The sequence below is a fragment of the Magallana gigas genome, chromosome 9 (assembly GCF_963853765.1).
Source record: "Magallana gigas chromosome 9, xbMagGiga1.1, whole genome shotgun sequence".
In the NCBI taxonomy this organism is placed as follows: Eukaryota; Metazoa; Mollusca; class Bivalvia; order Ostreida; family Ostreidae; genus Magallana; species Magallana gigas.
Genome location: NC_088861.1, coordinates 31,355,151 through 31,427,239, shown reverse-complemented (window position 1 = coordinate 31,427,239; position 72,089 = coordinate 31,355,151). Strand labels below are relative to the sequence as shown.

The window sequence follows — 72,089 nt, the reverse complement described above, 5'->3', positions numbered from 1 at the left end:
ATTTAGTTGTTACTGATTGCGAGATGATGTGAGAAAAAAAAGCCGTGAAATTAATCTCCCGAATGAGTAAAGTGTAACGTTTGTTAATTTGGATCCTGGAGAGAATATATGTGTGTGTGTGTGTGTGTGTGTGTGTGTGTGTGTGTGTGTGTGTGTGCGTGCGTGCGTGCGTGCGTGCGTGCGTGCGTGCGTGCGTGCGTGCGTGCGTGTGTGTGTGTGTGTGTGTGTGTGTGTGTGTGTGTGTGTGTGTGTGTGTGTGTGTGTGTGTGTGTTGTTTGCATTTGTAGTTGGGCACCAAAATAGAAACACCTTATTTAAAATGTGTTGCCCCTTAAGACTAAGGTTGTACTTTAAAGTAAAGTTAAATGCATGCATGCATGCAAGATCCACCAACATATATTTGTATTGACTAAATACGTCAAAATATATACTTTAAGGCAGGTACATTCAGTTTTTTTAAAACCTTAAATCAAGTCATTTCCGCACACATCGTAAGCAGAGGTAAGTTTCTTACCAATTTTTTTTTCTTTGCATACTTATGAGAAACTCTGTAATATAATCAGTCACTCTGATTGTTGATTCTTTCGTCATATCCCGCATCTGATTCCAACGAGGAACTAAAGTAATCAACAATGATTATATTTCAGAGGTCCGTACTTGCACATGTAGTTGATATAAATGAAACCGAAAAAGTGGAAAAGAATCATTCTAGCTAAGGTCGAATGACTCATTTTAATTTAATTTGTTATGGTAAAAATAAAACATTACTATAGAACTAACAATTTATATTATTCAATGAAACCTTAAAGTGTTAAACATAGGTAAGGAAGCAAATTGAGTCCTTAACCGTTATTCATGTGTTGCAGGTTTATCCGTCATTACGATTGCACAATGCAAACCATCTTGATATTCACAGGTACATGCGTATAGCACAAAAACTGTGAAACAAAAGACCGCATGAAAAACCAGTTTTTTTTGTGGACTGAATAATAATGGCCGCTATTTTTTTTAATGCTTATTAATGAGAAATTTATATTCAGTATTCGTAACTATGTAACTATTTAGAATATTAATTTATGATAAAAACAAAATTCAAATCGATCTACGGGTTTTCTTACATGTAAGTAAAAAATCTTTAATTTGAGTCTTTCGTTTTTACTATTTATTAACAACGTGCAGTTTTATTTTTCAGAAAAAAGCATTCAACTCATTTCAAGTTATTCAATAAAATGAACAGAAACATTCAAAGTCACATCTTGCTAAAAATTATCAGACATATTTTCTATCAAAGTAATTTTGACGAAGTTGTCTACTGAGAGACCTTTTTGTAGTACTTAGCTTGCTGCCTACCTGCAAACACCGCACTATAAATAGATCTATCTTGCGAAGGACAAACTAACACATTTTAAATTGATTTTAGGCTTACCGCCTATTTGAAAACACCGCACTATCGCCATTAATAGATCTATATGGTGAAGGACAAAATGACACATTTTAAATTGATTTTCTATGGTAATAATAAGAGTAACTATTAAACTAACACATTTTATTTGATAATGGAACTTACAAGTAATGGATATAGATAACGGAAAGGAAGTAGTTTGAAACCTTTACCGTGCTTGTTTCACGTGTTCTAGTTCTATCCGTCATTACAATTTCGCAATTAAAATCAGGTATATATTCGCATGTCCATGCATTATGCACAGTTTTAAAACGAAAGTTATGGGAAAAAAAACAGATGAAAATTATGTACTCGTACGTGAGATCCACTGAAAGACATTTGTGTAATACTTGGCTTGTTGCCAATTTGAAAAAACCGCACTATTAATAGATATGGTGAAGGACAGTCTGAGACATTTTGAATTACTTTTCAATGGTTAACATATAAAACAGCTATCAAGTAAACGCGTTTTAATTTTATACTGGAACTTAAAACTGAATAATATAGATAAAGGTAAGGAAATAGTTTGAAACCTTTACCGTGCTTGTTTCACGTGTTCTAGTTCTATACATCCTTACAACTGCACAATTCAAACCAGCTAGATATTAGTATGACTATGCAATATGCACAGTGGTAAAACGGAAGTTATGGAACGAAAGACCAACAGGAAAAACCAGTTCTCTTTTCTAAATAAAATTGGGTTGCTAATCGAGAACGTAAATTAATCATCAGAAAAGTATTGTACATGTAAGTGAGCGAAACAATTCAGAATGTTTTAGCCATTTAAGAAATAAAACTTTTAAAATCAGTTTTACTGTATAGAAGCATATTGGTAATATGCATTTACTAAGAACTACGTTTTTTGTTTGCTTGTTTGTTGTTTTTCGTCTTTGTTTTTTGTTTGTTTTCTTTGTTATGCAGGAAGTGTCCTTTCGAATAAAACATTAAACGCCTTTTATTTCTATAATTAAAGACTTCCAGAGTCACATATTGCTGTAAGTTATCAAACATATTTTATATAAAATTATTTATATCTAGAAGCTAAAACTTGCATGCTGATAACGGTAAAACCTAAAGAATCCTGTAATTGTTTAAGTTGAATATACATCGACTGTACTCGTAGGGAGTGTACGTGTATATACTGTATATATTTGTAGCTGTATAAGTGCCTGATCTTTAAAGAAGGTGACTTGTTTCATGCTTTTAAACAACACTCTGTGGATTTAACTACCTATATGTAATATACATAAACAAAAGTGCATTAAGTTGTTTTTATTTAAACTTTAAATCAAGTCATTTGCACATAAATCGATCAGCAGAGGCATGGTTTTTTTTTGTTTTTTGGGTTTTTTTTTTTGTTTTTTGATTTTTTTTTTTGATTTTTACTGATATCAGTAAGACCTGAAAGCATCGTGCAATTGTTGAAGTTGATTGTACACTGAATGTATTCTAAGAGAGAAGATGTATAAGTAAGTATATCTGAAACTTTTTAAGAATGTTATGCATATCGTAGTTCAATGAAGTTTAAATACATGCATGTACTCGTAAATGAGATCCACGGAAAAAGATTTGTGTAATACTTGGCTTGTTGCCAATTTAAAAAAACCGCACTATTAATAGATATGGTGAAGGACAGTCTGAGACATTTTGAATTACTTTTCAATGGTTAACATATAAAACAGCTATCAAGTAAACGCGTTTTAATTTTATACTGGAACTTAAAACTGAATAATATAGATCAAGGCAAGGAAGTAGTTTGAAACCTTTACCGTGCTTGTTTCACGTGTTCTAGTTCTATACATCCTTACAATTGCACAATTCAAACCAGCTAGATATTAGTATGACTATGCATTATGCACAGTGGTAAAACGACAGTTATAGAACGAAAGACCAACAGGAAAAACCAGTTCTCTTTTTTAAATAAATTTGGGTTGCTAATCGAGAACGTAAATTAATCATCAGAAAATTATTGTACATGTAAGTGAGCGAAACAATTCAGAATGTTTTAGCCATTTAAGAAATAAAACTTTTAAAATCAGTTTTACTGTATAAAAGCATATTGGTAATATGTATTTACTTAGAACTAAGATTTTTGTTTGTTTGTTTTTCGTCTTTGTTTTTTTTGTCTTTCTTATGCAGGAAGTGTCCTTTAAAATAGAACATTTAACGCCTTTTATTCCTATTATTAAAGACTTGCAGAGTCACATATTGCTGTAAGTTATCAAACATATTTTCTATAAAATCATTTATATCTAGAAGCTAAAACATGCATGCTGATAACGGTAAAACCTAAAGAATCCTGTAATTGTTTAAGTTGAATATACATCGACTGTACTCGTAGGGAGTTTACGTGTATATACTGTATATATTTGTAGCTGTATAAATGCTTGATATTTAAAGAAGGTGACTTGTTTCATGATTCTAAACAACACTCTGTCGATATAACTACCTATATGTAATATACATAAACAAAGGTGCATTAAGTTGTTTTTATTTAAACTTTAAATCAAGTCATTTGCGCATAAATCGATCAGCAAAGGATTTTTTTTTTTCTTTTTTTTTTCTTTTTACTGTTATCAGTAAGACCTGAAAGCATTGTGCAATTGTTGAAGTTGATTGTACACTGAATGTATTCTAAGAGAGAAGATATATAAGTAAGTATATCTGAAACTTTTTAAGAATGTTATGCATATCGTAGTTCAATGAAGTTTAAATACATGCATGTACTCGTAAATGAGATCCACGGAAAAAGATTTGTGTAATACTTGGCTTGTTGCCAATTTAAAAAAAACCCGCACTATTAATAGATATGGTGAAAGACAGTCTGAGACATTTTGAATTACTTTTCAATGGTTAACATATAAAACAGCTATCAAGTAAACGCGTTTTATTTTATACTGGAACTTAAAACTGATTAATATAGAAAAAGGTATGGAAGTACTTTGAAACCTTTACCGTGCTTGTTTCACGTGTTCTAGTTCTATACATCCTTACAATTGCACAATTCAAACCAGCTAGATATTAGTATGACTATGCATTATGCACAGTGGTAAAACGAAAGTTATGGAACGAAAGATCAACAGGAAAAACCAGTTCTCTTTTTTAAATAAAATTGGGTTGCTAATCGAGAACGTAAATTAATCATCAGAAAATTATTGTACATGTAAGTGAGCGCAACAATTCAGAATGTTTAAGCCATTTAAGAAATACAATTTTTAAAATCAATTTTACTGTATAGAAGCATATTGGAAATAAGTATTTACTAAGAACTAAGTTTTTATTTTATTTATTTTTTATTTTTTATTTTTTTTTTTATTTTTTTTTTTTTTTGTTGTTGTGCAGGAAGTGTCCTATAAAATAAAACATTAAACGCCTTTCAATTCTATTATTGAAGAATTCCAGAGTCACATCTTGCTGTAAGATATCAAACATATTTTCTATGAAATTATTTATATCTTTAAGCTAAAAATTTCATGCTGATAACGGTAAAACTCAAAGAATTCTGTAATTGTTTAAGTTGAATATACATCGACTGTACTCGTAGGGAGTTTACGTGTATATACTGTATATATTTGTAGCTGTATAAATGCCTAATCCACTGACAGGCATTTTAAAAGAAGGTGACTTGTTTCATGCTTTTAAACAACACTCTGTGGATATAACTACCTGTATGTAATAAACGTAAACAAAAGTGCATTAAGTTGTTTTTATTTAAACTTTAAATCAAGTCATTTCCGCATAAATCGATCTGCAAAGGAATGATTTTTTTTTTGTTTTTTTTTGTTTTATGTTTTTTTTGGATTTTTACTGATATCAGTAAGACCTGAAAGCATCGTGCAATTGTTGAAGTTGATTGTACACTGAATGTATTCTAAGAGAGAAGTTATATAAGTAAGTATATCTGAAAATGTTTTAGAATGTTATGCATATCGTAGTTCAATGAGGTTCAAATACATGCATGTACTCGTATGTGAGATCCACGGAAAGACATTTGTGTAATGCTTGGCGTGTTGCCAACTTGAAAACACCGCACTATTAATAGATATGGTGAAGGACAGTCTGAGACATTTTGAATTACTTTTCTATGGTTAACATATAAAACAGCTATCAAGTGAACGCGTTTTATTTTATACTGGAACTTAAAACTGAATAATATAGAAAAAGGTAAGGAAGTACTTTGAAACCTTTACCGTGCTTGTTTCACGTGTTCTAGTTCTATACATCCTTACAATTGCACAATTCAAACCAGCTAGATATTAGTATGACTATGCATTATGCACAGTGGTAAAACGAAAGTTATGGAACGAAAGATCAACAGGAAAAACCAGTTCTCTTTTTTAAATAAAATTGGGTTGCTAATTGAGAACGTAAATTAATCATCAGAAAAGTATTTACATGTAAGTGAGCGCAACAATTCAGAATGTTTAAGCCATTTAAGAAATAAAACTTTTAAAATCAGTTTTACTGTATAGAAGCATATTGGTAATATGTATTTACTAAGAACTAAGTTTTTATTTTATTTATTTTTTATTATTCTTTTTTTTTTATTTTGTTTTTTTTTTTGTTATGCAGGAAGTGTCCTATAAAATAAAACATTTAACGCCTTTCAATTCTATTATTGAAGAATTCCATAGTCACATCTTGCTGTAAGATATCAAACATATTTTCTATGAAATTATTTATATCTTTAAGCTAAAAATGTCATGCTGATAACGGTAAAACTCAAAGAATTCTTTAATTTTTTAAGTTGAATATACATCGACTGTACTCGTAGGGAGTGTACGTGTATATACTGTATATATTTGTAGCTGCATAAATGCCTGATCATCTGACAGGCATTTTTAAAGAAGGTGACTTGTTACATGTATTTAAACAACACTCCGTTGATATAACTACCTGTATGTAATATACATAAACAAAAGTGCATTAAGTTGTTTTTATTTAAACTTTAAATCGAGTCATTTGCGCATAAATCAATCAGCAAAGAAATGTTTGTTTTTGGGGTTTTTTTTCTTTGTTTTTGTTTTTTTTTTGGATTTTTACTGATATCAGTATGACCTGAAAGCATTGTGCAATTGTTGAAGTTGATTGTACACTGAATGTGTTCTAAGAGAGAAGTTATATAAGTAAGTATATCTGAAAATGTTTTAGAATGTTATGCATATCGTAGTTCAATGAGGTTCAAATACATGCATGTACTCGTATGTGAGATCCACGGAAAGACATTTGTGTAATGCTTGGCGTGTTGCCAACTTGAAAACACCGCACTATTAATAGATATGGTGAAGGACAGTCTGAGACATTTTGAATTACTTTTCTATGGTTAACATATAAAACAGCTATCAAGTGAACGCGTTTTATTTTATACTGGAACTTAAAACTGAATAATATAGATAAAGGTTAGGAAGTACTTTGAAACCTTTACCGTGCTTGTTTCACTTGTTCTAGTTCTATACATCCTTACAATTGCACAATTCAAACCAGCTAGATATTAGTATGACTATGCATTATGCACAGTGGTAAAACGAAAGTTATGGAACGAAAGATCAACAGGAAAAACCAGTTCTCTTTTTTAAATAAAATTGGGTTGCTAATCGAGAACGTAAATTAATCATCAGAAAAGTATTGTACATGTAAGTGAGCGCAACAATTCAGAATGTTTAAGCCATTTAAGAAATAAAACTTTTAAAATCAGTTTTACTGTATAGAAGCATATTGGTAATATGTATTTACTAAGAACTAAGTTTTTATTTTATTTATTTTTTATTATTCTTTTTTTTTTATTTTTTTTTTTTTTTTTGTTATGCAGGAAGTGTCCTATAAAATAAAACATTAAACGCCTTTCAATTCTATTATTGAAGAATTCCAGAGTCACATCTTGCTGTAAGATATCAAACATATTTTCTATAAAATTATTTATATCTTTAAGCTAAAAATTTCATGCTGATAACGGTAAAACTCAAAGAATTCTTTAATTTTTTAAGTTGAATATACATCGACTGTACTCGTAGGGAGTGTACGTGTATATACTGTATATATTTGTAGCTGCATAAATGCCTGATCATCTGACAGGCATTTTTAAAGAAGGTGACTTGTTACATGTATTTAAACAACACTCCGTTGATATAACTACCTGTATGTAATATACATAAACAAAAGTGCATTAAGTTGTTTTTATTTAAACTTTAAATCGAGTCATTTGCGCATAAATCGATCTGCAAAGGAATGATTTTTTTTTTGTTTTTTTTCTTTGTTTTTGTTTTTTTTGGATTTTTACTGATATCAGTAAGACCTGAAAGCATCGTGCAATTGTTGAAGTTGATTGTACACTGAATGTGTTCTAAAAAAGAATTTATATAAGTAAGTATATCTGAAAATGTTTTAGAATGTTATGCATATCGTAGTTCAATGAGGTTCAAATACATGCATGTACTCGTATGTGAGATCCACGGAAAGACATTTGTGTAATGCTTGGCGTGTTGCCAACTTGAAAACACCGCACTATTAATAGATATGGTGAAGGACAGTCTGAGACATTTTGAATTACTTTTCTATGGTTAACATATAAAACAGCTATCAAGTGAACGCGTTTTATTTTATACTGGAACTTAAAACTGAATAATATAGATAAAGGTTAGGAAGTACTTTGAAACCTTTACCGTGCTTGTTTCACGTGTTTTAGTTCTATACATCCTTACAATTGCACAATTTAAACCAGCTAGATATTAGTATGACTATGCATTATGCACAGTGGTAAAACGAAAGTTATGGAACGAAAGACCAACAGGAAAAACCAGTTCTCTTTTTTAAATAAAATTGGGTTGCTAATCGAGAACGTAAATTAATCATCAGAAAAGTATTGTACATGTAAGTGAGCGCAACAATTCAGAATGTTTAAGCCATTTAAGAAATAAAACTTTTAAAATCAGTTTTACTGTATAGAAGCATATTGGTAATATGTATTTACTAAGAACTAAGTTTTTATTTTATTTATTTATTTATTTATTTTTTTTTGATTTTGTTTTTTTTTGTTATGCAGGAAGTGTCCTATAAAATAAAACATTAAACGCCTTTCAATTCTATTATTAAAGAATTCCAGAGTCACATCTTGCTGTAAGATATCAAACATATTTTCTATGAAATTATTTATATCTTTAAGCTAAAAATTTCATGCTGATAACGGTAAAACTCAAAGAATCCTGTAATTGTTTAAGTTGAATATACATCGACTGTACTCGTAGGGAGTGTACGTGTATATACTGTATATATTTGTAGCTGTTTGAATGCCCGATCCACTGACAAGCATTTTTAAAGAAGGTGACTTGTTACATGCTTTTAAACAACACTCTGTGGATATAACTACCTGTATGTAATATCCATCATCTAAGGTGCATTAAGTTGTTTTTATTTAAACTTTAAATCGAGTCATTTGCGCATAAATCAATCAGCAAAGAAATGTTTGTTTTTGTTTTTTTTCTTTGTTTTTGTTTTTTGGATTTTTACTGATATCAGTAAGACCTGAAAGCAGCTTGCAATTGTTGAAGTTGATTGTACACTGAATGTATTCTAAGAGAGAAGATATATAAGTAAGTATATCTGAAACTTTTTTGAAAATGTTATGCATATCGTAGTTGAATGAGTTTTAAATACATGCATGTATTCGTACGTGAGATCCACGGAAAGACATTTGTGTAATACTTGGCTTGCTGCCAATTTGAAAAAAAAACCGCACTATTAACAGATATGGTGAAGGACAATCCTGGACATTTTGAATTACTTTTCTATGGTTAACATATAAACAGCTATCAAGTAAACGCGTTTTATCTTATACTGGAACTTAAAACTGAATAATATAGATAAAGGTAAGGAAGTACTTCGAAACCTTTACCGTGCTTGTTTCACGTGCTCTAGTTCTATACATCCTTACAAATGCACAATTCAAACCAGCTAGATATTAGTATGACTATGCATTATGCACAGTGGTAAAACGAAAGTTATGGAACGAAAGATCAACAGGAAAAACCAGTTCTCTTTTTTAAATAAAATTGGGTTGCTAATCGAGAACGTAAATTAATCATCAAATAAGTATTGTACATGTAAGTGAGCGCAACAATTCAGAATGTTTAAGCCATTTAAGAAATAAAACTTTTAAAATCAATTTTACTGTATAAAAGCATATTGGAAATATGTATTTACTAAGAACTAAGTTTTTTGTTTGCTTGTTTGTTGTTTTTTTTTGTTTTTTTTTTGTTTTTTGTCTTTGTTATGCAGGAAGTGTCCTTTAAAACAGAACATTTAACGCCTTTCAATTCTATTATTAAAGAATTCCAGAGTCACATCTTGCTGTAAGATATCAAACATATTTTCTATGAAATTATTTATATCTTTAAGCTAAAAATTTCATGCTGATAACGGTAAAACCTAAAGAATCCTGTAATTGTTTAAGTTGAATATACATCGACTGTACTCGTAGGGAGTGTACGTGTATATACTGTATATATTTGTAGCTGCATAAATGCCTGATCATCTGACAGGCATTTTTAAAGAAGGTGACTTGTTACATGCTTTTAAACAACACTCCGTTGATATAACTACCTGTATGTAATATACATAAACAAAAGTGCATTAAGTTGTTTTTATTTAAACTTTAAATCGAGTCATTTGCGCATAAATCAATCAGCAAAGAAATGTTTGTTTTTGTTTTTTTTCTTTGTTTTTGTTTTTGTTTTTTGGATTTTTACTGATATCAGTAAGACCTGAAAGCATCGTGCAATTGTTGAAGTTGATTGTACACTGAATGTATTCTAAGAGAGAAGACATATAAGTAAGTATATCTGAAAATGTTTAAGAATATTATGCATATCGTAGTTCAATGAAGTTTAAATACATGCATGTACTCGTACGTGAGATCCACGGAAGGACATTTGTGTAATACTTGGCGTGTTGCCAACTTGAAAACACCGCACTATTAATAGATATGGTGAAGGACAGTCTGAGACATTTTGAATTACTTTTCTATGGTTAACATATAAAACAGCTATCAAGTAAACGCGTTTTATTTTATACTGGAACTTAAAACTGAATAATATAGATAAAGGTTAGGAAGTAGTTTGAAACCTTTACCGTGCTTGTTTCACGTGTTCTAGTTCTATACATCCTTACAATTGCATAATTCAAACCAGCTAGATATTAGTATGACTATGCATTATGCACAGTGGTAAAACGAAAGTTATGGAACGAAAGACCAACAGGAAAAACCAGTTCTCTTTTTTAAATAAAATTGGGTTGCTAATCGAGAACGTAAATTAATCATCAGAAAAGTATTGTACATGTAAGTGAGCGCAACAATTCAGAATGTTTAAGCCATTTAAGAAATAAAACTTTTAAAATCAGTTTTACTGTATAGAAGCATATTGGTAATATGTATTTACTAAGAACTAAGTTTTTTTTTGTTTTTTTTTTGTTTGTTTGTTTTTTTTGTTTTTTTTTTTTTGATTTTTTTTTTGTTATGCAGGAAGTGTCCTTTAAAATAAAACATTAAACGCCTTTCAATTCTATTATTAAAGAATTCCAGAGTCACATCTTGCTGTAAGATATCAAACATATTTTCTATGAAATTATTTATATCTTTAAGCTAAAAATTTCATGCTGATAACGGTAAAACTCAAAGAATTCTGTAATTGTTTAAGTTGAATATACATCGACTGTACTCGTAGGGAGTGTACGTGTATATACTGTATATATTTTTAGCTGTATGAATGCCTAATCCACTGACAGGCATTTTTAAAGAAGGTGGCTTGTTTCATGCTTTTAAACAACACTCTGTGGATATAACTACCTGTATGTAATAAACGTAAACAGAAGTGCATTAAGTTGTTTTTATTTAAACTTTAAATCAAGTCATTTCCGCATAAATCGATCAGCAAAGGAATGATTTTTCTTTATTTTTAATTTTTTTTTTGGATTTTTACTGATATCAGTAAGACCTGAAAGCAGCTTGCAATTGTTGAAGTTGATTGTACACTGAATGTATTCTAAGAGAGAAGATGTATAAGTAAGTATATCTGAAAATGTTTAAGAATGTTATGCATATCATAGTTGAATGAAGTTTAAATACATGCATATACTGGTACGTGAGATCCACGGAAGGACATTTGTGTAATACTTGGCTTGTTGTCAATTTTAAAAAAAACGGACTATTAATAAATATGGTGAAGGACAGTCTGAGACATTTTGAATTACTTTTCTATGGTTAACATATAAAACAGCTATCAAGTAAACGCGTTTTATTTTATACTGGAACTTAAAACTGATTAATATAGATAAAGGTAAGGAATTAGTTTGAAACCTTTACCGTGCTTGTTTCACGTGTTCTAGTTCTATACATCCTTACAATTGCATAATTCAAACCAGCTAGATATTAGTATGACTATGCATTATGCACAGTGGTAAAACGAAAGTTATGGAACGAAAGATCAACAGGAAAAACCAGTTCTCTTTTTTAAATAAAATTAGGTTGCTAATCGAGAACGTAAATTAATCATCAAATAAGTATTTACATGTAAGTGAGCGCAACAATTCAGAGTGTTTAAGCCATTTAAGAAATAAAACTTTGAAATCAATTTTACTGTATAGAGGCATAATGGTAATATGTATTTACTAAGAACTAAGTTTTTTGTTTGCTTGTTTGTTGTTTTTTTTTTTTTTTTTGTTTTGTTTTTTGTCTTTGTTATGCAGGAAGTGTCCTTTAAAACAGAACATTTAACGCCTTTTATTTCTATTATTAAAGACTTGCAGAGTCACATCTTGCTGTAAGATATCAAACATATTTTTTATAAAATTATTTATATCTAGAAGATAAAACCTGCATGCTGATAACGGTAAAACCTAACGAATCCTGTAATTGTTTAAGTTGAATATACATCGACTGTACTCGTAGGGAGTGTACGTGTATATAATGTATATATTTGTAGCTGTATAAATGCCCGATCCACTGACAAGCATTTTTAAAGAAGGTGACTTGTTACATGCTTTTAAACAACACTCTGTGGATATAACTACCTGTATGTAATATCCATCATCTAAGGTGCATTAAGTTGTTTTTATTTAAACTTTAAATCGAGTCATTTGCGCATAAATCGATCAGCAAAGGAATGTTTTTGCTTTTGTTTTTGTTTTTTTGTTTTTTGTTTTTTTTGGGTTTTTTTTTGGTTTTTTTACTGATATCAGTAAGACCTGAAAGCATCGTGCAATTGTTGAAGTTGATTGTACACTGAATGTATTCTAAGAGAAAAGATATATAAGTAAGTATATCTGAAACTGTTTTAAAAATGTTATGCATTTCGTAGTTGAATGAGTTTTAAATACATGCATGTATTCGTACGTGAGATCAACGGAAGGACATTTGTGTAATACTTGGCTTGCTGCCAATTTGAAAAAAAACCCGCACTATTAACAGATATGGTGAAGGACAATCCTGGACATTTTGAATTACTTTTCTATGGTTAACATATAAAACAGCTATCAAGTAAACGCGTTTTATCTTATACTGGAACTTAAAACTGAATAATATAGATAAAGGTAAGGAAGTCGTTTTTTTTAAACTTTAAATAAAGTCATTTCCGCACAGATCTGTTAGCAGAGGTACGTTACTTACCACAATTTTTTTTTTGCATACTTATGAGAAGCACTATAATCTGATCGGTTACTCTGATTGTTGAATCTTTCTTCAAATCCCGCATCTGATTCAAACGAGGAACTAAAGTTATTAACAAAGATTCTATATAAGAGGTCCAAAATTGCACATTAAATTGATATAAATTAAATGGAAAGTGTAGAAAAGAATAATTCAAGTAAAGGACGAATGATTCATTTTAATTTGATTTTTTATGGTAAAAATATAACATTCCTCTCAAAATAACACTTTATATTTTTATAATGGAACTTTAAAAAATGTTTAACATAGATAAGGAAGCAAATTGAATCCTTAACCGTGATTTGCGTGTTGTAGGTTTAACAGTCATTACACTTGCACAATGCAAACCAGCTTGATATTCACATGTACATGCGTATAGCACAAACTTTTGAAACAAGAGACCGTATGAAAAACCATTTTTTTTTTTACTAAATAATAATTATAAGCCTTTGATTTATAAAAAAAAAAGGCTTATCAATGAGACATTTTTTTTCAGTGCTCGTAACTATTTAAAATATTTATTTATGTGGAAATAAAATTTTTCAAATCAGTCTATATGTAGACAAAATATCTTTACTTTGAGTCTTTCGTTTTTTCCTGTTATTAACAACGTGCATTTATTTTTCAAAAAAGGATTCAACTCATTTCAAGTAAAATAATATAATGAACAAAACCGTTGAAAGTCACATATTGCTATAAAGTGTTAGAGATATTTTCTTAAAAAAGTAATTTTGACAAAGTTGTCTACGGAGATACATTTGTGTAGTACTTGGCTTACTGCCTACTTGCAAACACTGCACTATAGATAGATCTATATGGTGGAGGACAAAATGTCACATTCCACGGAAAGACATATCTGTAGTACTTGGCTTGCTGCCAATTTGAAAACAACGCACTATTAATAGATATGGTGAAGGACAGTCTGAGACATTTTAAATTACTATTCTATAGTAAACATATACATAGCTATCAAGGTAACGCGTTTTATTTTATACTGGAACTTAAGACTGATTAATATAGATAAAGGTAAGGAAGTAGTGGTTTTTTAACTTTAAATAAAGTCATTTCCGCAGAGATCGGTTAGCAGAGGTACGTTACTTACCACATTTTTTTTTTTTTTTTGCATACTTATGAGAAGCTCTGTAGTATAATCAGTTACTCTGATTGTTGAATATTTCTTCAAATCCCGCATCTGATTCAAACGAGGAACTAACGTAAACAACAATGACTATATTTTAGAGGTCCAAAATTGCTCATTAAATTGATATAAATTAAATCGAAAGTGTAGAAAAGAATAATTCAAGTAAAGGACGAATGATTCATTTTAATTTGATTTTTTATGGTAAAAATATAACATTTCTCTCAAAATAACACTTTATATTTTTTATAATGGAACTTTAAAAAATGTTTAACATAGATAAGGAAGCAAATTGAATCCTTAACCGTGATTTGCGTGTTGTAGGTTTAACAGTCATCACAATTGCACAAAGAAACCAGCTTGATATTCACAGGTACATGTGTATAACACAAACTTTTGAAACAAGAGACCGTATGAAAAACCATTTTTTTTTTGTTACTAAATAATAATTATAAGCCTTTGATTTATAAAAAAAATGCTTATCAATTAGACATTTTTTTTCAGTGCTTGTAAGTATTTAAAATATTTATTTATGTGGAAATAAAATTTTTCAAATCAGTCTATATGTAGACAAAATATCTTTACTTTGAGTCTTTCGTTTTTTCCTGTTATTAACAACGTGCATTTATTGTTTCAAAAAAGGATTCAACTCATTCCAAGTAAAATAATATAATGAACAAAACCGTTTAAAGTCACATCTTGCTATAAAGTGTTAGAGATATTTTCTTAAAAAAGTAATTTTGACAAAGTTGTCTACGGAGATACATTTGTGTAGTACTTGACTTCCTGCCTACTTGCAAACACTGCACTATAGATAGATCTATATGGTGGAGGACAAAATGTCACATTCCACGGAAAGACATATCTGTAGTACTTGGCTTGCTGCCAATTTGAAAACAACGCACTATTAATAGATATGGTGAAGGACAGTCTGAGACATTTTAAATTACTATTCTATAGTAAACATATACATAGCTATCAAGGTAACGCGTTTTATTTTATACTGGAACTTAAGACTGATTAATATAGATAAAGGTATGGAAGTAGTGGTTTTTTTTAACTTTAAATGAAGTCATTTCCGCAGAGATCGGTTAGCAGAGGTACGTTACTTACCACATTTTTTTTGATTTTTTTGCATACTTATGAGAAGCTCTGTAATATAATCAGTTACTCTGATTGTTGAATATTTCTTCAAATCCCGCATCTGATTCAAACGAGGAACTAAAGTTATTAACAAAGACTATATTTAAGAGGTCCAAAATTGCTCATTAAATTGATATAAATTAAATCGAAAGTGTAGAAAAGAATAATTCAAGTAAAGGACGAATGATTCATTTTAATTTGATTTTTTATGGTAAAAATATAACATTCCTCTCAAAATAACACTTTATATTTTTTATAATGGAACTTTAAAAAATGTTTAACATAGATAAGGAAGCAAATTGAATCCTTAACCGTGATTTGCGTGTTGTAGGTTTAACAGTCATTACAATTGCACAATGCAAACCAGCTTGATATTCACATGTACATGCGTATAAAACAAACTTTTGAAACAAGAGACCGTATGAAAAACCATTTTTTTTTTACTAAATAATAATGATAAGCCTTTAATTTATAAAAAAAAAATGCTTATCAATGAGACATTTTTTTCAGTGCTCGTAAGTATTTAAAATATTTATTTATGTGGAAATAAAATTTTTCAAATCAGTCTATATGTAGACAAAATATCTTTACTTTGAGTCTTTCGTTTTTTCCTGTTATTAACAACGTGCATTTATTTTTTCAAAAAAGGATTCAACTCATTCCAAGTAAAATAATATAATGAACAAAACCGTTGAAAGTCACATCTTTCTATAAAGTGTTAGAAATATTTTCTTGAAAAAGTAATTTTGACAAAGTTGTCTACCGAGAGACATTTGTGTAGTACTTGGCTTCCTGCCTACTTGCAAACACTGCACTATAAATAGATCTATATGGTGGAGGACAAAATGTCACATTCCACGGAAAGACATATCTGTAGTACTTGGCTTGCTGCCAATTTGAAAACAACGCACTATTAATAGATATGGTGAAGGACAGTCTGAGACATTTTAAATTACTTTTCTATAGTAAACATATACATAGCTATCAAGGTAACGCGTTTTATTTTATACTGGAACTTAAGACTGATTAATATAGATAAAGGTAAGGAAGTAGTGGTTTTTTAACTTTAAATAAAGTCATTTCCGCAGAGATCGGTTAGCAGAGGTACGTTACTTACCACATTTTTTTTTTTTTTTTGCATACTTATGAGAAGCTCTGTAGTATAATCAGTTACTCTGATTGTTGAATATTTCTTCAAATCCCGCATCTGATTCAAACGAGGTACTAAAGTAAACAACAATGACTATATTTTAGAGGTCCAAAATTGCTCATTAAATTGATATAAATTAAATCGAAAGTGTAGAAAAGAATAATTCAAGTAAAGGACGAATGATTCATTTTAATTTGATTTTTTATGGTAAAAATATAACATTTCTCTCAAAATAACACTTTATATTTTTTATAATGGAACTTTAAAAAATGTTTAACATAGATAAGGAAGCAAATTGAATCCTTAACCGTGATTTGCGTGTTGTAGGTTTAACAGTCATTACACTTGCACAAAGAAACCAGCTTGATATTCACAGGTACATGCGTATAGCACAAACTTTTGAAACAAGAGACCGTATGAAAAACCATTTTTTTTTTGTTACTAAATAATAATTATAAGCCTTTGATTTATAAAAAAAATGCTTATCAATGAGACATTTTTTTTCAGTGCTTGTAAGTATTTAAAATATTTATTTATGTGGAAATAAAATTTTTCAAATCAGTCTATATGTAGACAAAATATCTTTACTTTGAGTCTTTCGTTTTTTCCTGTTATTAACAACGTGCATTTATTTTTTCAAAAAAGGATTCAACTCATTCCAAGTAAAATAATATAATGAACAAAACTGTTTAAAGTCACATCTTGCTATAAAGTGTTAGAGATATTTTCTTAAAAAAGTAATTTTGACAAAGTTGTCTACTGAGAGACATTTGTGTAGTACTTGGCTTCCTGCCTACTTGCAAACACTGCACTATAGATAGATCTATATGGTGGAGGACAAAATGTAACATTCCACGGAAAGACATCTCTGTAGTACTTGGCCTGCTGCTAATTTGAAAACAACGCACTATTAATAGATATGGTAAAGGACAGTCTGAGACATTTTAAATTACTTTTCTATAGTAAACATATACATAGCTATCAAGGTAACGCGTTTTATTTTATACTGGAACTTAAGACTGATTAATATAGATAAAGGTAAGGAAGCAGTGTTTTTTTTTAACTTTAAATAAAGTCATTTCCGCAGAGATCGGTTAGCAGAGGTACGTTACTTACCACATTTTTTTTTTGCATACTTATGAGAAGCTCTGTAATATAATCAGTTACTCTGATTGTTGAATATTTCTTCAAATCCCGCATCTGATTCAAACGAGGAACTAACGTAAACAACAATGACTATATCTTAGAGGTCCGGAATCGCACATTAAATTGATATAAATTTAATCGAAAGTGTAGAAAAGAATAATTCAAGTAAAGGACGAATGACTGATTTTAATTTGATTTTTTATGGTAAAAACATAACATTCCTCTCAAAATAACACTTTATATTTTTTATAATGAAACTTTAAAAAATGTTTAACATAGACAAGGAAGCAAATTGAATCCTTAACCGTGATTTGCGTGTTGTAGGTTTAACAGTCATCACAATTGCACAATGCAAACCATCTTGATATTCACATGTACATGCGTATAGCACAAACTTTTGAAACAAGAGACCGTATGAAAAACCATTTTTTTTTGTTACTAAATAATAATAAGCCTTTAATTTATAACAAAAAATGCTTATCAATTAGACATTTTTTTCAGTGCTCGTAACTATTTAAAATATTTATTTATGTGGAAATAAAATTTTTCAAATCAGTCTATATGTAGACAAAATATCTTTACTTTGAGTCTTTCGTTTTTTCCTGTTATTAACAACGTGCATTTATTGTTTCAAAAAAGGATTCAACTCATTCCAAGTAAAATAATATAATGAACAAAAACGTTAAAAGTCACATCTTGCTATAAAGTGTTAGAGATATTTTCTTGAAAAGTAATTTTGACAAAGTTGTCTACTGAGAGACATTTGTGTAGTACTTGGCTTCCTGCCTTCTTGCAAACACTGCACTATAGATAGATCTATATGGTGAAAGACAAAATGACACATTTTAAATTGAATTTAGGCTTGCTGACTACTTGAAATCACCGCACTTTAGTTATAACTCGATCCTTTTGGTGAAGGACAAAATGACACATTTTAAAATGATTTTCTATGGTAAAAATAAAATTTTATTAAATAAACACATTTTATTTTATACTGGAACTTACAATTGATTAAAACAGATAAAGGTTAGCAAGTTGTTTGAAACCTTAACCGTCCTCGTTTCACGTGTTCTAGTTCTATACGTTCCCTAATTGCACAATTAATACCAGCTAGAAATGTGCATGTCCATGCTATATACACAATTGTAAAACGAAAGTTATGGAACAAAAAACCAGATGAAAAACTAAATTTCTTCTTATGAACACCAATATTGGGTTGTTAATCTACAACATAAATTATTAAAAAAGATATGTATATCCAGTACTCGTAACTATTCAGAATGTGTAATTCATATTAGAATCTTCATATTTGAAATCGATCTACATGTGCCCCTGCATGAAGGTAATGCTTAACTATTATGAGCCTTAGGTTTTTGGGTTTTTTTTTGTTTCGGTCTTAACATCGTACACTTTTTATTAGAATATTAAACTCTTTTCAAAAAATGAAATTCTTATAGCAAAACGTCTCATCTCGCTGTCAAGTTATGAAACATATTTTCTCCAGAAGTAATTATGACACGGTTTTATCCAGAGACAAAAATCTGCATTCTGAAATCAGGAAAACCTGAAAGCATCGTGCAACTGTTGAAGTTGATTGTACGCAGAATGTATTCTAAAAGAAAAGATATGTAACTGTTATCTGTATATATCTGTAACTGATATCTGTAACTGTTCAAGAATGTTATGCATATCGTAGTTGAATGAAGTTTAAATACATGCATGTACTCGTACGTGAGATCCACGGGAAGACATTTGTGTAATATTTGGCTTGCTGTCAACTTAAAAACACCGCACTCTAATTAGATCTATATGGTAAAGGACAATCTGAGACATTTTAAATTGCTTTTTTATGGTAAACATATAAAATAGATATCAAGTAAGCGCGTTTTATCTTACACTGGAACTTAAAACTGATTAATATAGATAAAGGTAAGGAAGTACTTTGAAACCTTTACTGTGATTGTTTCACTTGTTCTAGTTCTATACGTCCTTATAATTGCACCAATCAAACCAACTAGAGATATTGCCAGGTTTTTGCATTATGCACAGTGGTAAAACAAAAGTTATGGAACAAAAGACAATATGGAGAACCAGTTGCTAATCGAGAACACAAATTATTAATAAATATAGTAACATGATCGCAACAATTCAGAATGTTGTATCCATTTAAGAAATAAAACTTTTAAAATTAGTCGCAATGATGCAAGCAAATAGGTAATATATATTTATTAAGAATCTTATGTTTTTGTGGGGTTTTCTTTTTTGTTATGCAGAAAGCGTCCATTTAAATAGAACATTAAATGCTTTTCAATTCTATCATTCAAGACTTTCAGAGTCACATCTTGCTGTAAATAATCAAACATATTTTCTATAAAATTATTTATAGCTATTTATATTTATAAATATACATATATTTTTATATATAAATTTATAGAAGCAAAAATTTGCATGCTGATATCGGTAAACCTAAAGAATCCTGTAATTGTTTAAGTTAAATGTACACCGATTGTACTCGTCGGGAGAATACATTTATATAAGTATATGTTTGCTGTTGTCTGAGAGTTGTACGCATATTATAGTTGAGCTTCAAAATAATTAACACCATGTGTAAGAACATATACAATTTAGTTATGGCTAAGGTTAAAATTTAAAATAAAGGTTAAATGCATAAATGCATATAAGAACAACTGACAGGGATTTGTAAAGAACGTAACTTGTTGCATACTTTTAACCAGCATTCTATAGATAGAACTACATGTATGTAAACGCATATGCATTAAGTGTTTGTGATCGGTTTCGGCCGATCACAGTTGTGTCCATATGAGGCATCCGACAAATTTAATTATTTGCGCATGCATTGTGTCTAGCACTATTTTAATTATTATGCAGTGACAACCTAATTTAAATCTATAATTAGACTTAGATTATATTTTTTTCACATATGCGTAAGAATATTTGTCGGAAGTATGATTCGCCTACTAAGTGTAAAGTTCATTCATTCCTTGCCATTTCAGAAATCAGTAAAACGGTGTTATATATATTTTACTTCAGGTAGCGTATATTATATTAACAGAGTTGACCACTGGTATTTCATGCCGATCATTTCTTTAAAAGGAATACTTGTTAAAAACCTTAAATGAAGTCATTTCCGCAAAGATCTGTTAGCAGAGGTACGTTTCTTACAGTGCTGCTATCGTGAAAGTTGACAAAACTATCCTATCCTATCCTATATCCTGTATCCTGCATCCTATCCTGCAAATAAGCTCTATCCTATCCTATCCTATCCCATACTTTCAAAATATAGGAATGAAAGTTAAATGAAACGAAATTTAAAAATAAAATGATTTTATCAATTAATGTAGTACTCAAAATGAATAATTAAATCTTAAAACCGAATATTCATCGAGCGGGATAACTTACTTACCCGTGCTACGACAAAATTAAATCGTAAACAAACAGGTAAGCGATTAGATTTTTGATTTAACTATATTTATGCATAAAAAACAGATAAATAACTTCGATGCACTTATTGAGGAACTGTTTAGTCACATATTTTTATCAAATTATTTTCCTATCACATATAACTGAGCGTAATTCTCATTATTCGAGCGATTCGTTCGGCGATAAATGTAAACACGTTCTGAAAATAAATAATTCCTTTAGGAAGTTTATATCGTTTATAGTAAAACCACTCCCAGTTATTTTTAAAGTATAAATTCTTAAGCATTTATAGCGAGCTAATATTTTTTAATTCGATATGTTCAGGTTAACATCGGACAGAAATATGCGTCCCTGTTATTGGGCATCGAAGAAATTATATGAAACGTGAAGCAATGTCTGTTTCTTGTATATATGTTTATCTTTTAAAATGCCAAATTAGTCGTTTATAAATTCAAGCTTTTATTGATTTGCAGACTTTAAATGAAGTAAATACAGAAATCTATTTCTGACGTTGTCAAATGTTGCAACGAATTCTCGCAGTAACTCCGTACTTGCGTACGAATTGACAAAGATGTAGCGCCGACATTTTAGCGCGCATTAATGTTATGCACCGCGTTCTTGATATAATAATTATTCTTAAATGGTTTAACTTGTAGAACGTATTAAATTGACATTGAAAATACATTGTTTAGCCAATTTTCGTTTCCCAAAATAACTCTGAAATTTATACTCAAATCTGATTGGCTACAGGATGCAGGATAGGATAGGATAGGATAGGATAGAACTTAACTTTTATATTTCTATCATGTATCGTGCATCCTGCATCCTATCCTATCCTATCCTTGTCAACTTTCAGGATAGCAGCACTGTACCATAGTTTTTTGCATACTTATGAGAAGCACTATAATCTGATCGGTTACTCTGATTGTTGAATCTTTCTTCATATCCCATATCTGATTTAAACGAGGATATATAGTATTCCTAAATTATTGTGTTTAACAATTTCGTACTTGCACATGCAGTTGATATAAATTAAATCGAAAGTGTCGAAAAGAATGATTTAAGTTAAGAACAAATGAATCATTTTATTTTAATTTTGTATGGTAAAAATATAACAGTACTATCAAACTACCACTTTATATTTTATACTGGAACTTGAAAGTGTTTATCATATATGAGGAAGCAGTTTAACCCTGTTTTACGTGTTGTAGTTGGACAATACAATTGCACAATTTAAATCAGCCAGGTATTCTCATGCACCGCATTTAAAACACAGTTGTGAAGCAAAAGACCATTTGAAAAATCAGGTTTTTAATAGAAATATATATGGTCGTTAATCTACAAATTTGCTGATCAAAATAAAATGTCTTTTTTAAGTTTTTGTAACTACTTGGAATGGTTTACCTTAATAAGAAATAAGTTTTTTAAAGGACTATATATGATATGGGCCTAAAATGGCCCCCTAAAATGAACATTGTCATTTTACTGTAATTCTTTGTTTTCTTTGTACAGATATATATGTGATGTTTTTACATAGTGTTCATTTTGATTCAACTGCCCACAATTTAGAAATATGACATCGTAAAGACAACCTTTTCCCGCCATTTTTGCATTTTTAGCATTAAACAGCTTGTTTTCAAGCAGTTTTTCTTTCTGGAAACAGAGAGCGCATGCTTGAACAAATAAAATATTTTAATCAGAGATGTATCGAGCCAAGGCTAATAAGTGACAAAAAAATTTTCCTTGTTCAAGCATGCGCTTGTGTTAAATCTAAAGCAAACTAGCGTGGCCCGGCGCCATGCCCCATTTTATCAGCGCCATGCCCTTTTTCTAAACGCCATGCCCTTTTAATAATAAATAAAAGTGATGCCCTTTTTATCGAAAGTAAATTTATTTCAAAGCCACCATTGCCCTAGCCTCTGTTTTGATTGCAAAATTAAACCAACACTCGCTGGACTTTACGCACGGGTGACCTGAAACAATAGACGATACAGGTAAACTAGAGGCCCAAGCTGAGGAGGTATACACAGTTGTTCTGTATAAATGGGTGATTTGACACCTAATTACTGGTACAATAATTGATAATTAACGACTGAATTATCTCCTTGAAATTAGTAGACTAATTGTACAAGCTAGCTTTATATCATTGAGACATCGTAAGGTTATCTATAAATAGAATTAACACAAAAGAATATATTTTATGGAGATAATTTGAAATTTTAACACTGAGGCACCTAAAACCACGTTTTGACTAATGAAACATATAATAAAAATGTAGATGTGAAGTTTTCTTATTCTTTTTTAAGCTTTTAAACAATCGTCAGATTAACCAGAATTGTCTCTGTTTCCCAAAAAACGTAACTCTTCCTCTTGAAGGATGCAGAAACTTAATTCACAATAAAAGATTGTAATGCATATTTTAATGCAAATGGATTTTTAAAAAGCTTAAAACAATTTACAATTTAAATATTCAAATTTCTGTGGTAAAAAGGGTTTAATAATTTTGCCATCAGTTGTCTACATATTCACTTGACTGAGAAGTGGACAGGCATAGCCTACACCCATGCTATGCCTGTCCACTTCTCAAAAGATAATATTGTCTACATTATACATGTCCTATGATTCATTACTGGATACAGATGTGTTTAGGTTCACATATTACATAAAGCCTAAATGAAATAAAGAATGTTTAATGCATAATACTTTAAAACTAGTCAGATCAATGCCATGACTGTTCTAAGGGATAAAAATTAATGTAAATCAATTTAAGAAAGAAAAAAAAAATTAAATAAAATATTGTATAAGACTTATGTGAATGGCCGGAAAAGCAAATCATTTATTGTTCAATTATCTTGTTTCATTACAGATCTCGAGGTCACACTTGATTACGATGCAAAATATTCCTTATAACATGTATAATACGCTTGTTTCAAGGATTAATGATTTATAATATTATTGTAGAAAAAGGTGCCCCTTTCAACGTTTTATAATATTTACCGCGGAGAAAAGTGCCCTTTTTACCAATTATATAACATGCCCTTTTCAAATCCTAGATTTAACACTACATGCGCTCTATATTCCCCATTCATAAAAAGGTAAGAAAAATGTAAATTTTCGACTGATTTTGATTGAATTATAGAAATAGCGTCACTTCTGACGTCATATACTGCCAGTGGGTGTAAATAAATCAAATAAATAGGCGAAAGGTATATCTTACATCAACTCATCTAAAATATAACATAACATTTTATTGTACCCGAAACACTTAAACAAAATGACAAATTATGGGGGCCAAATTTAACTCTTATCATATAAAGTTCTTTGATCTCCACGCCATTTGATTTTATTGAATTCTATTTCAGAGAAATGATACATCAACCGTTAAAACTTCTACTTGTTTACGGAATCCTGTGTCTTCAGAATACCTACATCACAGTAAGCAGATATTATAAATAATCATTTTTCATTTCCTTTCTTTTTTTTTATTTTCAGAGCATTTCGAATTGATTGATATCATAGAATTTGTTGATAAAACAGCGTTGTTTATATAAAACAAGGTTGTGTATGTTTAATAAATACAATTATTGCACTAAATATTGAAACAATAAAAAAAATATTGACGTATTTGCACTTACTTTCATTTGAGTTCTATGTAAAGATTTATTTAAACTTTCAGGCGAGTAAAAACTGCCAACAGTCTATTCCAACGGAAACCGTAGTACAGGCATGTCCAAAAGATAAAACTGAATGGATAAAAGCTAAAGAGAAAAAGCAATGTAATTTGATAATCCACAACTGCACAGAGAAAGACAAATTTCAGTATCATTGTTTACCAAACAAAGTTCTTAATATGCTTGTTGAAGTTTGTGCCCCAACAAAAGTCATAGTTGGTAAGATCAAGTTATAATTTTAAATACCATTTTTAAGGAATATTTGATATCCTTGAAACGTGTTACATAATGCTATACATCTTGGTTTATAAAACACGTAGGCCAGCATTGTCCATATTATGACACTGAACGGCACAGCATCGAACCAAATTTTAACCAACGATGCAACAGTGATAGATGCTCAAATGTTTATAGTTCGAACGAAACATACAGATGTAAGTATAGTTAAAAAAATGTATCTTATTTTTATATTCTTCTCTGTCACAAACCAGGTAAATTAATCAGAATAAGGTTATATCAAATCATATCTATACTTGTAATTTTGTGGATTTATGTGTCTCTACAGATAAAAGTTGCTACGAAGAAATAAAAAAAATGGACGCAAGACAAGTTAGTTCAGGAAATAAATTATCACTGTAAGTGAAACAAGTAAAACACACACACACACACACACACACACACACACACACACACGCACGCACGCACGCACGCACGCACGCACGCACGCACGCGCACGCACGCACGCACACGCACGCACGCACGCACACTTATATTTTTCTTGATGTCATAAGTGTTAAATCGTGTGTAATTAAAAATTCCCCTAAATGTAATGTTGCTACGGGTCGCATTCTCAAATATGAATAAATGACCATGCCCCCTTTTTAAAACATGTATAGCCAAATTCAATTTCTTGCTATTATATATATATGGCAAAACAAATTAAGTATACCTCTTTAAAATTCATTATCATGAGCAAAACAATTTACAGTTGTCTTTTTTTAAAGGAATTGATTAAAACTATGTTTTTTAATTTAACAAGTTTTTGTTAGAAATTTACCTTCATAAATTATCAGATACATGTGGATTCAACAGAAACTTATTCTGATCATGTGTATGAAGACATATGTACTCGTCTATCAAAGCAATAAAAGAAATTTTATAAGCCGTTATAATAAATATAGATACAAATCATGTGCCTTTGGGTTTTTGAAACGCTCTAGGCGTGTGCATATATATGCATACAATAATAACAAACTATTTAATAACTAATATAATTTGTATATCTCAAAGTTAGCCACATGAATCAATTGTTTTTAATATTAGTTTGCAAACATGCCATAATGTTATAATATTTTACAGATTATATTGTTTTGAACGTATATTATCAAATTTAAATTTACTAATGAATGATGAAATGCAGTTTTGATTGTTTCTTTTAGTGAGGTGTCGGATAATTATCCAGAGTTAGCGATTGGAATATACATTACCTGGGTGCTTCTTTTAGTTGTTTTGGTGTTAATAATAGTCCAATGTATTTGTTTGTACCCATGCTGTAAATGCTGTACAGAATGTCCATCTAGAAGTAAGTCGATATTTAGATATTTTAATTACCAGCAAAACATAAATCTTAGATATAAATATTAAAAGAATGTTTGATCTTAATTACAAGGGAATTGATTTAAATATTGAACGAAAAAAGTCATTTTGACAACAAACAATAATGATCATGTTTTTAACACCATATTTCAAATCAAACAACTTATGTGACAAATGTATGTAAAGTTGAACGACAATTTTAAATATGATCTTTATATACTTTGGCAATATGTTTCTTTGTTACATGTAAGAATGTGAATTTGCAGATATTGAAAAATGCACATGATTTCATTGTGTACACCTTATGTTTTTCATTTCAAAACAAATTGCCTATGTGTACATGTATCTAGTATCTTAAATGACTACAGATACCAAGCAACGTTTTGGATGGCAATTAAAAACATGTATCAACCGTGCAGTTTTACATAGTTGAATTTAGTGAGCTGTATAAAGCCTGATAACATGAAATATGTAGTTCTTTTAATAATGAGTACATGAAATACACATTATAAACAAACTTCAACTAAGATTTTTAATATTTATGCATGTTATTTTCCTTTTACGGTACACACTTTTTTCTCTTAACAATTAGGACGATACCAATTTGGTGAAAATAAAACTGCGTTTCAAAAGGAACAAGAAAGGAAACTTGTATGCAAAGAAGAACAAGATAAAAATGGATTATAGATCTAAATGGATTATAGATATTTTAGAAGATATTTGTTAGCTCATATGTACCGAAGGTTCAAGTGATTTTTTCTGATTACAGTTCGTCCATCCGTTAGTATGTCCGTGTGTCTGTCTGTCTTTAAACTTTTCACATTTTAACCTTTGGGCGAAATTTGACCAAACTTTGTAAAGGCATTGTTATGGGAAGAGAATTTAAAATTGTTTATATAAAGGGCCAATCCTTTTACTTCTTAAGAACAACTGCACCAGAATGTCCAATATTTACATAAAAGAATGTATATATAGTGATAATTTTAAATTCCTAAAACCATTACCCCTTGACCAATATTGGAAAAGTTGTTAAACAACTCCCAAGACGATTGTAAACGTGTGTGTATTTGGTAAAAGATTGAAATATAAAGATACAATGAAACACTTTGAATTTTATACAAAATAAATTCAAACATTGTAATTAAGTGATGCTAATATAAAATTAGCAATAATAACACTATGCATAAAGCTTATGACACTTAGGGGTTTCCATTGAAATAAAATTTTGCAGCATTACACTTGGAAGGAAATATAGATATCTAAAATTATTAGCTAAAATCCATCAGAAAACATTCAAGATAACTTGTTAAATTATCAATATAAAGTTTAGCAAACAATTCACAAAAGGTTGTGTTTTATATGTGTTTTAATCAATTAATTTGTTAATAAATATGTTTGTTTCATTACTTTTGAATTTCAACTTTTGAGACTTGTTTATACATGTTTCTGGGTAGTGTTTGGCTTGTCTTGAAATTCTATTTTTGGATCAAAACCTGTTTGGGCGGTAATTCTGGTCAGGTGATTTTGTTGGAGGGACGTTTTTTATGTTCTAGCATTATTTGTTTAGCATTTGAAGAAGGAAGGAGGGTTTATTTATTATTAGTAATATATGTGGAAGATGGCTGCTCATAAATAGGTTAGTTATTTAGGTACATCTCTTTTAAACCTTAAATGCTAAATACGTGTTTAATTAACTTTTAAAACAATTATTAAACTTAGTAAATTTAATCCTAAATTGTGTTAACTAATTGCTAGCTAAAGTATTGAGAGGCTTTAAATTATAATTCAACTAAGTAAAGTGATGTTTTATATCAATACATGTAAAATACATGTGTTATACTTTAGAATTGTTTTGTGTGCAAGATAAGTGTATGTGTGTGTTTTGTGCATAAAAGAGGGTGTGGTCATCCCCATTGAATCGCCATTAGTGCGTGTGTCCCTGTCCCATTCCTGTCATTTAAGGATTTGGGAGGCAAACTCCAGGTGTATATATATATATATATATATATATATATATATATATATATATATATATATATATATATATATATATATATATATATATATATATAATTATTCAACAAGAATTATTTATGTCATAAGAACGTTTTGACAATTTTATTTAAAAATTTAAGTTTTCTATTTATTTATTGTCTGAACTATGAATTGGGAATTTTATTTATTTTTATCTCTTACAAAGGTATTTCCTGTAAATTTACAAGAATAGAATTACGTGAAGTGTATTTATTAAGTGAAATATTCTGAGTTTAATGTATAATTCTGAGGAAAAGATTATATGAACTATGTCCCTTTACTTGTATTTCTGGTATTTGTATGTTAGATACTTGTTCAAATACTATTTATGTGACTGTGATTATCATGTAAATGTGTTTTACTGAAATTACAGATTTCATAAGATTAAATATATGAAAACCTTACAAGCAGCGTTGTGATTTAAAACAACAAGTGCTACAGTTGTTTCAATTAAAACAAGACTATGTTTACATTTGTTGCAGACGACAACTCTTCAATATGAAAGCTTCAATTATTACACATAAAACTGAGTATAGCTACTGAAAAAAAGGTATCAACATTTCAAATCATCTGTTACAGAATAATACAAAAGTTTTAAATCACTACTTACTCTGTGGTAGGCTAAACTAAAAAGTACAGAGCGAAATGTTCAACCGCAAAAACATTTTAATTTTTTAATTAATTAAGAATTTTAATGAATACTTATACAATGTAACGGGGAGGGTTGGTATGATATTTTCATTTGAAAGAAGACAATTCGAATGATTGCTTTTAATTTTAATCGCGAAAAGGATAGGCTTGAACGCTTTCGTTTAAGGAACATTATCTCTTGCTTGACGCTAATATGATTATAATAATGTGTTATATACGATGGATGCCTGATAAATACTAATGAAAAATCATGCAAAACTAACTCGACCGATCAATAAATTAAGTGAGTTGTTGAAATACTGAAAATTAAACGATAACAGAGAGAATATTTATAAAAAAAGATAAGCGCTGACTCGATACTTGTATGTAAACAATTACAAATATTCCTTTTTAAAACAAAACTGTCGTTGTTGAGTTGTTTAACAAACTGCTTGTCGCTGTTCATAGAATAAAACCTAGCTTTCCGTCAGAAAAGTTACAAAACGAAAAATCTATACGAGCACGCAATGTAAAACAACGGAATTCAATTTAAGTAATCTACGCACGATCCTGCATGTTACATGTACACGAACGATTACCCACGGTATACAGACTTTTTAAGACGACTGGCTTGTCAACAATAGCGTTACCACTATACATATGTTAGAATCATAGAAAGCGAAAATTCTAAATTGTTAAAACCATGATCCCGGACGAATATTCCGGCCCCGTAATAGGGTTTAAAGTTTAACATAGAAATATATAGGGAAAGTGTTTAAAAATCCTCGTCTCAAGAACTGTAATACTGCAAATTTTTTGATTACATGTAATATACTAATATCCTCTGATAGTTCAGATTTTTCATTGTTAAAACTGTGATCCCAGGCCAATACTTTGGCCCAGATAGGGTTCAAAGGTCAATAAGAAGCATATGGAGAAAATGTTTTAAAACCCTTGTCTCAAGAACTACAATTCTGCAATTTGTCATATAGTATACAAGCAACCTTAGATATTGTAGATTCTAAATTATTAAAGCCATAAACCCAGGACATTTTGACCCAAAGAGGGGTTCAAAGTTTAACATAGAAACATAATGGACAATTTTTAAACAGAAGTCTTCTTCTAAAGAAATACAATGCTTCAATTTGTGAGATTAATATATAGGCATCCTATTATAATATAGATTGTAAAATGTACCAACTGTTATACCCATTGACTAATACTAGGGTCCAAAAATGGGTCCAAAACACAACATAAATTATGTTCGAAATGTTTTAAATTCCTCATCTTTCTTTATCTTCATATAAGCGTCACAGTTACATGTACTTTCTCTCACTTTTAATTAATATAAATAAATAGTTCAATTTTAAATCTTGTTATTAATTTGATACTTTGAGGCCAATGATTTTTCGATTGGTCAGTTGATTCATGTTTGATTATAGGTGATTATGTAGAAAAAGAAGACCTCTTCTTACATATTGTTTTAAAGTATTAACTAATCTCGGAACAAATGATAACTTTCGTGAGTTTTACTGTATTTTAGAAAAATCTCTAATGTATTCATTTCCTAAAGGAAACAAGAACTGCTGATCAGGTGAGCGATGCGGCCTTGCCATGGACTTGACAAAGATTTTAATGTTGCCGTTGATGTCTCTGACACTTTTTGGAAATAATTATGGAGGCGGTCACATGACAATAGATGACAACTGACAGAGAAACAATCTCTCCGCTGATTGTTTGATTTTTTAATGTATTTTTATGGGTTTTTTTTATATCAAAAGTTGATAAAAGTCTTATATTGGACCCAAACAATTTCATGAGTAGCTGTTAACAACGAAATAAAGGAAAATAAAACTGTTGATCAGAAAAAACTTCGGAAAAATAAACATCAACAACAAAACATACTCATATTGCTAAGAATCCATCCCTCTATTAATTAGAAATAGTTTTTCTTCAGAAAAATTTCTGACTATAGCGGAGTAAAAAACCAGAACAGGTAGAAAATACATGTCACCAAATGACTCCCCTAAAATAATAGATACGACCGATGACATGGGATGCATTTATGAAAGTTTAATAAGAAATAAGAAATGATAAGAAATAGAAGTCTCAATGATAAAAAAAAGTCTGATATAAAGGACTTTGATTCAGTAGCAGAACGAAAGGGTGAAAGTAAGAAAGGAATTGTCTCAGAAATGAAGGACGAAAATCTTTAAAATTTTGAAAAAAAAGTTAGATGAAAGAACCAAAGATTTGGAAAGTCTGTCCAAAGATATTGCAGATGGGATCAACTTAGATTTTGAAGAACTAGGAGCAAATGTTAACTCTCAAACCAGTGAAATTTGACATATGTCTCAACAATTAAAACATATTTTTTAATAAAGGGTAGTCTGCGTTAAAGCCCTCCAGATTCAGCTACAATCGTTATTGAGTCTAATAATGAGCATTATGTTTTAGAATGTCTTCTTATTGAAATGAAAGACATAACAATACCTTATTTTTCCTAGAAAACAAAGAAGTCGTCAAACTGAAAGGTCTTTACTAGAAGATATGTACAAAACTTGAATGATATTAATTTTGGTTTAGTTAGTGATAAAAAAAAATGGGCTTGAAAAAGGAAAACTACAGGAACTTATGATTAGGTCACGGGCCAACTGAAAGGAAAAACCTTACTCGATATTTTTGCAATTTAGAATCTTGAACTGTTTTCAAGTCCATAAGTAAGTCCAGATGCATCATCCATGCAAGTTTGGTGAAGATAGGACAATTAATAACTTAGAAACAGGACCCGCAACTAAAACTTTAACCAGGTCCGGATGCCGACGCCGACGCTGGGAGTATAGCATGACTACAGATAGAAAATGTGTACTATAGCGGCAGGTTACATATAAATAACAAACAGCATTTTACAGCTGCATCTGTAGGAAAAATTAGATTGAAGGCCAGCGAGGTCAATTCTAAAGTGTTTATGCCTGAGTTTTATAGGTTATACGATCAAAATTACACTCATTCATCCTCAGACTCACACACCAACACGATTGCATAGTTTACAAGTCTGAATTTTTGAACACGATTATCCTCCATAAGTCTAAGCGTGTGAAGCTTCTGTACAAAATAACAATAAATCGTACAACTCTCCACGGCCAATTGCGAGGAATGAGTTACGTAAATACATTACACAAAGCTTACGTTCTAAAATGTTGCAGTAATTGTATGCTTATATTCATATGCTCTGTCGTTTTGTGTTTGTTTCTTGTGCTAATCTTATAAAAGAAATTCAAATAGTTGTTAACTTTATTATATTAAACGCTCCCTAATTTATCTTTATTTTTTATAAGAACATGACATATCCAAAAACGAATTGTGAGCACGGGACACTAAAAATGTATTTTGATTAATTTGAGGTTCCAATGTATACAAGAAAAATATTGATTGCGACCTTAAAACACTATTATGCACAAGGAGTTATTGTCTACTAGCAAACTGAAAGCGGATACATGTATACATGTTTTCATGTGAAGATTGTAACTATCATATTATACAATATCTAAACAATACTAAATTACAATTGGATTAATGAATTAATGAAGAACAACTTTTCCAGCGACAACATTGTCGAAATAATTACAGGTTTTTAGTCATAAAGCAAAGAATTTCCAGGTGCGCAAATCGCTATTTGATAAGGCCTGCCTCTGTTGTATGGTCTCAAATGAAAGCCCTTAAAAATATGCACAGCTTTTGATCTATATGTATTTAGGACATATTTCAAACTAAAAAGTAAGTAAAATTTAGCAATTTTAAAAACATGGATTTAGATTTAATAATTCGAGGGATTTAATTAGAAAAAAAAACTAAAATACAAAAATAAGAGGACAACGTTCAAGGTGTTGATATTAAATACTTTTAACTTTAAATTATTTGCTACGGTCCATTTCGGAGTCTTTGTCTGAAAGAAGGGGAATTACTAAAAACCGGAAGTTGCGATTTAAATTTGTTTGTGTTATAGAAATTCAATTCAATTTACAATATACCCTGAATTTGAAATCGAGTGGCATACAAATACGTTATTGACTCAGAGGTATAAAAAAAATCTTCTAGAAGAGGAATAACAATAAGGAAGAATTACCATCAAAATCAGTACAACGTCTTCCATTGGAAACGGAATACTTTAAAAATAGTAATTTTTATGAAATAAAATATACTTACAGTCATTTCAAGCATATCTTTTACAATTTAATGCTATGCTATGGTATGCGATTTTAATGATATGCTATGAGATTTGTATGGTATACTATGTGATTTGTATGCTATGCTATGAGAAATTGATATGAAGGGCTTAATGATATGGTATGCTATGCTATGCTATGGTATGCTATGAGATTTGAACAAATACGCCTCCATACACAGAAGAGTTCCACACATTTCGAAGTGAAATAATAAGAAGCCAAAGTTTACCACAAATCTATCATGTAAACATTTATTTTTTCAAATAAAAACATTTAAAACCGAGTTAAAATAATGTAGTATGCTATGCTATGGTATGCTATGGTATGATATGACGAATGCGATTCTTTGAGATTGTATGCTATGGTATGAGATTCCAATTCTATGCTATGAGATTCCAATGCTATGCTATGAGATTTCAATGCTATGCTATGCTATGGTGTATGTTGTAAATGATATGCTTGAACTAACTGTAGCTGTCTGTTGGAAATCGAAAGCGCTAGATTTTTTATTGCGTTAACATCAATTTTGTACGTATTTTTGTAATTTAGTTTGTTTTTTTTATATATCTTTCTATTACAAGTTATTTCAATTTAATAAATGTATGATTTTTAAAAAATAATTCATTTTCGTTTGCACACTGTCTCACGTTTGATATGAAAATGTCGGGTTAATCTGTTGGTGATTGGCAAAGCTGCTCTGAACTAAAATGAAACATGATAGCGCAAAACTGTGAACGGTGTGCGCACGATGAGTGCACAGTACGCGAACGGTGAGCGAACGCAAAAATGGGAAAATAGAATAGTTCAGGGACTGAAGTCGAGTATTTTCATAATCCTTACCATTCCTAATAAAATAATAAATTGATCTAACTGGACAATTCCTATGAGTGAATTTGTGTTCATGGTATAACCAGTAAGACCCCATGGTAACATCAAATATTCCGACTCTCAGACCATGTACTTCACAGTTATTGTTAATTCATCCCTGTCCATTTTAATCGTGTACACGTGCTTGCTAGATGCTAAGTAGTTTCTTGTCAATACTAGCTTGTAGCCAAAGTTTACTTAGCCAATTCACAATTGATTAAGTTGACTTAACCTGTAATTTGTGTCTTTATATATATATTTTGCTGTCACAAAAAGCATGAAGGAGGAGCGTAAGAGTATCAGACATCAAGATATAGTACTGAAAATAGAAAGCTTTTTATGCAAACGTTAAATGTGAGGAAAAGATGATTGAAAAAAATGTATCATTAAGGTCTTCCGTTGTCAACGGAAGACCTTTCTATTATTGTGCGGGTTAAGATTATTCTTATTTTTTTTTCTTCCTAGACGCGAACTTTGAGGCTTCATATCGTGCTCATTTCTGAACGGTTTTTGCTCAAATTTTCAGGGCTAATGGACTTTACAAAATACTATCTTCATCAATGTTTTTATGGATTAAACGATTGGGTGTCAATTAAGAAATCGTTCAGTTAATTAATAAAAGCAATGTCATTCTCAATCTAAAGCAATAATAGACACAGATCAATTGTGGGTTTTAAGTTTAAAATAAATAACTTCTATTTGATAGAGTATGGTCATTATACTGCAAACTTTTCAAATCTTCCTGGGTTCTGAACTGTGCCTGTCTGTGCGTTGTACATGTACCTTTACGTAATACATCCTTCGCCAACGGCCGATGAGATTAGCCACGGCTGCACTACCTAGCGGTAATTAAGCGGGTATTTAATACACAAGATTCTCACACCGCGACGCACACTTACATGCATATGAACGTGTTTGAGTTAATATAGCCGTAAAAACAGGAACTGTTTTAATTAATCCTATAAAAGTTTGTCCATCTTGTATTTATTCAATTGAACGTTTGAGTGTAAATGAATATTAATGAGCGATATCACTCCAAATCGTAACCATCGTACATGTAAGACATAAATAAATGGTTAGTTTGTTTATGTAAAATATTTTAGAAACTGCAGAAATAATGTTTTAAATCAACCCCCCCCCCCCCCATACACACACACAAATAGTAAACCTTTAAATGATGATCATCCCTCGCACATGGCTAAGGAGAACCGGCGCGAGTGGAGAAGTAATCCTGGGTCGGTTCGTGTTCTTCTACATGTACCTTATCGCGCGTTCATGTTACATATTTTGCACGGACACAACTATATTTTTTTATGTTTTCAACTATTATATTCGTTTAAGATGAAAAGATAAATTCATTAAACTTGTACAGTTGATTAGAATTGATTTATAGATAGCATACAAGGTAGTTAAAAATCAAATTATAATCAAAGTTCCATGTAACATGTTTGCAGTAGGTGCTAGCACGATAAAAAATGTCCTGAATTGAGGCATTCGATGATTTAAAAAAAAAAAATTCACATGAATTTTAAACAACTTTAGATTAGATTATATCGGTCACATATTAATCACTTCCTGTAGTTTTTCTACATGGTCGTTCGTTTCTTTGTAGAAGCGAACTCATTGCTGCCCCCTCCTGCCCCGCTGACAGGAACTCGCGCTGGACTTTTTTAACTGTCAAAACGATATCAAGATCTATCGAAAATCATTTTTGGTGGCTTCTTCTCATGTGTAACATTTTGTTTCACTTTCCCACCCGTTTGTTTATTCGGTCAGTCTGTGTAAATTCAAACGCCACATGCGACCGAGAATCTTGTGTCGCTTCAGCGCACACAGCTCGGAACATATATAGCCCCAGGTCATCAATTGTTATATAATTGAGAGTTGATTTTATCGAATATTATTTATTCTAGTTTGCTTGGCAAGTAGTTTATAATCTGCATTTGAATTATGCACCTTTTTATAATATGAATTCTCTGACTTTTCCGACTAGAATTTCGAGAAAACCTCTAATGAATCATGTTGTGTAATATTTTAAAATAGAATTGATTTCATCAAACTATGTTTTGGTATTCCAAATATTTCAAAAATTGTATGGATCCAACCAATGATGAACTCTAGTCTCGTTCAACCAGATGCTTGGCTGTCTCTGTTAATCTCCGACAAGTAAGAGATACCAGGTCACGTGATAGCTTGATGATGCGACCTCTAAATATAGACTGACTCTGTACTTGCCGGAGATGTAAGGAGACAGCCGATGGTTGAACGAGACTATATGTTTCCCTTAAAAAAATGCTTCATTATTTTCAAGAACTAAGTCTTGTCAGCGGCGATGATTTGTGCTTAGGTGCAAACACAGTTTCAGTTTCGGTATGCTAGAGTAACTGCATAGGAGAGTTGATTAAAATCAACTCCCAAAAAACACAATTCCTCACATGAATCATGAGTACATGTAACAATGCTTGCTACCCTCTGAAAATTTAATTCGCCATTAAACATCTCATTTTTTAAAGAATGTTTGAAACGATTACATAAACTGTGTTCGACAGATAGTTTTCCTAAAACATTTTCTTTCTTCCTTTTTCAAAACACGTTTTATATACAGGCTTTCAATCACAACACATCTTTATAACAAAAGCAGAACTGAAAGTTTAGTCATTATAAATAATTGACACCATATCACATACATTTTTAACTCGCAGCAACAACGGAAGACCGACTCGTGGCTTTTCCACGAGCTCTGCTCTAGTTTTTATATACATTAATGAACGATGTGTATGAGTTGAATATGCTTTGTACGTTGTATGGTTTTTTTTTTTACATTGCTTGACCTTTTGCCATGTTTCCAATATGTCTAGTGTTTCCTATAATGGTGCGTGTGCCATTTTGTTTTTCAGGAAAACTGACAAACACTATAGGAAACAACCATTGAAGGCAAAAAATTAACGTCTGTCTGTAATAAAGCCATCGATAACATGATAACACAAGCCAGACATTACGATTATTCTTCCTTGTTTTCGAAAAAAATAACATAAAGTGGAATATATTGCAGCATTTACAACGCATTACAACGCATAATGATTTCTGTAAACATAGGACTAGTATTTTGCATGGTTTACATATCTACATGGAGACTAGTGTATACAAATTGTATACAGTAAGTGAATTTTCTTATTTAAAATGTCACTGAAAGATTTTACCTTGCCTAAAGTATTGCAAAGTATTTTCCAAATTGTTTTGCATTGTTGATATCCTTGTTTTTTTTTTTATTTCTTTTAGATTAATATTGTTGTAGTTTTAGTCTTTGTTTATGTTTTTGTGTGTCATAAACGGTATTTTTGGCAAAATACTTAACGGAACCAAAAATAAACGTTATGTACCAGTTTAAACAAACAAAACTAAACTATATTCTAATTATTGATTTTGATAGTAAGTAGAGGAAGTTTAACAAAAAAAATGAAAAATATACAAGGGAAAAGAATGTTGAGTAAATGATGTCAATTACGATGTGTTTATATATATATATATATATATATATATATATATATATATATATATATATATATATATATATATATATATATATATATATATATATATAATTAATATGTATGTTGCTTACTCAGGTTTTGAGTTGTTCAGTTTGAATTGATATAAAGTTCAATGTCATGAGCAAAAACGTATAAATAAAACGAATTAATATTGACATAGCATTCATCATTTTCCTGTTTTTAAGCTCAAACTAAAATGTATTTATTGCAAAAAAGAGGAAATGTAGATATCTGATTGTGTTTTCATCTAAAACCCTTCCGGCAGCTGTATGGCAATAAAAGTATTGATTTTAGATTTACTTTATGATTATAAATTTTTATCTTTTATATTGGTTTAAATCTCAATAATTCTTTCAAATAATTGCACGACAGGCAATGAAATAAAATATTTAAAAATGTAAAATCATAAAAAAATTAAAAGCCAACAATTCACATAATTTTGATCATTAAGTAAACCTAATATAGTTTTTTTTGACATCCGAGCAGAGGCAGTTGAAGTAGTGTTGTTTGTTAAATTGAATAAATAAAACATTACTTTTGTAATTTTAGTTCTGTCATTTTTTTTATGAAAAAGAATTAAATCTAATATATATGTCCCAATTTTCTCTGTTCTTTCTTTGTTTGTACCAAGTTAACATAAACTAATATGAAAATACCATATAATGTTTTACATGCTTAGTGTCCTAAAAAGATGACACATTTTAATCATGCATTTGAATTCTATTAAAATCTGAATTGAAGAACTAGAAATACAAATAAACAACATTCGTTAATATGTTTTTGTTGAAGATCTACAGTCGTGCTAGTTTGTGTAGTAATTTAATATACACATGAACACAGAATTTAGCAAACTTACGATTATTTAAATTAAAGTTGGAAATTTTCCGGCAAATCTAATTTAGTTTATTAATTTTCTTAAGCTGAAATTTAATCTTTTTTGAGAGACAAATTGTGTATAATTATTTTCTTTTTTGTTACAAATAAAGATTTTTTTATATACATGATTTGGCTCATCCGTTGTATGCCTTGAATGTGTAACGAAAAGAGAATGATCTCTAACGAACTTGCTATGAAAATAATTAAGTTGGTCAAAATTAATTTAAATTATACCATCATTTGATTATTTTCTTCGTTGTTCCATTGTAAGAAAATTTGATCCGAATGTTGCTTATTACGTCAAATATGCAACACCATTATTATGCAGGTAATGAAACCAATAGTTATCTTTATACTTATTAGTATAATCAGAAATGTCTTAAAAAGTTTATGTACTGAAATTGGATTGAAATGGCATTTCTTTCAGGTCAGATGAACAATGTTGCCCTGGATATATTTGGAAACAAAATCTAAGAAAATGTGAAAGTATGTAGAAAAAAATGTTAAACTTGTACATGTCTTGTTAAAATTGAATCATTATAAAATTCTACAAAAGATTATTGCTGTATATTTATATCTACCAAGTATGATTTCCTCTATTTCTAAGAAGTTCACCGTAACTCATAACCATAGATCTGTAGAAACTAACAGGACTAAAATGTATAGGTCCCGTTTATAAATTGATCGAAACCTTCATTGCAGAAAAAAATACATAACCCGCGTTAGCAGGTTATGTCGCCACCTTCATGCTCGCATGATTCACCAAAAGAAAAAAAAATTGTTACACATGTTCAATATATATTTAATATATTCAAATCAAGTAAAAACGAATTGAAGATAATTGATAGATACATAGTCGACTTATGACATGATCGGATGGTCATTATATGTGATCCCTGCTTTGTTGGTAGTATAGATAGTTACTAATAAGACAAATTATTTTTTACATGTAACAAATGTGGTTTTATAGATGTTGGGGTTTCAATAACCTAATGAGAATATTATTCTTATGAGAATATACATGAATCCATCTTTGGTTTATAAGATTCGTTACTGTTTAGCTAAAGTTAATCTTACTATATTTTATCATGAAAGATGTTAAATGCAAAGAATTTAGACATGTTGTTTCATATTCTTAAAAAAAAAAGTTACAATAATTATAATGATAACAGAAACAAGTGGCCCATGGGCCACATCGCTAGCGTGAGGAGCAATACGTATGATAAAATCAGCTAAATGGAGACATAATACAAACTATCTGGACAATGTTATACATGTAGATCCTGTATATATAAAAATCCATTTCCCCCCTGGATATTCATATGTTTATAATCAAGTCCATTTTCGAAGAGGATGATTTAATAGTCATATCATATATCAAGCTTTCAGTTCTCAAAATCCTAAACAGTTGTTTATATAAACCTACATCAAACTCTGAACCTTTTGTGAGGTCAAAGAATCGTCTAGGGGCCAAAGTCTAAACAGTTTTAGAATCAGCAATATGTCAAAATGCTTGCATATAATTAAATTCATATATTATAATATCTAAGTTTTTGTGAATAGTTAAAATGTTTTCCTTTGTGAAATTCGATCCCCAATGTGGCCCACCCTACTCCTCAAGATTTTGATTTAAACGAATTTAATTCTATATTATCTGAAGTTTCTTTTATAAACGTTACAGCTTTTCTAGGCAAATTATTTTTTGAAAAATGGGTGTAGAATATTTTTAGAGATTTTTCTTTATAAATTACTATGCCCCCCCCCCCACCTTGTTACCCCATCCTACCCCCAGGGATCACGATTTGAACACATTTTAATTTTACCTTATCTGAGGGTGTTTTCACACAAAGGACCATATATTGTTTGAGCCTAAAATGGCCCCCTAAAATGAACATTGTCATTTTACTGTAATTCTTTGTTTTATTTGTACAAATATACATTTGAAGTTTTTCCATAATTTTCATTTTGATTTTAGTGCCCACAATTTAAAAATATGACATCATAAAGTTTATCTTTTCCCGCCATTTTCTCATTTTTGCATAAAACGGCTTGTTTTGAGGCAGTTTTTCTTTAAGGAAACATTGAGCGACTGCTTGAACAAACAAAATATTTTCACCAAAGATGTATCTTTCCAATACTTATAAGTGACAAATAGTTCGTTCTTGTTCAAAGAGTCGCTCTATATTTCCCATTCGAAAAAAGATAAGAAAAATGTCAATTTTTGGTTGATTTTGATTGAATTATAAAAATAGCGTCACTTCTGACCTCATATACTGCCAGTGAGAGCATATAAATCAAATAAATGGGTGAAAAACATATTTCATGTCAACTCTTTTATAAAATAACACAACAAGTTAATGTACCCGAATCATTTTAAAAATAGCGAATTTTGGGGGCCAAATTTGACTAATATCATATATAGTTTTTTCAGCTTTTCTGGCCAATTGGTTTTTAGTAAATTCTTAAAGATTTACTCTAAATTTTCCTATATAAGCATTCGACCCCCATTGTGGGCCTTCCCTATCCCTGGGGGTCACGATTTTCACACCTTTGAATATACTTTACATGAGAATGTTTCTAAACACGTTTCAATTTTCCTGGCTGATTGGTGTCTGAAAAGAAAATTGTTAAAAGCTTTACATTATGTATTCCTATGTAAACAATCGACCCCTATTGTGGAGCCATCCTAAACCCAGGGATCATGATTTTCACAAATTTGAATTGTACTACCTTAAGATGCTTCTAAACAAGTTTCCGCTTTCCTGGCTGATTAGTTTCTGAAAACATTCGATCTATATATTCCTATGTGAAAATTTGACCCATTTCATTGTGAACCCACCCTACTGCTGGGGGTCATGATTTTCACAACTTTAAATTGATAATTCCGGATGCTTCTTTACCTTTGCCAAAGAATGCTTTGTGCCAAGTTTTGTTTGGAATTGGCCCAGTAGTTCTGGAGATGTTGAAAATGTGAAAAGTTTACACACAGACAGACGGATAGACAGATGGACAGACAGACACAATCAGAAAAAGCTCACCTGAGCTTTCAGCTCAGGTGAGCTAAAATGTCAACATATTATTTTTTTGTCCACGGAATTTTCCTTTTATTTCCCGATCATGATATTTTCCCCCAAATTACGACATTTTTCCCGATAATGACATTTTTACCGATATGACATGGGCGCACGGCGGGTGTGACCGGTCAGCAGGAGGTCCTTACATGTAGTCCTCCTAGGCACCTGATTCTACCTTATATTTTAAGAGGTCCGTGTTGCTCTGCTTTTGATTTGTATTTCGTGTTATGGATTTTTGAGATGGTTGAGTCTGTTTTGGTCATTTTTCATTGTTGAAGGAATCAACTACTTGATTTTTTTCTAGTAAAATAGATTCTGAATAGCTGCGTAAAAATATCAATGTGCTTGGTAAATGATTCGTTTCATAGAGTTTTACAGCAAATGCGAAGATTTTAAAAAAAAGTAAAAAGATTTGTTCACTTACGGTTTGGATTGTCGAATTTGGATTGTCAAGAAGTTCATTTTCATGAGTCAAATGTTTTAAACACAAGGTTCTATGGTCGATTCAATGCAGGCACGTAGAATTGTTTTTCAAAAGGGGATGGCAGACTCATCCAAATAACCTTGACAAGCAAAAAATAAATAAAATAAAAACCCAAAAATTTATGAAAATTCCAAGCTGTAGGAAATGGAGTGGGCGATATCGTAGTACACCTATAACTTTGATATCATTGTTCATTTTCTTTTTTTTAATTTTTGACTTGGTCTTAAAAAGAGGGGAACTCCCTGATAATTCACTCTTTTATATGTATATTGAAGAAATACTTTGCTGTGACAAAAAGTGGGGGTGCAGACACCAATGATACGTGTCTGCAATGGCCTTGTCAGCAAATACAATCTTCCGCTAGGTCGAAGGCTGACTGACGTTTCTCATGCGTATTGTTAGGCCATTATCAATCACCGAATTGTCTTCGGATTTATAAAAAATCACACGGTGGGTGTGACTGGTCAGCAGAGGATGCTTCATGGTACTTCATTCCACTCTAAATTTTTGCATTGTCCTTGGTTGCTTTGCTTCTGTTTTGTATTTTTCGGTTGCACTTTTGATTTTAAAAACTATGCGTTATGAGCACATTTCATTAGCATCAGTGGTATTTTTTTCTATTCAGAGTAATAGTCTTTGTTAAGTTGAATTCCTCATGTGATAATGATGCAAAGAGGTTTTTTTTTTACAAAAATATTGCGTAATATTATCCTTTCATATTTGTGTTATTATTGTGAATTTTTCCCATCTAAATATGACATTTTACTTCCGCAATTATATCAAACACGGATGTGAAAATCATTACGCAACGACAAAACCTTAAAACGAACAACTGCTTTAATTTATCAGACTGCAGATAGAAATGACTAATAATAATAATGTTATACATATTATCTATTTGGCTTAGGGCCAGTCTTGTTACCAGACCTATATAACAAATACAATATATAATAAAATATTCAGTCCAAAGAAGTTGTAAATTGTTGTGAAATAAATATGAATATAAATGGTGTGAGCTTGACTGTGAAACCTTACAATAATTTTGGATGAACGGTATATTAAGTACTTAAAGCTAAGTTTGTATTTATTGTTCTGTTTCAGTTTAATAAGATTTCATTTACTTTTAAGGCATAAGTAAATACGAAATTATAAAACCAAGGCATCAAATAAAGTAGAGCTACATTGTATTGGGCTTAAAAGGGGATCACCAATACATACTTGTTATAATGAGTTACGTTTGTACGTTCAATCATACATGTTTTTACTCTATTACTTGTATATAACGCTACATGTATTTAAGTCTACGGGGATAGTTTTAGAGTCGTTTGTTTTCCAAACGAGTCTATATGCAACTTTCATATATTTATTCAATGCAAAAATACTTTGTTTAAAAATATTACCAAAATATATGAAAAAAAACAACAATTATTTAAACAGAAAACGTAGAAACATCAGAATTAATATCATTTTCTTATCACGAAAAGATGTCGTTATTTCGCATGGTTGTTGAACAATATTCATTGAGTTGAAAGAGATGCATTTTGATATTCATAATTATTTCCACACTAGGACATGCAAGAGATTACCTTCTTGGGTTTTAACATGGTTTTAACAAGCAATGCAGTTATACATTTATCTGTTTAAGTCGTTTAGTAAATGCGTAATTTGCTTTTATCAATTTACGCAATATACAAGTTACATTCAAAAGGAAACGAATCCGAAACAAAGATTAGAGTGTTGTCACGTCTAAATTATTATAGAGTGTTTACCTTTCTATATTCATTTATGCCTAAATAATCATTCGAATGACGCATATTACATCTGCATATGAAATATGATTGATATGACAAAATTATAATTTGCTATGAAAGCTGAACAATACCAAAAGTAATAAATGTGGTTTGAAAGAACAAGACCGTTCAGTAAGTACATGTGTTATAAATGCAGCTAGCTTTCAAATGCCCATTACCTTAATGAAAGACATCGTAAGCTTACTTAATGTTATGACATCTTACTTATAAAACTGAAAGTGTAGTTTGATAATTGTCAAAAGGAAACCTGAGCAAAATATAAATAACGTATAGTTCTATAGCATAATACAACCTGCAAACATTAGATATTCAAAATATTTGATGCAACCCTGGTTTCGTTATTTTGAAATGTAATTTTTTAAAATCTTTTATTTTGAGTGAAAACCAAAAAATAGGTATTCTAACATGTTGTTTACGTGTTTGATTAGGTTGCACAAGTGGTTACACTGGTCAGGTATGCGAACTACGATGTCCGTATCCATCCTACGGCTTACTCTGTCAACAGATATGCAATTGCAAAGAAGACCTATGTAACTACCAATACGGTTGCATAAAAAACGCTGGTAAGGAATGATTAATTATAATCTCATGAATATGTCTACCCGTTCATTGATTTGCGTTTTGTTCATAAGCTGATAGATATACTTTTGATGTTTTAAGTGAAATGTTCGGCTATTTTTGATACAGATAATGTATTTTAAAATTTGTGTTAATGAAGAATGCCAGGATGGACTGTTTGGTCCCCACTGCTTGGAAAAATGTCCTTATCCTAGTTACGGTAAAGAGTGTCAGAGCATTTGTAACTGTGACAATAAAACGTGTGACCCCATACAAGGATGTTTGGGTATGTACGATTACATCTATTTATGAACATGAATTACATTACATTTTTCAAATGCAAATACTACCACATCGGTGAGTAAATGTGTTAATTGCTACTGAACAAGTATTCATAAGTGTGAGCTACAGTGAACTACGAAGAAGCTTTTAATAGGCGCTAACGCCATTCAACTTTTAACTGGTCTTTTGCCCAATCAGGTCGTAGTAGAGCGGTGTTACAACAATGCCTTTCATAATTTGAATGAGAGAGAAGAGAGAGAATAAAGATAATGGAGTAAATTATAGGTTATGCAGCTAAAAAAATCTAGTTTACTTTGTTTACAATCGATGCAAAACATACGGGTTGCAAAACCCTACATTATAATCATTCGGAGAACGAAACCAAGTTAACGGCTTCCTTTTCAAAACATTCATATGATGCATTTTGATTTGCTCTTTGTGTTCCCATAAAGAAAAGTATTTTTAATTAATTTGAATATGTCTAAATTTGAAAGGAGACAAACTCTGCCGGTGAAAATAGACGAAAGTCTATATAACTATCATCAGGGAAAATATGGTGTTTCTATATATCCGGTGACAATAAGACTAAAATGTTCTAGATGGTAAAACGCACTCTATTTGAACTTGAGGTCGGTATTGGTGATTTCTGGGAATCCAAAAACTACACCAGAACAATCGGAAACCTAATTCCTCTTTCCGGACAATGGTGTATATCACAAATTAATCAGAATTGAAAACAATAGAAATTAGCACTTAAACACGGGTGACATATGTCATAGAGTAAAACTTTAATATGAGTGAGTCAAATAAATCAAAGATGAAGTGTAAGAGTTAATAAGATAATTAAACAATTATAACTGAAGTGAATTAGTGTCTTGTACAAAGGAAAATGTACATATATGAATATATAACAGTAAATCAAATTTCACTCCTTGATAATTAATTCTTAGATAGTTCGTTTGTTTGGAAAATTATCTGGTACTGGTATAGCCCAAATTGGACCATTTAGCTTAAATTAAGGTATTTATTATACATTTACATGTATATTCTATATTGATGTAACTTTAAAGCGTTTTAAAGTAAGATTGTTAAAAAACATTTGGCCGTTTACGACGATGTTTACATATATTTTTAAAGACATTAAATTCGAAATGCGGAAAAATGATCGTTGATTTTATGAACTAAGATATTGTTAGCCAGAGAAGTGAACGTTGGCGGAGGCTAAGTGAAAAAATAAAATAATGGCGGACAAATCCGTCCTTAGGTAAAGAATAGCTCATGCACATTGCATGCTGAGTAACCATGAAGAACGTTTTATATAAGTCACTCATTACACCAACGTGTCTATTAGCAAAATCGCGACACATGTTTAATTCCGTGAAGATTTGGCATACTTTGATCAGAATAAAACCAGTTTATACTTGACGTAATGAAAGGTTTCAGAAAAAATGCAAGCAATATTGGATGTTTGACATTATTTCGTCCCATATTCTTGTATATTGACCTCGTTGTTCCCGGTGAACATTTTTTAATACGCGTCAATGTACAACAATTTATAGGATATACTAGACCTATCTGACCCTATACGTACAAGGAAATAATTAAATATGATAATTATTCTCAATTTCCCCACTCAGTGTTTTTTTTAACGTGAAGGTGATGATATTATTTTAAATGTATTTACGAGGTCATGGTCAATTACGGAGGCTGTGTGGTTAAACATTAAACCATCATATTTTCCTAAGAGGTTAAGATATTTACATGATTATTTAAGTTATATAATACTATTTAGTTAAGAAAACCCCATACATTTAAGCTTCAGAACTTTAACATGTTTTTATATCTTTAAACATAACTATTCTTTTTGGGTATATAAAAGAGTATCAAAACGGTCATGAACACCCAGCCTTCTAAATAGTCAATTCAAAAATTACCATACATTAAACATACTCAAACTTTAATATTAACACATATACTCATGCGTGTTATCTGTTTGACGCACAGAAAATGAAAGTGAGCAATATTACAACAACATAGGGATTATACACTTGCTTTCATCGACTAATTATAAACAAAAAACTTGCATTTCATTTTGATGCAGAGAACAACACATATCAACCTTATCTATACTTTTTATATTATTTTTTTAAACTGTGTATGTCTAAATCTCATATAGTCTTATATTTCCCTTTTGCATACATGCATATGGTATTATTTTTTTTTCATTTTTCCTGCAGATTACAGTTCGGTAACCCATTACGATTATAGCCGAAATTCCGTTACGTTTTCGAACGAAAAATTGAAAATGCTCTCTAACGAGTCTGCCTTTCAAAACTTAAAAAACATTACAATCAGCGACAATGTATCATCAACCATCATTTTAAGCCAGCCAAAAATCACTACAATAGCAAATTTGACATTTAGCACTGGAAGTTCTGAACATAAAGGGGACAAAGACGGAAATGTATTGGGCAGCAATGATATAATAATTATCATTCTTTCACTCAACACAGCCATGATCCTTATGGTTTGTTGCATAATTGGCCTTTGTGTTTATTATAAACGGAAATTGATATCCAGTAGAACTTTTGAAGTCATGGACGGAAACAAATATAACAGGAACATGTCATACGCAAAACGAGCTTTCTCTAAGGATGTATTGTTACACAAACAACATGATTTTGATCTTGAAATGACAGACTCTGTTGGAAATTCCCAACGCTGTTTTACGAATGCCACTGAAGTACCATCGTTGGTACAAGAGAGCCATTTTCAACATGATGTATATGAAAATGAATCTCAGCCTTATCATAACACGCAATCTAGTGAAATAGAAGCAGAATATCATCAATATCTTACAGTTGTTTAAAAGTGTTTTCATCCTCTTTTCCAGCATATTCGTATTTACCTTAGGCATATGTGTACATTTGTATGTAACGATATTTATCAACTGTATCGTACGATAAACTGATTTATGTTTTTATTTCTTTTGTAAAGCTATATGTAAAACATTTACTCGTCAATATCATACAAGTGTTAGGGTATTCAGTGTTATTGTATATTCATTCTGGTGTAAAATGTTTCATCAATATATACATGTTTTAATCTCAACATTGATATTCATTTTTTTAATGTCGTAAAAGTAATATAGGTGAAAGTGTTAAGGGTGTATACAAATACAAATTATTGAAACAATAACATGCTTCCTTATATGATTAATGATAGGTTATCTATGAACTACCGCTTGTTAATATTTCGCAATAAAAATAACTAAATAGTCATGCATTGACAAAATATTGTCATATATTAATGACGAATCAAAAACAGGGATATCCCTGAAAAAGTCAATACTTAAACTTATCAAATGAACAGGTACTCAAAACACCTGAACAAATATTGGGATCAAAAGATAAAATATATATATGTACTTATATATTAAGGTATTTTGCAAATAAACTATAACATGCCTGCAACAGAGTACTTGCTTACACCTTTGGTATTTCAACACATTTGGGATAATGTCGGTAAGGTATAATTGCATTTTAACTGCTAAGTAAGCTTTGTAAAATTAATCAAAAACCTACTTTCATTTTTGTTAAACACGCCTGTAATAGCAAAAATGAGAGTAAGGTGGTGGACACGCTTTGGCGGATCCGAGTCAGGGATACTCTCGATAAAAACATATACTTGCAATAAAATAATATTTAATGATTACGTAAAGAGTGAAAAATTTACTGTGAGCCTATTTTGAGAATACATAAAAGTTAATATTTGACAAATGTTGAATAAATAAGATGAGTCATTCCGTTTCATTAGTAGGCGATTTTAATTGTGTTACTCATTCGCTTGCAAAGCACGACCTCTGGTGAGAGAAGTGGATAGAACTTTCCAGAACGAGGTAACCAAGAACGTAGATTGACTATTTAACGGAAAGTATAGGATGAGTTCATCATGCATCGCGGGCAAATACCTTGGATCCGACTTCGATTTAAAAAAAAAGGTGATACATAAAATGGAACAATTATTGTGACTTTAGTACCAATGGAAAGAACCTTCTAGAGCGGGGTACCCAGAAATGGGTTGACTAATTGACATCATGGCGAAAAGTGTAGCGCGAGTTAAACATCGGGCATAAATTTTGAATCAGACAACTTTGGTTTAATATATGCATGCAACTGGATAATTATTCATAACCTAGCGCATTTTAGTTCCATATATTTTCAAACCACAAGAGATTGGTTGTAAACCTTAGTCATTAATTTGTAAACATTACGAACATATTATGGTAATCTACGTCTTTATGGATAAATAATGTATGCATAAAACGGGAAAGTTTCATGGGGACATCCTCCAGATTTTTTATCTGAATTTTTTATTTAGGACAGTAATAAAAATTATACTGAAAATAGAACACATTTATAGAAAGAGATACACTAATTACCCATTCACTGGTTTGAAATAATTACAATTAAAAGCCTTTTTTTATTTGAATTCTAAAATAATTATATAAGGAAAAAATCAGGCAAAGCCTATACAAAAATGAACAAAGAAATATGGTTCAACATATTAAGCATTAAATTTATATCATAATAATGTGTAAAGTGAAAATTCCCCCGCTTGGGCGGGTTATCATCTAGTTACTTTAATGAAAGTCAAACATCTCAATGTCTACAAACATTCAAAATAATGCATTTTGTTTCTGAAAATTTATATAACCAAATAGACATGGCAGCCAAAATGTCATGTGGAGAAATACGGTTGTCAGATTTTGCCATAATACTAGTATCTTCAATCACAACAACTGTAGGTCATTCATCAGTTCCGACAAAAGCAAAGTGTTTGAAATAGATATAGAAAACTGTAAAGCCTTTAAATTGTCCCATAAAAGAACACGTTCCGAATCTGATTCAATACTTTGCATTATATACAGGATAATATATCTGTCTTTCCATACATGCTGAGTGTGTCGCTGGGCATGATTCGCCACCACCGTTGGATTCCTTTTCACACACGTCACAGCATTTTTGTAAAGTGTTGATGTCATCCTTTTTGTAACGGTAGGAATTTCACAATAATTTGCGTCGGCTTTGAGTGCCTTTTGACAGTCAAACAAGATGTATATTTGTTGTTTTCTCTGCCAGGGGACACTGGAATCACTTGTTTAATGAAACAGTCTGTTTAACATCGCCCTCCTTTGAGAAGCCAATGCAGTTGAAGTCAGTGCAGCAGTGGGTACTTAAAGTCAAATTTGCGAAGAAATTCTGATATAATGTGACATGTATTTAGAAAACTTTGCTAAACAATGAATACTGTGGTTTCATTAATATTCAAGGTTGTCAATTTTCGTGGATAAATTGAAAATCACAGTTTCAAGGATACGTAAATTCAAGGCCAATGACCATATCAATACAAAATCTTAATGGAAATTGCACTTCAATGAACATTTAATTTCGAGGATATACTTACATGTAACAACGAAATCCACGAAAATTGGTATTCAACGAATATTGATGAAACCACAGTAGGTGATTTAAAAACAAAAAATAATATGAGTACATTTATTCGGAATATGTATTGTTTTCTCAAAATTAACAGCACATGCCCAATTAATAATCTTAAAATCAAACCAGACAACGTATATTACTCTGTTTTGCATCTTATACAAGCTGCGGGTGTGTTTTATTATACGCCTAATCAGGCAAAAATAGTCATAAGCCGAAAGTACATTTAAATAGTGAAAAGAGAATAGTACATGTACTGCTACTGATTGCCAAAATTACAACTATGTTATTATAAAATTGTAGAAGCGACGAACCCCAATATTAGATGTTAAAAATTAACAGCATCGATCAACCAAACCAAGTAATCTTGATATCAGTTAAATAAAACAAACTAAATAAAAATCTGAATATAATTACATGTACATGTATATTAATTTATAAACTATTGCTATGAATATAAATATAACATTCAAAACAAATCAAAAAGTATAACTACTAAATACGGTTGAACTTGCCTATACCAATGTGGATAAAAGCAAATTAGACGTAACGCTTCAAATGTCAGTAGTTGTATCTTCTCATTTCGAGGCGTATTAGAAAACGATTACTTCGAATTTGATGGCAAATATTACAAGCAAACCATAGGATGTAGCATTTGTCTAATAACCCTCGCCAGAAATTTCGGTTATGTGAATGATAGCGTCAAAGATGATAGAATAATCATTTTTGATGGATTAAAAGGAGAAATCCTTGATTTTTGTTTTGACATTACTGAAAATTAGTAATAACTGTCAGAAGTATCTGAAATATCTCCAAAAATGTTTTGGATACAGCGGTTTACAAGGGCCTCATATTTAGCAGTTGTCAAAAAGTGGATATAAAATCCTGTATTTAACCAACTAATACCGTTCAATACATTCAAAGAAATTCCGCTCACAACGCATCGATGTTTTAAGATTTCATCAAGGGAGAATGTATTAGTCAATTGAAAAACGATTTATTCACCCTCAAGATAATTTTACAAGACTTCAAGGGCATTTATCAAAGAGAGGTTACTCTGAAAAGGAAATAAATCCGATCATTGACGAAATCTCAGAGGAAAAGGAAAACTCTTACTGAATAAAACAGAAGAGAAAACAAAGTTCAAACATCCAAATGTCATGGTTTCACCATGAAACCCCCAGTCAAAGAATTACAAAAGCGTATACCGAAGTACTGGAACATTTTGAAGACGAACTCAACTTGCAAAATCTATTTGTCATGGAACCTATCATTGCACACAGCAAACATTAAACTACATGTATATGAGATCTTTTGATAAATCTGGCTTACAATAGGTACACTGGAATTGGACCCCTGAAAAGGCTTACTTTACCAAAAAAACAATCTACAACTACATGTACCATTTTGTTAACTATCTCTTCAACATTATTATAATGCAACTACCAGATGTGGTTTAAAGTGTCAGGTCCTAATATCTCAATATATGATTGATTGATGTATATTTTAATTAGAAAGACAAGGCAATGCCTTTTTACATCTACGGTATGCTGCTTGATTTTAAAACAAAAAGATAATCGATAAAATCAATTACCGTCAGTACTTCAGTACTTTGATTTGATAAGGCAGCAGCAGAGCATAGCTGCAACATATTATGTGTTTTAGGTTAAGTTGTACGGAAATGCATACATAACCAGTATTCATAAGCACTTTCGTTATCATAAATTTTCTCTCACGATCACATAATTAATCCTGCATGTATGTGGTTGAAATAAGCAACCATTATAATGTTACGTGCCAAATCGCTTTAAAGGTTGTAAAATACATCCGTTGCATTAAGTGTTTTCGATTATAGTGATTTGAAGAGGGCATTTGGTGTTTAGTTCTGTTTTCATTTGTGGATGTGTTAGATGTAAGACTATTATTTGACGAACGTTGAATGTTATTTTCTTTTAAATTTATTTAACTAATTCGATATCTTTGTGTAGTTTTACTAGATATGCTTTTAAAATGAATTTAAATAATTTACAAAATCAATGTCATATCTAAATAACACAATTATATAGTAATCCATACTAGCAGGCTTATTTAAAATTCCACGGATGACAGTAGTTAATAGCCATTTACTTGTGTATGTATATGGATCATATTATCTTAAAACCATATCAAAGAAAAGAGCGATAACGAATTGTAAAAATACCTTCAGCAATAACCTTTTTCCGGAAATTTGATTTTTTGCTATCATTATTGTTTCTTTGTAACTTTCTGAAAACTGCTTGTGAGAAATCACTTCGTAAACAATTAACAAACGTAAAGGTATGAAGTGCAGTTACCCCCTTTTATCGTCAGATTTGTTTAGTTTTTTAATTTCTTTTTCTAACATTAGATTGTCAAAGTATTTACAGAGTAATTGACGATATTACGTTATACAAACAAATTTTTTTACTCTACTTACTTGGTACGGATTTCCAGTTATATTTGATTTGAATGAATATATGTAGTTTTTAATCGCATGTTAGGTACTTTTTTCATGTAAACAACTTAATCTTTTATTGTGTTGATATTAAACTTCATACCAATTAATAATGTGGCAAACTGTATAATAATAATAATATTTATAACAATTTCAACAACTTGGTTTAATTTCCTGGTTCCGATATTAAAATGATTAAATTGTTTGCGTTGTTTAACACATTTGAATGAATATGTATATATTGGAAACCTGTTTTAATGTTTATATCTGTTTTAGTATCGTAGTTTTATTGACAAATCCTATGGGCATTCAAACAAAAGGTAAACTATTTACATTTCATTAAATTATCTAATTATTTTGGTCAATTAATTTATTGCATTCAGTGACGTAGCCAGATGAAGCATGGTCCGACTCTGAAGACAATTTTGGAATAAAAATAAAAAATATTTCATAAAATCTTAATCTAGAAAAATTGAATTTTGAAAAGAGTTGGTCCACTTTTTTAAGCGACAGTATTTTTTATTTAAGGGCAGACGACACGTTCCTCAATTTTATTTAACTTTTTTTCCAGAAATTTGTTAATGGTTTCCTACTACTTTGATAAGCTTTCTTGCAAAAAATTAGGATACCTTACCAGACATTTCTGCAAAATACTGCCGTATGCAATTTCTTATATAATCTTGAAAATACACTTAAGTTGCTGATATAAAATTAAATAAATATACAGCTCAGCGAAATTCACTTTATTGGAACCCTATCTCGGCCGGGGCCGGGCTTTCAACCAACGACCTCTAGAACCTAGGCTCTTGGCAGTGATCGGCCACGTCTTTAACCACTCGACCATATAGGCATATATCCAATTCTAAGTAAATTCTAATCATTTTGAAAATAACTATAAAAATAATAATTTTTATTGGAACTCTTTTTTGCGAGGAGATACAAAAACGATGCTCGAGGAACGTGTCGTCTGACCTTTAGGAAGTTTTTTTAAGTACATTTACAAAGGCTGTTCAAAGACTTTGTGGGCAATTGCGGATTTTTTGGTCATTTTAAAAGGTTTTTCAAATACATATTGTATACTAAAATGTTTATCTTAAAATATCAAATCCAACAAGAGCTCGAGTTAGTTTGGATGCTTTTTAAAAAATTAAAATAATATTTCACTGCATCATGAGAAAGCAAAAAGTATGTAATCTATGGCCTAGTGAAAAAATTGTCTGAACTTCGTAAATGATGTTTTAGATATGAACAAATACAGATTTTTTTGGAGCATGTCAAGCCATCATTATTTTCAATAGTGAAGTAATGATTAAAGTACTTTATACGTCATTTTTATGCGTCATTTGAAGTCGTTATCAATTGAACAGAAGATATTTTGAAGATTGTACGGCTATAATATGTCTTTAAAAACGCAAGAAAAAAGCGGCTTTCGCTGACCGCACGGAACAACAACCATCATTAAATTAAGTATCGGCTTATTTAATATATGAACGTCGACAAAAGCAAATCAAATGATGGGAGAAACAAGAAAAGCATTGAACTCTTTCGAATTAACTTATCTACAAGTGACACAATCGATTTTCAGGCATGATGGTGAATGCGGCAAATCACACTACAGTAAACCAAGGGCTACGGCGTTAAAGAAACGTCGTTATAACTGAACCCAAGACCGGGCCGTACGGCATGTATAGGCAATTTGTGTGTGTGTGTGTGTGTGTGTGTGTGTGTGTGTGTGTGTGTGTGTGTGTATATATATATATATATATATATATATATATATATATATATATATATATATATATATATATATATATATATATATATATAATGGTAGCTCCATTGCAAGATATGTAAGATTGCACATTGCACAGATTTTTCACTTTATAATCCTTAACATTGAAAAATTAAAAAAATTTCCTGAAAAAGAAGCCGTTATTTTGAAAATAAAAGTTCATGTGTCCACGAACGTTTGTTGGAAAAACTCAGATATTCAGTTTTTGGATGTATCTGTGCACACCAATTTACGTACTTCTTGCCCCTCCCTCACACCCCATGGCCTTCTTTGTTGGACTGACTGCTGTATTCCATGTATCCACGAATATTTTGATTTTTTATGAAAATGCCTTTGTTTGAAATGGAACATTATATAAGATTGTATACATGTATATGTTTTGAAACAAAGAAATACACATGCCTTCCGTTCTTTAATTAAACTTCCTTCTCTCACAAATCAGGTTATATTATTAATAATATACTTATCCAGAATTTAAAAAAAATATTTTTTTTTGTATCGTACAATTATTTAATGGCACATTGATACATGTAGAGGAAATAAATTAGTTGTAACTTTGATTCCATTATATTTAACTATAGAATGCAGTACAGGATTTTACGGATTACCACCGTTTTGTATGAAATGTCCTTATCCATCATACGGTGTGGATTGTCAAACTGTATGTTTGTGCCAATATGAAAATTGCAACCATGTTACAGGATGCTTTAAACCAACATCTGAATCAGGTGCAGTTCATTTGTCTTTCATTCATTAGGATAAATTGAATAACTTAGTGTAAATTATATTTAAAAAAGAAAGATATGTCTTTGTAGGAAGTAGTCAATCTACACAAATATTTACGGTTGAGAACTTGGAAATCATCAGAATAGACTCTACTACTGCCAACATTTTATTTCAAGAAACAACACTTACAACCTCACGTAATACAATGGAATCAAGTACTTATATCAGCCTTGCTCAGTCAACACAGCCAAAAAGAACAACACTGATTTCAGGTTAGCTTTTATTAATATTGTAGTTGTTCCATGTTTTAGTGGCATTTTACTGTTTTGTATTGTATTAGTCATAGACCTTTGGGATTCAAATTTACCTTCAGTTTATTCAATAACATTTATATACGATTGATTGATATTGACGTTCTTTTCATTGTATTAGTACATATGATTACAATTTGGATTAATTAAATAAATCTTTTGATAGTATTGTAAATTTTTGTTTGCTCGTATGAACGCGATTTTGCGCATTGGCTAGTAGAGACAGTTATCATCTTTGATGTGAGTTCTGTACGAAGTCCACGAACGTTTGGCCACCATAATGTACACGAGACCATGGGTACGTATCCAATATATTTTGAAGATGATAAAAACATTTTTTTTTTGTATACTTTATGTTCATGCTTTTTATTATTTTTTCCTTAATAATATTTTTTTCCAAAAAGAAGAAAAAAATGGAATAAATAAATGATGTACTTTCGTATGTCTACAATTCCTGAGAAACTGATGAAGCTCAAAAAAGGAAAGAAAAAAGAACCAACGACAAGACAGCACTAAGTTAATCAAGGCACTCATTGGAATTCAGTTTCTTCAAATTATGATGATTAGGATTGTTTCCCTTTAATAATTTAGGAATTAATTCGTACACCCTCAGATAAGTACGTAATACTATTGACAGAATGTTCCAATTGCAATCATCCTATCACCACAACAGTATCAGAAGGACTTCAAACCCAAACAAACCATGTTTTGGGGGATTGTTACGTTATTCCGTGTGTCTTGTCCTTCTGACGTGTATTGCCATAAAACAGTTCTATGTTCTTAACCAACGACCTTATTTAACAAACCCTAGAGGTACTTTTTAATCAGAAAATTTCAAACTTCGTTTTTACGCAAGCGATCCAAATTTATTTATTATTATGTTTTTGCTGTTTATTAAGGTCTTCCGTTTCCAACGGAAGACCTTTCTATTATTGTGCGGGAAAAAAATTAAGATTATTCTTATTTTTCTTTTTTCTTTTTTGTTTCCTAGACGCGAACTTTGAGGCTTCATATCTTGCTCATTTCTAAACGGTTTTTGCTCAAATTTTCAGGGTTAATGTACTTTACAAAACACTATCTTAAGCAATTCATAAAATGTAGAATTCCCTTTCCGTTAAAGAGTCATTCCCTTTTTAAATTTTTGTAGGGCCTTTTGTTTCCAGACAAAGGCTCCGAGACTATGATAGCAGGGAATGGGAATCCAACGAATTTGAATAACAGAGACATTGTAGTTGTGCACATCTGTTTATGTTTTTAGATTACGTTTTTTATTTAGGAAAAGGTAGGGGGTCAAAAAACAGGATTTAAAAAAGTGCAAAAATTTAGACATGTTTTCCTTTATATCTTTTGAACGAAAAAAATTTTGTAAAGACATGTAGAATAAAAGTTGTGCAAAATAACAAGGGCTTTCATTTGACACCAATAAAAAGGGGCTGGCCCCTTAAATTAAGGGCCAATGGCCCCTAAAACATTTTGCTTAATAACTCAAAAACGGTTAGGATTTTGATATGGCTGTCGCTGGAAAAGTTGTTTGTTGGGATCTCATGAAGGTCGTTTCAATGTTATTTTGTAAGTGGTTTGTGTAGTATGAGTGTAAAAAGCTTTACATGTTAGCATGTACCTGTTTTTATTTGACAAGTTAACGAAAGACTTTGTGCGTACAACTGGCATGAAGTTACCGCAGAAAGTATGCTGGTTTATACAGGAGGCATTAATTCATAAGAATTTTTTTTTTAGAATACATGCTTTTTTTTAGGAGTTTAAGTCGTTGTTAAGTTCTTATAGTGCACAATCCTTAAAAACGGGAATTGGAAAACAAAACATTCTTTTTCTTTTCTAGTAAAACACAAAATATGGAATGAAAAAATATATGCATTACCTTTTTAATATAAACATCATGCATTCAAAATCTACCTTGAATCAGAGCTGTGTGTGTACCATTACGTAAGCTCTCCCTCGCCCGCGGCCGAGAAAGTCGGTCACCGTGGTCGCGGCTGGACTACCTAGCGGTCAGTGGTTATCTAATACACGAGAGTTGCGTCTCTCATATATGTGTTTATTTATCCGCAAACTCAAGAATTGTTTTAGTTTTGATTACACAAAATCTTTTGTGGATTAAACGATTGGATGTCAAGTAAGAAATACATGTAGTTCATTTAATTAATAAAAGCAATGTCATTCAGCTCTAAAGCAATAATAGACATAGATCAATTGTGGGTTTTTAGTTTAAAATAAAGAACTTCTATTTGATAGAGTAAGGTCATTATACTGCAAACTTTTCAAATCTTCCTTGGTTCTGAGCTGTGCGTTTCTGTGCGTTGTACCTTTACGTAATCTATCCTTCGCCCACGGCCGAGGAGATCAGCCACGGCTGCATTACCTAGCGGTAAGCGGTTATTTAATACACAAGATTCGCACACCGCGACTTATGAACGTGTTTGAGTTAATATAGCCGTATATACAAGAACTGTTTTAATTTTATGTTATAAAGGTTTGTCCTACTTGTATATATTTAATTAAATATTTGAGTGTAAATGAATATTAATGAACGATATTACTCCATATCGGAAAAATCGTTAGACATAAACTAATGGTTGGTTGGTTTATGTAAACTACTTTAAAAACTGTACAATTAATGTTTTAAATCAACACCCCCCACCCCACCCCCCTCAAATATTAAACCTTTAAATAATGATCATCCCTCGCACATGGCTGAGGAGATCCGGCGCGAGTGGTTAAGTGATCCGCGGTCGGTTCGTGTTCTTCTACATGTACCTTATGACGCGTTTATGTTTCATATTTTGCACGGACACAACTTTATTTTATTATGTTTTCAACTATTATATTGGTTTAAGATAAAGTTATTTTACTTTTACAGTTGATTAAGCATTGATTTATACGATAGCGTACAAGGTAGTTTAAAAATCAAATCAAACTAGAGCAGAGCTCGTGGCAAAGCCCCGAGTAGGTCTTCCGTTGTTGCTGCGAGTTGAAAATATATGTTATATGGTGTCAAACGATTATAATGACTATACTTTCAGTTCTGCTTTTGTTATAAAAACGTGTTGTGATTGAAAGCCTGTATATAAAACGTGTTTTGAAACAAAGAAAGGAAGAAAATATTTTAGGAAAACTATTTGTCGAGCAGAGTTTATTTAATCGTTTCAAACATTCTTTAAAAAATGAGATGTTTACTCATGATTCATGTCAGGAATTGTATTTCTTTTTTAAACTGAACCCGCCTACAAAACACGTAAACCTTTCTCAAAGATAACTTCTATATTAAAATATTTCTAAATTTTTTAAGACTATGTGCAAGTTTAGAATTGTGTGCTGACAAAATTTACAGACCCTAAAACGTACTACTACACCAAAAAAGCGTGCGGCCTACGTGCGAGAAACGTTTCGTGTAAACCTTTTAGAGTTTCATGTAAACCGTTTAGCGTTTCGGGCAAAGCGTGTAAATCGTTTCGAGCAAAGCGTGCGAGAACCGTGTGAAACGTTCATCAGATTTCATTCGGAACTCTCTGACAAGTTAATTGTTTCAAAATGGCGCCCGTGTTTTACATTACTTTAACAAAATTGAGCGAATTTTTAACAAACAAAAGAAAGGTATATATATTAAAAGACGACTAGTAACAGATAATTACATGTATATTTAACGTTTTCATGCGATGTTTCAGTACTGAAACAATATTAAAATTCGCTATACATAAAAAATATTAAATATTTATTTACATCGATAACTCTTACTGAGACCATTCGGCTGTGTACAAGCAGCACACATAACCTCGGACATCGGGTGAGACCTGCACCTGGCTAAACCTGTCAATCAAACTCTGTGTATTTGTTTTCATTGGATGGTCAGGCGTCTCTCTTTTGTCAAAAGCCAATGGAAAATTAATGACTTCAAGGTAATCGGAATACGTATTTGATGAAGCACACAATTTAAATGATAGAAAATTTATTAATTATTTGAACAAAATTAAATGTAAACATAGAAAGGTAATAAAAAAATTAATTATTATGGGAATCTATACGCATGGTACTCAATTCAAATAGATTATATTATGATTTTATTATTTTATGTAGTAAAATCACCCTTCCAACTGTTACTCAATTACATAACAATTGATGACCTGGGGCTATAAATGTTCTGAGCTGTGTGCGCTGAAGCGACACAAGATTTTCGGTCGCATGCGGCAATTGAATTAACACAGACTGGCCGAATAAACAAAGGGGTGGGAAAGTGAAACAAAATGTTACACATAAGAAACCACCAAAAATGATTTTCGACAGATCTTGCTATCTTTTCTCCAATTAAAAAAAAAATCCAGCGCGAGCACCAGTCAGCGGGGCGGGAGGAGGGGGGGGGGCAGCAATGAGTTCGCTTCCACAATGAAACTACAGTAGTGATTAATATGTGACCGATAGAATCTAATCTAAAGTTGTTTAAACTCATGTGAATATTTTTTAAAATAATCATCGAATGCCTCAATTCAGGGCATTCCTTTATCGTGCTACCACCTACCGCAAACATGTAACATGGAACTTTGATTATAATTTGATTTGATTTTTAAACTACCTTATACGCTATCGTATAAATCAATGCTTAATCAACTGTACAAGTAAAATAGATTTATCTTTTCATCTTAAACCAATATAATAGTTGAAAACATAATAAAATATAGTTGTGTCCGTGCAAAATATGAAACATAAACGCGTCATAAGGTACATGTAGAAGAACACGAACCGACCGCGGATCACTTATCCACTCGCGCCGGATCTCCTCAGCCATGTGCGAGGGATTATCATCATTTAAATGTTTAATATTTGAGGGGGGGGGGGTGTTGATTTAAAACATTAATTGTACAGTTTTTAAAGTAGTTTACATAAACAAACCAACCATTAGTTTATGTCTAACGATTTTTCCGATTTGGAGTAATATCGTTCATTAATATTCATTTACACTCAAATATTTAATTAAATATATACAAGTAGGACAAACTTTTATAACATAAAATTAAAACAGTTCTTGTATATACGGCTATATTAACTCAAACACGTTCATATGCATGTAAGTGTAAGTCGCGGTGTGCGAATCTTGTGTATTAAATAACCGCTTACCGCTAGGTAATGCAGCCGTCGCTGATCTCCTCGGCCGTGGGCAAAGAATATATTTCGTAAAGGTACAACGCACAGAAACGCACAGCTCACAACCAAGGAAGATTTGAAAAGTTTGCAATATAATGACCTTACTCTATCAAATAGAAGTTATATATTTTAAACTTAAACCCCACAATTGATCTTTGTCTATTATTGCTTTAGAGAATGACATTGCTTTTATTAATTAAATGAACTATTTCTTACTTGACATCCAATCGTTTAATCCACAAAAGATTTTGTGTAATCAAAACTAAAACAATTCTTGAGTTCGCGGCTAAATAAACTCATATATGAGAGACGCAACTCTCGTGTATTAGATAACCGCTGACCGCTAGGTAGTCCAGCCGCGAGCATGGTGACCGATTTTCTCGGCCGCGGGCGAGGGAGAGCTTACGTAATGGTACACACACACACAGCTCTGATTCAAGGTAGATTTTAAATGCATGGAGTTAATAAATAAAATGTAATGCATAGAGTTTTTTAATTCCATATTTTGTGGTTAAAAAGAAAAGAAAAAGAATGTTTTGTTTTCCAATTGCCGTTTTTAATGATTGTGCACTATAAGAACTTAACAACAATGACTTAAACTCCTAAAAAAAAGCATGAACTCCAACAAAAAAAAAATTCTTATAAATTAATGCCTCCTGTATAAACCAGCATACTTTCTGCGGCAACTTTATGCCAGTTGTACGCACAAAGACTTTCGTTAACTTGTCAAATGAAAACAGGTACATGTCAACATGTAAAGCTTTTTACACTCATACTACACAAATCACTTACAAAAAAATATTGTTACGACCTTTATGAGATCCCAACAAACAACTTTTCCAGCGACATCCATATCAAAATCCAAACCGTTTTTGAGTTATTAAGCAAAAACTTTTAGGGGCTATTGGCCCTTAATTTAAGGAGCCAGCCCTTTTTTATTGGTGTCAAATGAAAGTCCTTGATATTCTGCACAACTTTTATTCTACATGTCTTAGCAAAATATTTTTCGTTAAAAAGATATAAAGGAAAATATGTCTAAATTTTTGCACTTTTTGGAATCCTGTTTGTTGACCCCCTACCTTTTCCTAAATAAGGAACGTAATCCAAAAACAAAAACCGATGTATACAACTTCAATGTCTTTGTTATTCAAATTCGTTGGATTCCCATTCCCTGCTATCATAGTCTCGGAGCCTTTGTCTGGAAACCAAAGGCCCTAAAAATTTTTAAAAGGGGAATAACTCGTTAACGGAAAGGGAATTCTAATTTTTATGAATTGATGAAGATAGTGTTTTGTAAAGTCCATTAGCCCTGAAAATTTGAGCAAAATCCGTTCAGAAATGAGCATGATATGAAGCCTCAAAGTTCGCGTCTAGGAAGAAAAAAAAAAAAAGAAAAATAAGAATAATCTTAACCCGCACAATAATAGAAAGGTCTTCCGTTGGAAACGGAAGACCTTAATTATAATCAAAGTTCCATGTTACATGTTTGCGGTAGGTGCTAGCACGATAAAGGAATGCCCTGAATTGAGGCATTCGATGATTATTTTAGAAAATATTCACATGAGTTTAAACAACTTTAGATTAGATTCTATCGGTCACATATTAATCACTTCTGTAGTTTCATTGTGGAAGCGAACTCATTGCTGCCCCCCCCCCCCCACTCCTCCCGCCCCGCTGACAGGTGCTCGCGCTGGATTTTTTTTTAATTGGAGAAAAGATATCAAGATCTGTCGAAAAACATTTTTGGTGGTTTCTTCTTATGTGTAACATTTTGTTTCACTTTCCCACCCCTTTGTTTATTCGGCCAGTCTGTGTTAATTCAATTGCCGCATGCGATCGAGAATCTTGTGCCGCTTCAGCGCACACAGCTCAGAACATTTATAGCCCCAGGTCAACAATTGTTATGTAATTGAGTAACAGTTGGAAGGGTGATTTTACTACATAAAATAATAAAATCATAATATAATCTATTTTAATTGAGTACCATGCGTATAGATTCCCATAATAATTAATTTTTTTATTTCCTTTCAATGTTTACATTTAATTTTGTTCAAATAATTAATAAATTTTCTATCATTTAAATTGTGTGCTTTATCAAATTCTGATTCCGATTACCTTGAATTCATTAATTTTCCATTGGCTTTTGACAAAAGAGAGACGCCTGACCATCCAATGAAAACAAATACACAGAGTTTGATTGACAGGTTCAGCCAGGTGCAGGTCTCGCCCGATGTCCGAGGTTATGTGTGCTGCTTGTACACAGCCGAATGGTCTCAGTAAGAGTTATCGATGTAAATAGATAATCGTGCAAGTTAAAGTTGATTTAGGTTTGTTCCAATAGAAATCATGTTTCGCTAACTGTATTTAATATTTTTTATGTATAGCGAATTTTAATATTGTTTCAGTACTGAAACATCGCATGAAAACGTTAAATATACATGTACTCTGTAACTAGTCGTCTTTTGATACATATACCTTTCTTTTGTTTGTTAAAAATTCGTTCAATTTTGTTAAAGTAATGTAAAACATGTAAAACACGCGCGCCATTTTGAAACAATTAACTTGTCAGAGAGTTCCGAATGAAATCTGATGAACGTTTCAAACGGTTCTCGCACGCTTTGCTCGAAACGATTTACACGCTTTGCCCGAAACGCTAAACGGTTTACATGAAACTCTAAAAGGTTTACACGAAACGTTTCTCGCACGTTGGCCGCACGCTTTTTTGGTGTAGTAGTACGTTTTAGGGTCTGTAAATTTTGTCAGCACGCAATTCTAAACTTGCACATAGTCTTCTAAAATTTAGAAATATTTTAATATAGAAGTTATCTTTGAGAAAAGTTTACGTGTTTTGTAGGCGAGTTCAGTTTAAAAAAGAAATACAATTCCTGACATGAATCATGAGTACATACTGTTTAATGTTTATAACAATGCTTGCTACCCTTTGAAAATTTAACTCGCCATCAAACATGATCTCATTTTTTAAACAATGTTTGAAACGATTACATAAACTCTGCTCGACAAATAGTTTTCCTAAAATATTTTCTTCCTTTCTTTTTTCAAAACACGTTTTATATACAGACTTTCAATTACAACACATTTTTATAACAAAAGCAGAACTGAAAGTATAGTCATTATAATCGTAACATATATTTTCAACTCGCAGCAACAACGGAAGACCTACTCGGGGCTTTGCCACGAGCTCTGCTCTAGTTGGATACTATTATTTGTTATTGTTAAATGACTTTTTGAGGAATTTAAAAAGAGATGCAGACATGGTAGACAGTTTGTGTTAAACGCAAATACGATATTTTATACCTTTTGATAAACAAAAACTATATTTCATAGATGTAGATCAATACAGATGTTTGGAATTGTCAAATTTATTTTAGTTATCAATATCCAATATAAGACAGCTTATAAATGTATAAATACGAAATCTGTGTAATTCAACTATAACATGAACTGTGTATAGTCATCCATTATAGGCTGGATTAATCTTACGGTACTCCCTTGGCTATCTGGTTAAATAAATCAAGGGCTATGTTGGTGATTGCTATTTACCAGTATTTTAATGTGCATGACAGTGTCATTAATCGCAATCAAGGTTATTGACGTCTTTTTTTAAACCTCAGTGACAAGCAAACCATTGTGAAGTTTGAACAGTTTAATAATGAGGGGCCACAATATGGCTGAAATTAAAAATTCAACAAATTTGAAAACTATAAAATATATCTTTGAAAGCAAATGTATGACTTGAACGTTTACTTTCTGACCAATACTTTTAATACATGACGACACAATGATAACATATTGTATGTTTTATCAGTTTCAATGTTTGCTTCATATACATATAAATATATATATATATATATATATATATATATATATATATATATATATATATATATATATATATATATATATATATATATATATATATATATATATATATATATATTATTTGCTTGATTTTACCATTGGCATCTGATCATGGAGCAACACTTCATGTTTTGTGGACATGTAAGTATTTCGTAGTTTTACCAATAAAGCAATGGAGTATAATAATATTGTCTAGGTAAAACCCTCGGTTTTTCTATTGTCCCTCGTCTTTGTTGAAGATACACATGTGCAGTGGATATTTTTAGTAAGCAGATGTACATTGTGCCATTTAAATTAAATATAACAGAGACGACGGTAAGTGGATTTAGACATATAAAGATAAGTTGATTGATCGAAATCTAATGTATAAAATTAGATATTTTTTATCGAGTAATTTTTGTATTTGGCATTTATATATATCAATACTGAAACTTTGGTTATACTTACATTGCATCGACATTAAATCGAAACCGAAAGTAGAAATTAAAAAAAAAAACGGACCTTGTGATATGTTTATGGCACTGAAATAATGTAGGTAAGTATATAATCTAAATACATGTGCGACTTTATATACGGAACATGTAGTTTATCGAACTTTATGTAAAACTCGATAACATTTGTATACAATAAAGTTTTAATTTGGTCATACTTACATGCATTTGTGTTTAAAATTGCAAAACAAGCGTTTCTGGGCAATATACAATTTAAATAATGCATGACAAAGTATGAAAGATAAACATTTGTTATCACACCTGTGTGATAATGTTCTTTGTTAAATTACATCAAATGAATATATTTGTTTCTATCTTTTCTATCTAAACGTGAAAAAGTGTCCGTGCTATTTCTCGTGGTGAATACCCATCGAAACTACATGTAGTTTTTAATCTCGAAACACCTTCTGTTGTCATCCGTGTCGCTGTGTTACATTCAAAGTCCGATAACTCTAATTTATTTACCAGCGAGAGAATCTACATCGCTGAGAAATTAAGTTGTTTATGGTTTAATAAATTAATGTTTACTGACTTCACACGATAGCAAGTTTAATGTCCCCCTCGATAGTAACTATTTCCTTCGGCTTTGCCTTGTGAAATAGTTGAATGGGGACAATAAACTTGCTATCGTCCTCATACACATTAATCAAATTGGTATAAATTATATTACTTTTCTTTTTGATTTATAGGACAATGGCATGTCGAACACCTTCAATTCAGTATGCAGTGATGTATTTATATATACCTTATATTCTTCTAGCAGTAAGCCTTTTTTATTCTGTTTTTTATATCATGACTAACAATAACAAATTTGAATTGATGATATAATCAAACGTGATATTTTAGAATCTTTTTACATACTTAAATCTAAATATTGAGATTTGAAGGATATCTTGATATACACCGAAAAATGATGAGTTTTAAACGTGCTGAAATTATTTTAAGTTTTATAATCTTAATTTTTTAGATCATATTTACACGTTTATATTGCTTTTATTTAGCTTTTTTATGTTTTTAATTTGAGGGTTTTTTTAAACACTCTTTGAAGTAATTTCGTTAATAAATATAAGACTTATACGAGGGTTGTCCAAAAAGTTCGTGGACACATGTAATTTCATTCTAAATAACGACGCTATATTTAGAAAAGTATTAAAATATTTTAATATAGACTCAGAATCAGAACAATGTACATTCTCATAATGTAGTTTCACTACAAAAACATTGCCTGCATAGGCCGCACGGCCCAGTCTGACGGTTACACGACGTTTTTATAACGTCGTACGTAGCGCGTTGGTTTCTGTTACTTTTCAACGTAGTGACCTTTGCACTGCAAACACTTCTCACACCTTCTTAGCCATGAATCGAACACATCCGAATACCATTTACTGTCGATTTTAGATACAATGGTTCGAGTAGCATATTTAAGTTAATCAGAATCCTCAAATCTTACTCCTCTTAGCTGTGATTTGATGAAAGGAAAAATTGCAAAATCCATCGGAGCAAGATCCGGACTGAATGGCGGGTGTTCAAAAGATCGAATCCTAGGAGTTCGATTTCCAGACACGTAGAAGCTGCAGTATGTGCAGGTGCATTATCTTGGTGTAGGATGATATTTCAAAGGTCCACAGCCATGGCAGGGCGTTTTTTCTTAATTGCCTTAACTAAGTCGCGGCTTAACACTTGTAATAAATAAAACCAATGTTTCGTTTGGTACACTGTAAGTGGCTTTAGAATATGTGAATTTATTCATATATATAGTAATTAATATAGTCTTTTTTGTGCTCATCGGATAAAAGTCGGGGCACCCATCTTGCGCAAACACGACTCATACAGAAGTCTTCAGTGAGGATATTAAAAACCGAAGATTTGCTAACATCACTTTTTGACGCAACTTCTCTTAACGTTAGACGTCTGTCCTTCATGACAATGTCATGAATGCGGGATTTCGTTATATCGTCACAAAGCAAAGGCCTTCCACTTCTTTCAGCGTCTTTTAAATCGCAAACTCCATCTGAAAATCGTTTGTGCCACTTGTAGACTAGTGATCTTGATATGTGTCGATGCCTTTTTGTGTTCTCCATCATTTGTTTTGTTTCGATAGGTGTTTTCTCCGAGTCTACGCATAATTTAATGATGGCGCGCTGTTCCATGCGATCCGCCGACGTCGCTTTTTCTGGCGTTTTCAAAGACATGTTCTTGCCGTAAACTCCTTGAAATATGCTCTGCTCAATTAAAACGGCTTTAAATGACGTATGAAAATGACGTTCACAATTCTGACTATGTCACAGTTGAATATTTTGACGTTTTTACCTGTATTAAAAATACTGTTAATATTCATATCTTAAAACTCAATCTCGAAGTTTGGACACTTTTGACAATGGGCCGTTCGTGCTTTTCGCGACACTTTAATACAGTAAAATTCAAATTCAATTTTAATGAAAACATTCAAAACCACTTTAATCTGATTTGGAATTTTATGACAAATATTTTGGTATACAATATGCATATATAAACCCGTTTAAAATGACAAAAAACGCGATTGTCCACGAACTTTTTGGACAGCCCTCGTATTGACCCCGTCCATTTGTTGCCAACATTTTGATTGTACTCAAGGTTGATCTTAACCTCAAAAGTAAAAGTAATGAATTATAATAGAAAAAAGTTGTGATGGCGGAGTCTGACCAGTCATGAATTCCAATCAAGTTTGAAACTGCCCACTACCTCCATCCAAAATATAAATGCAAAAAAAAAACAACACCGAAAAACAATGACTACAGTGTACATGCAAAAATCATAGTATAAGTTGCAATTCTATTGAAGAGAGGAGAGAACTGCCCTCAATCTATTCCAACTGTAGCCGTTGTGGATGACTGTCCCCAAAATGCCGTAGAATGGGTAAAGAGGATGGAGTTAAAAAAATGTAATTTTATCAACCAGAACTGTACTACGCTTGATAATTTTGAATATCATTGTCTCACAAACAAGTTTCAACACATATTTGTAGAAGTATGCGCGCCCAACAAGATGATTGTAGGTAAGGAATATCATTAAGTGTTTAAAAAAAAATTCTGCAGTGATTCTAATATTTGATGAGAGAATATTTTTCATTTATTTGTATTTTCTTTGCACGTCAGGTCAAAATTGTCCATATTATGATGTGCAACATAATTTCATTAATTATAACCTCAACCAACCGTGTAAGGAGCACAAAAAACCATGTCCGTCTGTGTACACATCCAGTTCGGTATATCTTTGTAAGTATCTTGTTTTGATAAATCATTGTCACCCAATTACTTAATTACCTTAACTTGATGTCCAATCAAGTTATTGAAACTCGTATTAATGCAATATATCTTGCATTGCTACTCAACTATTATGCTGTTCTCATTATCATAATTTTCATTAACTTTGTGCATATTTGTGGAATATCTTGGATCGTATATGTGGAGATCTGATCGTTTTCATATTCCTTATAAGTCAAATTATTAGACATATTGAAATATTCTAGGAATCTATGATATGTCTCAAAAATATTGGAACACGCCTCATACAGACGTCCATCAAGTCTTATGAAAACGCAATCTGTAATCTATTTCGGAAATGCGATGATCGATTTCAGAAGTCTATCTAGATATGAAGGGATTACATAAAAAAAAAAACCCAGAAAGAAGATGAAAAAAGAAATGTATAATTATTTCAATATTGACAGATCAAGAATGTTACAATGAAGCTCGAAATAGCAAGGCGCACAGCAACGACAATCTCCGAAACGAAGATAGTTCAGTACCAGGGTATGGATGTGAACATACTTTAAATTGTATTAGTTTATTTCAAATTTATTTTGATTTTATCTGTCTTTGCCTAGCAAAAATTCTGAAATGAATATAATTATCATGACGTTTGGAAAATGCAAGTACATAGTTACATATTTTGTTAAATTATTATTCATTTTCTGTGGAATAGTGAAACTAGGGTAATTTATTTAACAGTTTTATTCATTACCTTGAATCATATGTTTTACAATTTATCATATGATTTGGTATGAACACACATTGTAATTTATCTGTTAATGTAACGATTTTACATGTATTTGGTTATTGGACAGTTCAACAATCATTCACTTGTATCAATTTTACTTTATAGATAAGTTTTTTTTTTATTTCTATAGAATAAAAATAAAAATAATACAGGCAAGTCCGTGCAAACACATATAATGATAATGTATTTTGGCTTTATATTTGGCGACTGAATAACACATTCTAATAAATGATAGCAGTATTTTGGGGTTCAAGATATGTTTTCGAAAAAATGATGTTAATTTAAGAGCAAAATGCTCTGCTATGTACTTATTTTTTTATTTTTTTTATTTTTTTTAAATAACATTCTAAATATGTATCTAAGTGTAATAAAGATAGTTTAACTACTATTTCAGGAAACAATATTTCCTTCAACTCCAAATTAAAATTTCCTGGATTTTGGCAATTCTATTTACATTATTTATGGTAGTCTTGATTTACATTTGCTGGCCTAAAAAGAGTTCAAGACTCAAACAGATGTGCAATGGTAAGTAAGAGGGTGGAAAAATACATCAATATCAAACCAGAAGAGAAATAAATGATTTATATTAAAATGATTATTGATGTGCTGAAGACAACTTAGTGTAGCCTTGATTATTGTACTTGAATGATAAAATATAATGCACATCTAAAATTGATTTCGTAGAATCATATTTAATTTAATTAAATAGAATTATACAGGTGTATAACAATAAAAACAATTTACAGAACTATTCTTGCAATCTGAAATGTACATGTGCATATCTTTCAGTAGTGCAACAAGTCATTGGAATATCGGAATTTATTATTATTTATATTTTTTTGGCAAAAAGCAATTCAGCAACGTATGCTTGGGAAATCTCCTTTGACGAATGATGAAGAAAGCGAGGAATTAAATGCAAACCAACCGGAAACTACAACGGAAGTATCAACCGATTAACAGAAATGTACTTAACTTCCGAGACGAAACGAGCGCCAGGAAAAAAAAATGCTGTTATGCATATTTTACCTAAAAACTCATTAATGCATGACCATTATTTCCTCAAAATACAAGTACTATCTCATCAATATAGTATTTATTGTTCAAAATGTGTAGTAAATGTCTTAAAGTGAATACGTTGGGTTACAGAATTGTTCGTGATTTTAGATCCAAAGACTCCAAACATTATATTTTACAATTGAATGTTCATTCCATAACATCTAAAGACAGTTACTTGTTACTTATATCAATAACAAATACAGGCATTTTTGAAATGAGAAATTTCCGTTTTTATGGGAAAATCTAACATTACAAATTTCTAGGAGAGTCATTCCTTCATCAAAACCACAAGGTTCATGTAAGATTTGTTTATGAATATCCATTTATTGGTTTGTTGTTATAATTTTTGATTGTTTTTGCAAGCCCATCTCTTTTTCTTATTTTCGTATTATATTCCCATCTATTATTTTATTAACTAAACATGACCTTTTTTTTATTTTACCTTTTCCTTGCATTTTTAAACCAAAAATCTCTAAATACAAAATTAATATTTACTTAAAAACAGAGTAGCATATATTTTACACATATTTAAGGAGGCATTGCGCATCTAGTATAATACAGTTGAATTATACTTCTTATAAGGTTTTTTCGATATCACTTATAAAATTGAACACAATAAATAAAATTCAGATAAAAATATTTATATTTTTTAAGGAATCTTTTTTTTAAAACGATTTTTCCGTTGTTGGGCAGGGGAGGGTTGCCATTGCACTTTTCTGACGTTATGATAAATGTAAGCTTTTTAGGAGTATTTTATAGGAAATAACATAAAAGAAAAAGTAAATATTGTATGCCGTTGAAATTTTATATACAGAATGATGCTATCCTCGAGGACATTTTCCTCATTTTTTGAATGAATCCATTTTACCAATCTTCATTCGTAATGCTCCAAATATATAGCAACATTTGGTGCATTTTAATATTTTGAGATGGCCCCCACTTAAAACCAGACGGTAGAATTTAGTATTCTTTACATACTAGGTAGGAAATGATTGTACTATTCATATAAAATAATTTGAGAGAAAAAGCTATTGTAGTGTTTTATAAAATATGCTTGGATGTGCGGAAAATTACAGTTTCCTATATATTCCTATAGTAAATGTACCTCTAAATTGAGATGGTTCCTAAAAAGAACAGACGGTCGATTTTCTTGAAAGTTCGCAAATAAACTACAGTTGGTTTAAATTACATTTGGTGAAACAATAAAGAGTTTTTCTATTGTAGTTTTTCAGCACAAAAAACCCAAGTCGGCCTCCGTAATGTTTAAGAAAAAACCTTACACTTAAAAAACAGAAAAAAAGATTTGACATTTTTGTAATGAAATAAAAAAAGAAGATAAATACTCGTATATTTTCTACATTTATCAATTTAACAGTTTGTTTTTGTCATTTTTCATTACTAAAATAAATGTATTTGACGTTCAGTATGATTTTGTTCTTTTACTTATCGAAATGGATCTTGGAAGGATACAATAAACACAAAAGAACACTCAGGGCGTCTTTCATTAAATCAAGTAAGGATGTCAGATTTATACCCACCCACCAAAAAGTTCTTAAATACTATTTAATGCAGCAGCTTGAACACTATCAGATGTTCTTGTTAAGTTATCATCTCAGACTTTTGAATTTTTCTCTTTGGTAGCATGTTCATTGTACCAAAGTGTCCATATTAGATCTGCTCTTTACTGTTAGATCTAGTGAAAATTCATTTGTTTTTATTACCAATACAGTCAGAGAAGTCAAGTGTGCCATTTATACAGGCTAGTACATTATCTTTCAATTGAACTAACACAACCAGCCCGTTTTTTTCATTACCCTTTTTTCTAATATTTCTCCTAAAGCCCAATTTACAGGG

The 72,089-nt window shown here is 31.0% G+C and overlaps 2 protein-coding genes and 1 long non-coding RNA gene across 3 annotated transcripts; all 3 read left to right on the top strand.

Moving 5' to 3' along the window:
* Positions 1-36,975: 36,975 nt before the first annotated feature.
* Positions 36,976-47,871, top strand: LOC136271540 (uncharacterized). Its single transcript, XM_066071752.1, has 5 exons — positions 36,976-37,335; positions 39,033-39,091; positions 44,403-44,537; positions 44,693-44,818; positions 47,052-47,871. Exons 1-5 carry the CDS (start codon positions 37,256-37,258, stop codon positions 47,681-47,683), a joined length of 1,032 nt encoding a protein of 343 aa, XP_065927824.1. The 5' UTR covers positions 36,976-37,255; the 3' UTR covers positions 47,684-47,871.
* Positions 47,872-52,990: 5,119 nt separating this feature from the next.
* On the top strand, positions 52,991-56,497 carry LOC105342199 (uncharacterized). The gene is made up of 3 exons (XR_902480.4): positions 52,991-53,108; positions 55,162-55,308; positions 55,396-56,497. It is a non-coding gene; the product is annotated as an uncharacterized lncRNA (long non-coding RNA).
* Positions 56,498-65,158: 8,661 nt separating this feature from the next.
* LOC105342205 (uncharacterized) lies at positions 65,159-70,310 on the top strand. Its single transcript, XM_034479142.2, has 7 exons — positions 65,159-65,181; positions 65,831-65,903; positions 67,962-68,175; positions 68,276-68,395; positions 68,851-68,932; positions 69,574-69,704; positions 70,030-70,310. Coding segments are annotated over exons 1-7 (729 nt in total). The 5' UTR covers positions 65,159-65,179; the 3' UTR covers positions 70,137-70,310.
* The last annotated feature ends 1,779 nt before the right edge of the window (positions 70,311-72,089 follow it).

What these genes read in the sequence shown, in the direction of transcription:
- LOC136271540 (XM_066071752.1), top strand. Translation starts at nt 37,256, where the DNA reads ATGATTTCTGTAAACATAGGACTAGTATTTTGCATGGTTTACATATCT. An exon ending in GTGTATACAAATTGTATACA is followed by an intron (nt 37,336 to 39,032) that starts GTAAGTGAATTT and finishes CATTTCTTTCAG; the next exon opens with GTCAGATGAACAATGTTGCC. An exon ending in CCCCATACAAGGATGTTTGG is followed by an intron (nt 44,819 to 47,051) that starts GTATGTACGATT and finishes TTTTTCCTGCAG; the next exon opens with ATTACAGTTCGGTAACCCAT.
- LOC105342205 (XM_034479142.2), top strand. An exon ending in GAAGATAGTTCAGTACCAGG is followed by an intron (nt 68,933 to 69,573) that starts GTATGGATGTGA and finishes CTACTATTTCAG; the next exon opens with GAAACAATATTTCCTTCAAC. An exon ending in ACTCAAACAGATGTGCAATG is followed by an intron (nt 69,705 to 70,029) that starts GTAAGTAAGAGG and finishes TTTGGCAAAAAG; the next exon opens with CAATTCAGCAACGTATGCTT.